The sequence below is a fragment of the Dasypus novemcinctus genome, chromosome Y (assembly GCF_030445035.2).
Source record: "Dasypus novemcinctus isolate mDasNov1 chromosome Y, mDasNov1.1.hap2, whole genome shotgun sequence".
In the NCBI taxonomy this organism is placed as follows: Eukaryota; Metazoa; Chordata; class Mammalia; order Cingulata; family Dasypodidae; genus Dasypus; species Dasypus novemcinctus.
In genome coordinates, this window is record NC_092216.1 from 6,302 (window position 1) to 76,029 (window position 69,728).

At 60.2% G+C, this 69,728-nt stretch overlaps 1 protein-coding gene across 2 annotated transcripts; it reads right to left on the reverse strand.

Annotated features, from left to right (window-relative positions):
- Positions 1–4,536: 4,536 nt before the first annotated feature.
- Positions 4,537–57,682, reverse strand: LOC101438696 (serine/threonine-protein phosphatase 2A regulatory subunit B'' subunit beta). 2 transcript variants are annotated; one of them, XM_058292205.2, is made up of 13 exons: positions 57,286–57,682; positions 27,729–27,914; positions 18,035–18,138; positions 17,835–17,937; positions 17,324–17,398; positions 15,565–15,651; positions 14,994–15,150; positions 10,546–10,594; positions 10,104–10,193; positions 8,404–8,579; positions 7,742–7,860; positions 7,267–7,373; positions 4,537–5,173 (listed from the first exon to the last, which is right to left on the reverse strand). In XM_058292205.2, the coding sequence occupies exons 1-13, from the start codon at positions 57,616–57,618 to the stop codon at positions 5,032–5,034; spliced, it is 1,728 nt and encodes a 575-aa protein (XP_058148188.2). In that variant the 5' UTR covers positions 57,619–57,682; the 3' UTR covers positions 4,537–5,031. The 2 variants fall into 2 exon arrangements, with proteins under 2 accessions (XP_058148188.2, XP_071069542.1); XM_071213441.1 differs by lacking the exon at positions 57,286–57,682 and adding an exon at positions 42,316–42,596.
- Between the last annotated feature and the right edge of the window lie 12,046 nt (positions 57,683–69,728).

Here is a 69,728-nt window from a genome sequence, read left to right on the forward strand (position 1 = left end):
CCCTCCACGCAGTCCCTAACCCTATAAAGCTGTGTCCCCTTCCGCAATAAACCGGACTTGCGCACAGACCTGGTCTCCGCGGCATTCTTCCTCCCCTCGCCGTGCGTCCTCCATGCCTGAGAGCCCCTCTGAGGCTGTCTGCCGCAGCCTCAGACACCTTTGCGGCCAGCTGACCCCTCCAAACCCCCCCGTCAGCGTCGGGGTGCAAGCCGCCCCAGCCGCATTCTTTAAATGTTTGGCCCAATTCAACAGTGACGCCCCCAGTGCTGGACTTTTGTTGGGAGGTTTTTGATGACTGATTAGGTCCCTTTACTTGGGTAGGTCTGTTGAGATGTTCTATTCCTTCTTGCATTGGATTAGGTAATTCCTGTGTTTTTAAGACTTGGTCCATTCCCTCTGGGTTTTTAATTTGTTGGCATATAATTGTACATAGCACCCTTTTCTGGTCCTTTTAATTTCTGTACGGCTGGTAGTAACGTGCACACTTCCATTTCTGATGCTTGTTATTTGTCTTTCTTTCTGTCCTTCTGGCTAAAGGTTTGTTGATTTCTTTGATCTCTTTGAAAACCAGCTTTTGGTTTTGTTGAGTCTATTGCAAACTTTCTGCTCTCTATTTCACTTAGCTCCGCTCTGACCTTTACTATTTCCTTCCTCCTCCTAACTTTGGGTTTAGTTCCCTCTTCTTGTTTCTTGTTCCAGTTTCTTTAGGTGTGAGGTTAGGTTACTGCTTTGTACCTGTCGGGGCAGGTGGCTTCCCAGCAAGGTCCGCGCCCTGAGCCTGGAGCCCTGCACAGAGGAGCCACGCGTGCTGGTCGGGGGCCCCCCCTGGGGCCGGGGCTCCTGCCCCTTCCTGGGGCCGCCCGAAGCCGGCTGAGCCTCACTGCGGGAACCGTCCACCGCGGCTCGTGGGCCGGACTCCCTGTCGTGGGACCCCCCTGCGCTCATTTCCCCTCTGCAGGGTCCCCGTCCGCTGTGCCCCCCTCCCCCGCCCCCAGCCCGCTGTACTCCCCCCTCTGCGCTGGCTCCTTTCCCTTCTCGACTGCCGGGCCTCCTCTTGGCGCGTGGTCATCGTGTTCTCCCCTGCGCTCGTCCCCCCCCCCCCCCCCCCCGCGCCTGGGCTCCTTCCCCTGCCCGCGCCCCTGCTCTGCCGCGTCCCCCCTGCCCACGCGCCCGGCTCTGCCGCGAGCCCCGCGCCTGCACTCCCTTCCCGAACCACTCCCCTCTGCCGCGCCCCCCTGCCCACGACCCCCGCTCTGCCGCGTACCCCTCGCCTGAACTCCCTTCCCTGCCCGAGCCCCCCGCTGTGCCGCGTAGCCCCTGCCCGCGCCCCCCGCTCACCCGCGAGCCCCTCGCCCGCGCCCCCTGCTCTGCCCCGTCCCCCCTGCCCGCGCCCCTGCTCTGCCCCGTCCCTCTAGCCCACGCTCCCCGCTCTGCTGCGTAGCCCCTGCCCGCGCCCCCCCCCCCACTCACTCGCGAGCCCCTTGCCCGCGCCCCCTGCTCCGCCCCGTCCCCCCTGCCCACGCCCCCCGCCCCGCTCTGCCGCGCCCCCCCTGCCGGCGCCCCGCGCTCGCTGCGCTGCTGTCGATCGAGGCTCTGCCGTCTGGGTCGGGAGGTTTCCGGGGAGGCGGCGTTTCCGTTTATCCGGGGCTGGCCCCGCTCGCCGCCGTCCGCTCCTGCCTTGAATTCGCTCCCCTGCTCCAGAGTGCACCAGCGGAGCCTCCGAGCCCACCGTGTCCTCGTGGACTCAGCTTCTGCCGGCACCTCCCTGAGCTGCAGCGGCCTGGAGTGTGCCGAGACACACTCACTGCGGCTGGGGTGTGAGCGCCGTGACACACTCGGCCTCGTGGGCGGGAGCGCCGTGACACACTCGGGATGGTTGGGGCAGGAGCGCCGTGACACACAGCCTCGCGGGGTGAGAGCGCCGTGACACACAGCCTCGCGGGGTGAGAGCGCCGTGACACACAGCCTCGCGGGGTGAGAGCGCTGTGACACACTTGGCCTCGTGGGGTGCGAGCGCTGTGACACACACGGGATGGTTGGGGCGGGAGTGCCGTGACACACTCGGCCTCGTGGGGCGGGAGCGCCGTGACACACGAGGGATGGTTGGGGCGGGAGCGCCGGGTCCCAGCCCTGCGCTTGTGTCCGTCCTTCCTGCTACTTCCTGCTTTACCGCCACATCCTGGCGCGCTTCCACGTTTCCTCTGTCCTGGGAACTCCCGGCCTCTGGCTCCGAGGTGTCACCTGGCTGCCCTGTGCCCCCCACCTCGCTGCCCGGTGCCCCCCACCGCTCGCTCCGTCGCCCCCGGCGTCCTGGCCCCTCCCCGAGAGAGGCCGAACCTTCCCACGGGGAAACGGGCGGCTGGCGAGCGTTGCCGCTGCTCCACCCGCCGGGGACGCGCGCGGCTGCGAAGATGCTTCCGGATGCCTCTGGGTTGCCTTGAACCAGGACCTGCCGATGCAGGTGGACGAGGTGGACTCAGCGCCCATCTGGGGTCATCTGGACACAAGGACCCGAGGACCGCCCCCCCCCCCCCACGCGTGCAGATGTCGCTCTATCACAGGTCAGGTCAGAGTGGGGCCCGGCCACCGGCAGCCCCCGAGGGCAGCAGCCCCCAGAGGCGGGCGCCTCCACCGCGCCTGTACGCACTGGGTGCGCAGCCGGAGCCGCCCGTCTGCCTCCGCGGTCCTTTCGGAGGCGCCTGACACCTCCGGCTCCAGGTACAGCCCACGACTTCACCTCCAGCTCCAGGTACAGCCCACGACTTCACCTCCAGCACCCGGCCACGGCTTCGCCCTCACCCTGGGCCTTGACCTGCTAAAGACCAGGAACGCTGCACACCTGGTCGACAGGTAGGCGGCACACCTGACCTGCAGGTAGAGGGGCCACCTGATCTCAGGTGGGCTGCAGCGGCGGCTCCCGCCTCTGTCCGCATCCTGACGCCTCACTGAGGCAGCCCTTCACCTTCCCAAGGTGCCCGCGCGTGGGAGGACGGACGGCGCCCCCAACCTCCGCTTCCTGCTGCGGGGTTCCCCTCAGGATCCCGTCCGGAGCGCGGGGCCGAGTCGGTAAGCACGCGGGCAGCGCAAGGCAGAGAGAGCGGGCGGCCGGGGTCAGCAGTCCGGAGGTGGGGGCTCGGGGCCGGCGGCTGGGGCTGCCCCCCGACCGGCTGGGGCGTCCACGCAGCGCGTGGTCCCAGGGCGCCTGGCCGAGTGCTCCAGGGAAGGGCTGAGGTCCGGGCTCCTGCAGCTTCTTGCCGGTGGGACCCGCGTGTTCAGGCCACGCCCACCCGGGCCCCTCCCCACTTGCCTCTGCGCCTCTGCACCTCTGCGAGGACACCCCCGCCCAGACTTGCCCAGATCCAGGACGCGACCCCTGGGGAGGGGGACGCGAGCCCGCTGCCCGTCTGCGCCAGGCCGCGCTGGGGGCAGACGCCGTGGAGCGCGGGGAGCCGCGGGCGACCCCTCCGACGCCGGAGTCCCCGGGTGGGGCAGGGGCTGTGGTGTGGGGGGGCATCCGGTGGCGTCTGCACCACCCGGGGACGTGTTTCGGGGGCACCTGGGGCTCGGCGCTCTGCCGCCCCCGCGGACCTCACCAAGACCCGGCCTCCCCCTCCCTAAGCCCCGGGATCGCCCAGTGATCCCCCCACCTGTCTCTGGGGCTGAGGGCTGCCCGCAGGCAGTGCTCCTCCAGGACCCCGCGCTGTCCCCCGCGACGCCTGGCTGGGGCATACGCCACCGAGGGGGGGGCGTCCCTGCGTCTGTGCAGGGTGTTTGTCCGTCTGTCCGCCCATCTTCCTTGGCCCCACCAGGCCCCACCGCCACCCCCGGCAGCTCCGTGAGGGCCCCGCCCACCTGCAGGGGAGCCTGTTCCACCCGAGGGGAGAGGCCTGTACGCGGCAGGGTTCCGGAGCCTTCCGGGAGGCTCGGCTGCTCGTGGCGCCCAAGGCCCCGGGGCGGGGGTCTCCGTGGAGCTTAGGGCTCCAGGGACCCGGTATGGAGCAGCGAAGCCGTCTCCGCAGGCGGCGTCTGGGCTCCGTGCCCGTTTCGTTGGGGCGGGGCCTCTGGGGAAGCTGCGGGGCTGCGCGCGGGCCTGGGGCACCTGGGCGCGAGGGCGTGTAGGGGCTCCTGACTGCGGAGCTGCTGCGTCATCAGAAGCGTCTCCTTAAACGTGGGGCCGCGCCCCTCCTCGGCCAGGCCGGTTCTCCTGTGCCCGCCGTGACCGTGTCCCCCGCTTCCCCCTCCACGGGGGCGGCCCCGTGGGCTGAGGGGCCCGTGGGCGGCGCCCCAGGGCTGGGTCCGCAGCCGTGGTGGCTCCCCCGTCCGTGTGCCGCGGGGCCACCCCGTCCTCAAGGGCCCCCCAGGCCCCGCGCCGGCGGCACGCCTCGGGGGACGCGCAGGCAGGCCCCGCCTGGGGCCATCATGGGGCGGCCCCCGGCTCCAGGCCGCCCCCCGCGGGTCACGCTTTCCCCGTGGCCCCCGCCGCTCCGCGCCTCCCGTGAGCTGCTGGCGGCGCCCCCGTGCCCGTCTCCCACCAGGTGAAACTCTCGAATCTTTATTTGAAAATACAAACGTGGTCTCGTAAAACGAACACGTTTCAACTGCTCTACTCAGCAGATGAAAACGACATACTCTTGCACATGGACGTGAAAACGCTCGGGTCACCTGGCGAGGGTGCGCCCGCGTCTCGGTGCCGGCTCTGACGCGGAAGGCGCAGGCGCCGGGCGGCCGGAGGCGGGGACGCCGACTGCGCCCCGGGCAGCAGCGCGGGCAGCGGGGCCGCGCTCGGGCAGGAGCGGCCGCGCACGGCGGCGGCCCACGGGCCTCGGGTCCCAGCGCGTCTCCAGGGAGCGGGTCTCCCGGGCCAGCCCCTGCGCAGCCGGCGCGGGGACGTCCGCCGCCCACGAACGGCCCCGGCGAGCTTCCGGGCGAATAAATAAAACCTGGCCGTCTGGACGCGCGCACTTGGCTGCCCGTGAAGGCGGCGCGGGTCAAGCAGCTCGTTTCTCGCGCCGCAGCGGCCTGGCCCCGCGCTCACAGCAGCTGCAGGTCGTCCTCGCAGCCGAACAGGCCCACGGCGCCCAGGGCGGGCGGCGCCTCCAGGAACGGCCGCGGCTCCAGCGCCGAGCGCGGCCCGCGCAGCTTCGGGTCCACGGGGCTGAGCTCCGCCTCGTACCTGCAACGAGCGCGCGGGGGCTCGGGATGCGGGTTCCAGCAGGCTCGCGGGCTCCTCGGCAGGGCCTGGCCGCCCGGTCTTTCAGCCGAGAGGCCGGCAGCCCGGGCGGGGCGACCCGGGGGCGCCCCAGGAAACCCACGCGCTCGGAGACGGGCAGACCAGGGTCTGGCGAGGCGGCCCCTCTAACGAGCCTGATCCCGAGACTGGAAAACGCTCAGAAGAAACCAAGTCAGGGTCAGCGGACGAAGGGGACCAGGCGCCTGCCCAGGGGCCTTCCTGCAAGTCAGGAGCGGCTCCATCCACCCAGAGCTGGCTCCTCCCTGCAGACCAGCAGGTGCTCCCTCCACCTCAGAGCAGGCTCCTCCCCTGTGGGCAGCAGGTGCTCCCCACTCCACCTGAGCAGGCTCCTCCCCTGTGGGGCAGCAGGTGCTCCAACCACCTAGAGCAGGCTCCTCCCCTGAGGACCAGCAGGTGCTCCCGACTCCACCTGAGCAGGCTCCTCTGAGGACCAGGAGGTGCTCCCCACTGCACCTGAGCAGGCTCCTCCTCTGAGGACCAGGAGGTGCTCCCCACTCCACCTGAGCAGGCTCCTCCTCTGAGGACCAGGAGGTGCTCCCCACCTTGACTGGGGCGGGCTGGGGTCGGGGCGCAGGGCCCCAGGGAGGCCCACGCTCTTGCTAACCCGCAGACCAGAACCGCGCCCTCCACCCAGGCAGGGCAGGGCAGCCCTGGATCACAGGAAAAGCCTGGGAGGCCCAGAACCAGGAGCTGAACTGGGGAGCAAAACAGGCGGAGGGGAGGCCCCAGGGCTGGCGTGGCTGGCTCATAGAGCCCACGCAGGTGCACACGTGCACACGCACACACACAGACCTCACGTGCACACAGACGTGGGCGTGTGCGCATGGGTGTAGACACGCTCCTGTGCCATGTGCGTGCACACTCACACACGTAAACACAGGTGCCCACACGAGGCCTGAGGCTGGGGGAGGCCCCAGGGCTGGCGTGGCTGGCTCATAGAGCCCACGCAGGTGCACACGTGCACACACGCACACACACAGACCTCACGTGCACATAGACGTGGGCGTGTGCGCATGGGGTGACACGCCCCTATGCCATGTGTGTACCCGCTCACACATGTAAACACAGAGGTGCCCACACGCACACGCTCAGGCCGGGGGTCCTGCGGGCTGGCGGCTGCAGGAGCTCCTGGTCCACGCTGGCCCCCGAGCACACACGCGCACACACAGACCACACGTGCACAGACGTGGGCGTGTGCACACTGGCGTAGACACGCCCCTGTGCCACATGTACCCGCTCACACACGTCAACACAGAGGTGCCCACACGCACACGCTCGGGCCGGGGGTCCTGCGGGCTGGCGGCTGCAGGAGCTCCTGGTCCACGCTGGCCCCCGAGCACACACGCGCACACACAGACCACACGTGCACAGATGTGGGCGTGTGCACACGGGTGTAGACACGCCCCTGTGCCACGTGTACCCGCTCACACACGTAAACACAGGTGCCCACAGGCAAACGCTCGGGCCGGGGGTCCTGTGGCTGCAGGAGCTCCTGGTCCACACTGGCCCCCGAGCACACACGCGCACACACAGACCACACGTGCAGATGTGGGCATGTGCACATGGGTGTAGACACGCCCCTGTGCCACGTGCGTGCACGCTCACACGTCAACACAGAGGTGCCCACATGCACACGCTCGGGGCCGGGGGTCCTGCGGCTGCAGGAGCTCCTGGTCCACGCTGGCCCCGAGCAGGGGCCCCTTCTGGGCAGGGCTGGGGAGGGCCCGGCAGGGCTCAGGGACTACGTGGCCACGGGCCACGGTGGAGGCAGGTGGGGGCTGCTGGACGCACGCCAACCTAGCAGCACCACTGTAGAAGGTGGCCAGGGTGTCGGGGTTCTGCAGGGAGGAATCTGCGTGGGGAGAAGCCCACCCCAGCCCGCTCCCCAGGAACCCCCCGCACCGACACCAGCCCCTCCCCAAGAACACCCCAGGCCTGGCCCCAGCCCCTCCTCAGGAGGCCCCTGCCCCGACACCAAGAGCGCCCAGCCCTGCTCCCTGTGGACCCCTCCTCACCCGTCATCCCAGGGGTCTCCAGCGGCCTCCTCGGCCACGAGGATGTCGTACTCTTCCGCGGCGTACTTCTCCCAATCAGAGAGCTCAGGGCCGTCGTTGTCGCCCTCCTGGGGGGGGAGCGTGTGTCAGCGCCAGGCCAGGTGAGCCAGGTGAGAGGCTGTGGGCCAGGGCTGGGCGGGTGAGAGCTGTCTGACAGGGCTGGGCCAGGTGAGAGGACCTGGGCCAGGTGGGCCAGGTGAGAGGCCCTGGGCCAGGTGAGAGGCCCTGGGGCCAGGACAGGGCAGAGTCAAGCAAGGCATACAGGCCTCGTGGACAGGGCCAGGAAACACATGCTCACAGGGCACAGGGCTGAGGCACGTGTGTCGACGAGGACAGGGTTGGGCCATGTGTGTTGATGGGCGAAGCGCCACAGGGCAGGGGCGCGCCTGTTGACCGGGACAGGCTGGCGGCGACAGGCGCGGCCGAGGACGCTCACCCGCAGCAGGGACATCTGCTCCTTCTGCTCGTGGTCGAGGTATTTCTCAATGTTGAAAAACGTGTCGAAGAACACGTTGGCCTGCTTGCATTTCTTGAGGTCGTGGAGCGTGATCTTCCCTGTGGGGAGAGAAGCACCTCAAGGGCGGGTCACGACCGGCCGCGCGTGCAGAGTCCCCACTCCTGCGTGCGTGACGTGTGCGGACGACGCTCCCGCCCCGTGCCCGCCAACAGCGCCCAAGAACCGCGCCCGCGGCGCTGACGGTACAGCTGGGCCTCGCTGGGCGGCGGGGACCGGTGCTGGAGCCCCCCTCACGCCGGGGCACCTGGCTCCCCGCGCCTGCAGCTCCCTGCGCGCTGCTCCCTGCGTGCTGCGCCAGGGCGCTGCGGATGCCGGTGGTCGTGCCCCACCCGCTCAGTGCTGGCCTCGGCCGAGCACCACCCACGCCTGTGGGAAGGGTCCCTGGGGGCGGGAGGGAAGGGGGGCAGACCCTGGCCAGGCAGGAACTTGCGGCGGTGGAGGGGGACGCGGCCCCAGACCCCACACAGCAGGGACTGGAGCCAGGCAGGGGATGGGAGCCAGGCTGGGGGGAGGAGGCATGCTGTGGACGCCCCACACCCCCCGCGCCCCTCCCCCCACCTCCGCGTAGCCCCCAGCGTCACCTTCGCTCTGGGGCTTCACCAGGTCCAGCATCTGGCACAGGCAGTCCTCGAAGGGCAGCGCCTCGATGGCCATGCTGTCCAGCCGGCGGCTCTGCTCCTCATAGAAGAACTCGAGCTCGTACATGGACAGCGCCCCGTCGCCGTCCAGGTCCATGCAGCGGAACCAGTACTCGATGCTGCAGGGGCAGTGGCAGTGAGGGTATGAGGGGCAGGCGGCCACGGGGAGCACACGGCTACAGAGGAGCACAGCCATGGGAGCACAGCCATGGGAGCACAGCACACGGCTACAGGAGCACATGGCCACGAGAACACACTGCTATAGGGTCCATGGCCACAGGAGCACACATGAGGAGACCATGGCCACGGGAGCATATGGCTACAGGGGACCATGGCCACGGGAGCAGACGGCTACAGGGGACCCTGGCCATAGGAACACATGGCTACAGGAGAGCACGGCCACGGGAGCACGCGGCCACAGGAGTGCATGGCTATGGGAGGACACGGCCACAGAAGCATACGGCTACAGGGGACCACGGCCACGGAAGCACATGGCCATGGGAGCACACGGCTACAGGAGAGCATGGCCACTGGAGCACACGGCTACAGGGGAGCATTGCCACGGGAGCACACGGTCACAGGAACACATGGCTACGGGAGGACATGGCCACAGACGCATATGGCTACAGGGGACCACGGCCACGGGAGCACATGGCCATGGGAGCACATGGCTACAGGAGAGCATGGCCACTGGAGCACATAGCTACAAGGGAGCATTGCCACAGGAGCATATGGCTACGGGAGGACACAGCCACAGGGGACCATGGCCACAGAAGCACATGGCCGCGGGAGCACACGGCTACAGGAGAGCATGGCCACAGGGGAGCATTGCCACGGGAGCACACGGCCACGGGAGCACACGGCTACAGGAGAGCATGGCCACAGGGGAGCATTGCCACGGGAGCACACGGCTACAGGAGAGCATGGCCACAGGGGAGCTTTGCCATGGGAGCACATGGCCGCGGGAGCACACGGCTACAGGGGACCATGACCAGGGGAGCATTGCCATGGGAGCACACGGCCACGGGAGCATACAGCTACAGGGGACCATGGCCAGGGGAGCACACGGCTACAAGACAGCATGGCCACTGGAGCATAAGGCTATAGGGGAGCATGACCATGGGAGCACAACACAGTACCAGGAGCACACGGCCGTGGGAGCACACGGCTAGATGGGGACACGGCCACAGGAGCACATGCACCGCCACGCACATACAACTGAACAGAACCAGGACATGAGGTTCTGGGACCAGGGGCAGGAGGGTCTGGACACGTGGGCACACACATGCACAGGACACGTGGGCAGACACGAGAGCACACGCACCGCCACGCCCCCGTTCAGCCCAGGTGTGCTCAGGTCTAAGCTGGCAGCTCTGTCCACCGCTGAGTGCGAGCAGGTGAGCCGCCATCCCCACATGTCCACACGTTAGAGCTCGGTGTGGCGGGAACGCCAGGCACACAGAGCACATGTGTGCACGAGCATGCAAACCACACGGTGGCTCGGGCACATGCACCCTGACAAAATGGGTCTGACGTCTCCAATGGCCGTCAGGGACGTCCCAGCCTGGACCTGCCTGTGCTGCGGGAAAGCTGTGTGGCCTACGCCTCAGGCTGCACGGCTCCACGGGGCACCCAGCACCCACCTGGTCGGGGTTTTCTTGTCTTCCTCAGAGATCAAGAACCAGACGAAGTCCGCGTAGCTCAACTTTCCTTCTTTCTGCACGCGCCTGCCTCTGGGAGCCAACCAGGGAGCGGAGTGTCACCAGCACGTGCTGCACCGCTCACACCCGCCTACTTTGCACGCAGGCCTGTGCGCCGCTCCTAAGCCTCAGGCGGCGACACAGAGGACACCAAGGAGTCTCCTCCCGCAGGCAGGCCTGCGCCGGCCCGCCCACTCCCTGCCTGCCGCTGGGGCTCGACGGCCCCCAGCCCCACCGAGTCCCCAGGGCTCGTCCCCCTCACGCCCCCGTGGGAGGCTCTGCTGGCAGGACGTGGACACGCCGGCTCAGGGCACGAGTCAGCGTGGACCCATGAGGGCCATGGTGGAGGCGTACAGGGGACGCACAGCGCTCGCCCGAGACTCACCGCGTCACTGCTCCTGAGAATATCCTGTCAATCATCTTGGTGGAGATGGCTGGGAACAAACGGTGGGTCAGTGGTGCCCACGCTCGGCGGTGCCCTGACCCTGTCCCACACCCCCACTCAGCGGTGCCCCCAATCCAGTACCCCCACTTGGCCCACACACCCCTCGGCCCTGCACTCCCACTCTGCTGTCCCCACTCAGCCCTGCACCCCCACTCTGTGGTGTCTCCACTTGGCCCTGCACCCCCACTCTGCTGTCCCCACTCAGCCCGGCACCCCCACTCTGTGGTGTCTCCACTTGGCCCTGCACCCCCACTCTGTGGTGTCTCCACTTGGCCCTGCAGCCCCACTCTGCTGTCCCCACTCAGCCCGGCACCCCCACTCTGTGGTGTCTCCACTTGGCCCTGCAGCCCCACTCTGCTGTCCCCACTCAGCCCGGCACCCCCACTCTGTGGTGTCTCCACTTGGCCCTGCAGCCCCCACTCTGCTGTCCCCACTCAGCCCGGCACCCCCACTCTGTGGTGTCTCCACTTGGCCCTGCAGCCCCACTCTGGTGCCCCCACTTGATCCCGCGCCCCCCACTCTGTGGTGCCCGCCCCCACCCACACTGGGCACCGCGCTGTGCCTCCTGGGGCAGAGCACAGGGGGCCCAGGCTGCCTGCACACACCCCCCCGGCCTCCGTGGCTCTCTGCTGCCCCGAGGCCGGGCTGCGGCGTGGTCAGGGCCGGAAGAGGACAGCGCCCACAGCGTCAGGGACGCGGGAAGCAGGGCCGGCTCACGTTTCTAGCAGGAGGCTCGGCCCCGCCTGCTCGTGCTGCCGGAACAAGCGCCCAAAGGCTACGAGAGGTGAGCACGGAAAAGCAGCTCCCGGGGGGCGGGGCCAATACGCCCCTCCTCGTGCACAGGCTTGCCTCGCAGGGGAGCAAGCGAAGGCCTGGCCCGGCAACCCGACCAGCACCTGCCCCCTGCCTGGCCGCGGGTCCAGCCGGTGCGACCACGGCCCACACAGGAAACCCTCCGCGGGCTCCTTGGCCGAAAGGAGGAAACTCGGGCGTGAGGGAAGGGGCACAGGGCCGCCTTGCCAGCCATCAGAGCGCCCGCCCCGCAGCCTGGGGTTGCCCCACAGCCCGGGGTCGCCCCGGCTGGGCCGCCCTCCCCGCGGTCGGTCATCAGACCCGGGGAGATTGGGCCAAGGCCCAGCTCCGCCGGTCACGACGGCCCAGCAGAGCGACGTGAACGCCCTGGGGGCCGTGGCGAGCTGCAGGTGCTGCCACCAAAGCCCAGGGGCTGGCAGGATGGAGGCCGGCTGGCGCGGGGTGGCTCTGCCTCTGCAGGATGCTGCGGGGACGCCCTGCGGCCTGGTCTCTGAATTCACGCTCAGGGCAGGGGTGCCGGCAGCTCGTCGAACCCAGAGCCGAGAGGCCTGTGGAACCCACACGCTCGCAGGCGCTCGTCCTCACGAGGCCTCCTGGGCCTCAAGTCCAAGGTCCTCCACGGCCTGTGGCCGCCTGAGGACAGGCTGCCCGTGGTCTGTGATCGAAGTGCAGGTGCCATCCCAGGTCTGCGGCTGCCCGAGGCCGTCCGGGGGCTGTGGCCACTGAAGCTGTGATCCAAGGCCGTCTGCGGTCTGGCCTGTGGCTTCCCATGGTCCGAGCCTTCTGGGGTCTGTGGCCCTCTGAGGCCATCAGTGGTCTGAGGCTGTCCGTGTCCCAAAGCTGTCCGTGATCTGAGTCATCCGTGGTCTGAGGCCATCAGTGGTCCAAGGCCACCTGTGGCTGTCCGTGGCCCGAGCCATCCGTGGTCCAAGTCATCCGTGGTCTGAGGCTGCCCATGGCTGCCCGTGGTCTGAGCGTGTCCATGGTCCGAGGCTGTCTGTGGTTTGTGGCCACCTGTGACTGTCCGTGACCTTCCGAGGCTGCAGAGGACGAGCCCGGAATGACGTGAAAAGCAGAGCAGGTGGCCGCTCCCCTGGAGCCGATGCCCGTCCCCTCAGCCTCCCCGTGAGAGGGAGACCCTCCCGTGAAGGCCGGCTTCAGAGCAAACAGGCTGGAGAGAACGATAAACCCCAGTGGACCCTGCGACTTTAGAAAACACACCAGGAGACAGACTTAAGGAAACCCTGCAGAGAAGGGCGACCCGGACGCTGCTCCAGCCAGCGCGTGCACGTGCCTGGGAAACGTGGCTTCTCAGACACGCGGGCGCCGCCGCCTTCAGCCTCCCTCAAATCAGCCAAGGGTTGGGGCCGATGGAAACGAGCGCCACTCACTCCGGGGCTGGAAATCTAAACCTCCTAAAGAAAGCGTTCTCTGCTGTACATTCCAGGAAGGAAGCTGCTGACGACGACCCTCTGGTGTTGCTCAGATCTGAGGATCCAGCCTGGAGGCCTGTGCAGACACGGGACGGCCCCGAGATGTCCAGGGTGGAGACCCAGAGGGGGTGATGGACGGTGTCCAGAGCCCGGAGGCTGGTGCAGACACGGGACGGCCCCGAGATGTCCAGGGTGGAGACCCGGAGGGGGTGATGGACGGTGTCCAGAGCCCGGAGGCTGGTGCAGACACGGGACGGCCCCGAGATGTCCAGGGTGGAGACCCAGAGGGGGTGATGGACGGTGTCCAGAGCCCGGAGGCTGGTGCAGACACGGGACGGCCCCGAGATGTCCAGGGTGGAGACCCGGAGGGGGTGATGGACGGTGTCCAGAGCCCGGAGGCTGGTGCAGACACGGGACGGCCCCGAGATGTCCAGGGTGGAAACCCGGAGGGGGTGATGGACGGTGTCCAGAGCCTGGAGGCTGGTGCAGACACGGGACGGCCCTGAGATGTCCAGGGTGGAGACCCGGAGGGGGTGATGGACGGTGTCCAGAGCCCGAAGGCTGGTGCAGACACGGGACGGCCCCGAGATGTCCAGGGTGGAGACCCGGAGGGGGTGATGGACGGTGTCCAGAGCCCGGAGGCTGGTGCAGACACGGGACGGCCCCGAGATGTCCAGGGTGGAGACCCGGAGGGGGTGATGGACGGTGTCCAGAGCCCGGAGGCTGGTGCAGACACGGGACGGCCCCGAGATGTCCAGGGTGGAGACCCGGAGGGGGTGATGGACGGTGTCCAGAGCCTGAAGGCTGGTGCAGACACGGGACGGCCCCTGGCACGTCCAGGGCAGGAGGGAGACTCAGAGGGGGCGACAGACAGTGTAGCAGTTTGACATGGTTTTGAATTCCAAAAACAGATGGTGGATTCTGTGTGTAATCAGGTCTGTACCTGGGCGTGATTATGCTTAGGGCTTTGACTGGGCCACATCATCAGGGTGCTGAGTCCCTGCCCCTTGGTGGGTGGGGCTCACAGATAAAAGACATGGCAGAGGACAGAGAGGAGGGGTTTTGATGTTGGAGTTTGATGCTGAAGCCTTAAGCTGGAGCCCCTGGAAGTAAGCTCACAGAGGAAAGAGAAGCCAGCCCTGGAAAGAAAGGACTGCTGAGCCCAGGAAGAAGCAAACCCTGGGAAGAGAGGAGCCCTAAGCCCAGAGAACACCGAGGAATAGAGACGGCTCCTGAGACAGGGCAGAAACCCCAGGCAGAGAGACAGCCGTTCCCCTGATCGTCTACAGCTGACCTTGTGGAGAAAACAGAGACTCTGAGCCCAGAGGAACCCAGGAAGCCTGAACCCTGGCAGACGTCAGCACCCTTCTTGCTCCAACACATGGAAACAGACTGGTGAGAGAGGTAACCTGTGCTTTATGGACTGGTGTCTGTAAGCTCCTACCCCAAATAAATACTCCTTATGGACACCCCCCAGTGTCTGGTGTTTTGCATCAGCGCTTTGGCTGACTAGTACAGACTGTGTCCCTCTCCCGGGCCAGGGGCGCGCCGAGGGTCCAGCGCGTGGAGGAGCCTGTTGAGGGAAGCCCGTGGGAGGCCCAGGGGCCTTGCCAGGCTCACCAGGTGGGCTCGGCGTGGCCCTGGGGGCAACGGCAGCCCTGAGCCGACTGAGGAAACCAGAAGAGGGCCGGGTGGAGGAACGGCAGCCCCTGGGGCTGGCCGGTTGTGGAAGTCCAGGAGCGGCCTGCTCCCTGCCCCCCAGCAGCCCTGTGCAGGGGCAGCACGTCCTGAGGGCTCGTGGCACGGGAAGCGCAGGCGAGGCGGCCGCAGGGCCAGGGCCTGGTGGGCAGGGTGGCCACGGCAGCAGGGGCCGGGGTCTGTGGGGTTGGCACGTGGGGACTGTGGGGCCCGCGGTGTGGCCTGAGGCCCTGTGGGGTCTCGGCCCTGGAGTCAGGGCCATGGGTGGTCTCATGTCTTGGGGGCTCGGGTGTTGGGGTCAGGCTTGTGGGTGCTCAGGTCATGGGGGCTGAGGTCTTGGGGTCAGGCTCATGAGGGCTCGGTGTTGGGGGCTGAGGTCTTGGGGCTCAGGCCTGGGGCTCGGGTCGTGGCCCGGCCGGCAGGCCGCGGGGCCTGGGCGCTCACCGTGGTCGTTGTGGCGGGCCAGGTCCGCGGCGTCGATGAGCAGGTCGTGGTCCGTGTCGAGCTCCCAGAACTTGCAGTAGATGACGTAGAAGTGCTCGTAGGAGAAGAACTCCGTCAGCTGGTTGATGTCGGCCTCCTCCTCCAGCAGCGCCACGTTCTGCGGGCGACAGAGTGGGCAGGCGGGCGCGCGGGGGCGGGGGGCCTCACGGGCTTGGGGGTCGCATGGGCTTTGGGGCCCTCAGGCTTGGGGCCCTCGTGGGCTTGGGGGCTCGTCACAGGCTTGGGAGCTCCTTACAAGCTTGGGGAGCCCTCACAGGTTTGAGGGGTCTTTACAGGGTTTGGGGCGTTCACAGGCTTGAGGGGCCCTCATGGGCTTGGGGTCCTCGTGGGCTGGGGGTCCTCGTGGGCTTGGGGCCCTCACGGGCTCGAGGGGCCCTCACGGGCTGGGGGTCCTCACGGGCTGGGGGCCCTCCCGGGCTCGGGGCCCTCCCGGGCTCGGGGCCCTCCCGGGCGTGCCTGGCGCTGGGCGGCACAGCGGCTCCAGGTGCGAGGGCCGGGTGCGGCCGTCTACCTGCAGGAAGGAGCTCCTCCTGAGCTCTGAGCACGTGATCCTCCCCGACCAGGACCGGTTCACCGAGTAGAAGATGCGCTGGATCACCTGCGGGTGCAGCGGGCTCAGCCGACGGCGGCACAGCCCAGAGCCTGCGGCCAGAGAGCACGGCCCCAGGGCTGCCCGACGGCCCGGAGGGCATGGACCCCGGGACCCAACCACCCGGGGCCCCCACGGCCCATGCGCCTGGGGACGCCCACAAAGCCCAGCTGACTCCAGCTGTGTCCCCAGCCGGCCAGCAGAGGGCGCCTGTGCCGCAGAACCCACAGAAGAGCCAGAGCAAAGGGGCCGTCTGCAGGCACGGCAGAGGGACGGACAGTCAGCCAGGCAAGGTCCTGCTTCTGGAGACACAGGAACCGAGGTGGCAGGGAAAGGGTGGACACCGTGGGCGAACTCGGAGGGGCTCACCCCCCCCCAAAACTTCAGGACAGACGTGTGTGCACCAGGACGTCCCCAGTACTTCACGATGGCCTCGGGACCTGCCCGTGGAGGCGGCTGTCGGTGGGAATGAACAATCTCAAGGCCACGGAACCTGTTCTCCCAGAGACCCCCTTCAGCCAGTGCCCGGTTCCAGCTGCTCCCAGGCCCTGTTGAGCCTGGGGTGATGGAGCCGCACGGGAGCAGCGTCCCGCGGACAAGGCCTCGGGAGCACACACCTGCTGGCCTTGGACGGTGTCCACTGGCGGCCAGACCCGCACTGCTGGTGTAAAAGGCACCAGCGATGTGCCGTGACCCACACAGGCTCCTGGCGAGTGCGTTCCCGTAAAAAAGCCAACGCCCTTGGGCAGCAGAGCGACCGGGTCGCCGTGCACCACGACGCGATCGACGGCTGACCCACGGCTGGCGGGACGGGGCTGATTCTCAGGATTTTCTAACCCGTCCACGAGCGTGAGAACTCAGCGTGGGGACGACAGCCTTGGGCCGTCGCCCGGGCTCGGGTGGACCTGTGGGCAGGGGGACGCGCCTCTGCTCCCGGGTCCACGAGGCAGGCCGGGACCCTCAAGGCAGCTCCGGGGGCCTGGAGCCCCGGGCCCTTGCCGCCAGAGGCCCTCCGCCTGCAGCTGCGCTGTCCTACATGGAAATCCTGCATCGCCAGGAAACACCTGGCCTGAGGGAACAGTGGGGCAGTGACTCACGGTCTGGTGCCTGTCTGGCTCCTGGCGGCCGCGCGGGGCGTTCGGAGCACCCAGCTCCCGTTCTCACTGACAGCACCCGGCAGGCCTGCCGTCCTCTCACCAGAAGCCCAGTTCCTAGGGGCGGGGCCCGTGCTGACGGCGCTGCGTCCCCACAGCCAGCCCTGTGCCCAGGACGTGGCGCTCAAACGTGTGGCGGGACCAGGGCCTCCCCCCAGAACCTGCTTTGCCTGGAGCTGAGGAAACGTCTTCGCTCTGAGCACGCTGAAGCTCCCCCTTTCCCGAGGGCGTCAGAACGCGCTGGACACGCTCATCTTTAGAAAAACCACCTCGTCTGCTCCCGGCCTGGCCGAGGCCCGCGCTGCGCTGGGCTGGCAGTGGCAGCGGCCTTTCAGGGCTGCTGGGACCTTCCCACCCCACGGAGGCGGGGCCTCGTGCGGTCTCAAGCACGGGAGAAACGGGCTGCGTCGGGGGGGTGGCGCGTCCACATTTACAGTCAGGAGCAGCACCGTGGGCTGAGTGAGACACCAGACCTCTCCGAGGGCGCACCCGGTGGGCCGTGCTGACCGCGCCGCAGGGGGACTCACGGTGGTGATGTAGCGGGAGTGGAACTCGGGCGCTTCCTTCAGAAAGGCCAGTCCTGGGTGCGTGTTGACCACGTCCTGCCGAGGAGGGAAGAGACAGGGCTGGGGTCGTGCTCCCCTGGCACGGACCGCCGCGGGGCGCGCCCGAGGACGTGGCACCTACGCTGTACGTGTCAACCACAGCGGATGGCGGACGCCAAGGAAGCTAGAGCGGGACTGCAATCGAGTGTGGCCTGAAGGGGCCCTCGAGACGTGGGGAGGAAACCTGAAACCTCGCTCTGCGGAGAGGGCCGTCGGAGCTCTCTGGTGATGCGTGTCTGGACACCGCGGGGGCAGGAGGCACTGGCAATGTTGGGACGCAGAACCCGTGACACCTGAGCCCTGTCAGACTCCACGGCACAGACACGCAAGGGGCCCCCGGGCGCCGCATGGAGGGGGAGTGCGAGCGCGGGGCTGCAGCAAGCCTGTCCCCAGTGCGGCGCCTGCTCAGCCTCTGCCCGCTGCCCTCACCGACCTGCACGAACGGCACGAAGTCCTCCTGCACCAGGTGCTCGCTGCCGGGGCTCACGAGCAGGCGGGTGAACTTGGCAGCGTCGTCGTGGCAGCTCTGCAGGACTCTGCAAGGACACGGGGCCGCTGAGACCACGTGGGGCGGCGGACACGCCTGGACGGCGCCCTTGGACCCCCGAGCCCTCCACCGGAGAGGGGACTCACTTCCTCCACATGGCGATGAACTTGTGGACGGAGACGTGGCCGGTGCGCTCTCCCCCAGCGCCATAGAACAACGGACCCTTCCAGTAGAGCGGGCAGCCGCAGGCCTGCGGGGAGCGGGGCAGGCTGTGAGGGCAGGGCTGGAGCCGCCCGAGGGCAGCCGCGGGCCTGGGGCGAGCGGGGCGGTGCTTAGCAGAAGTGGGCCCGCGGGCACCTGCGCAACCCCGGAGCCGCCCGAGGGCAGCCGCGGGCCTGCGATGAGCAGGGCAGCACTCAGCAGGACCTGTGCACCCCGGAGCTGCCTGCCAGCACTCAGCAGAGGTGGCCTGTGGGCAGCAACGTGCACGAGGCTCCTGTGGGCACGCTGCACGCTCCCCCGCAGAGCTCTTGCTGCAGCACGGCCGTCAGGAGGGGACCGGCTGGCCCCATGAGAGCAGCTGCCACGGCGCAGAGAGCCAGAGGCGGTCAGGGTCTGTCTCCCCACCTGCTCGGGCGGCCAAGCCAGCGCCTCAACTGGAGCTGCAGTGCCCGCACCCGAGCCCAGCGCCTCCTCCAAGCACCAGCGCCTGCTCCACCCGAGCCCAGCGCCTCCTCCACCTGCTCCACCTGCTCCACCCGAGCCCAGCGCCTCCTCCACCTGCTCCACCTGCTCCACCTCCTCCACCTTCTCCACCTGCTCCACCTCCTCCACCTGCTCCACCCGAGCCCAGCGCCTCCTCCACCTGCTCCACCCGAGCCCAGGGCCTGCCGCAGCGAGGAGACATGGAGGATTGGGTGGAAAACTGGCGGGCAGCCGCCTCTTGAGCTGCAGAGCCTGGGACCAGCAGCTGGGCACTGGCAGTGGACCATCGGCTCATGGGTGGAGGGTTCGCTGGGCTCAGGAGCCGGGGGGCAGGGGCCGAGCTGGGCCCACGGGCCAGGCTGGAGCTCAGCGACACGGGAGATGCCCAGCGGAGATGCGGACGGCTGTGCGGAGCCACCCGACTTTCTGTAATGACCAGACGCAGCTCTTGCAGGCTCTGGGACCACAAGGCTCTGCTCCTGCTGGTCTCTGCTCTAGCTTTTAAATCCAGGGAGAGCCACAGAGCAGGATGACATCCAGGGGAGAGCCACTTGACAGGATTACATCCGGGGCGAGGCACGAAACAGGATTCACCACTCTCAAGCCGGGTCCCAGAGGCAGGTAAGGCGGCCACGCTTGGCGCCACCATCTCCGCCACGAGTCCAGGTGCTGTGATCCCCATCGGCACCTGCCCAGGCCCGTCCCTGGGTCTGCCTGCTCTGACAAGTGAGTGACACTTGTCCCCCGTCTGGCTCGTCCACTCAGCGTCGTGGTTTAAGGTCTGGCCACGCCGCAGCACGCGTGGAGCTTCCTTCGAAGGCTGAACGCTCCACGTTCTGGGCGCCCACGCCGCGTGGACCCGCCCGCCTGCCCGGCTGCTCCCCGTGGGCCCGTGAGCCTCGCTGCTGGGCTGGCCGGGGGCAGTGTCGCCCACGTCCCTGCCTTCAGTTCTCTGGGGCACACCGGGGAGCGGCACTGCCAAGTCACAGCGGTCCCCGTTTAACCCTTCAAGGAACTGACAACCGGATGTGGCAGCAGCTGAACACTTTACATCCCTCCCTGCAGCCCTTTAAAATGGAAACCTCCGTCAGCCTGGGAGCACCCCGAGCTCGGCTGTGGGCGACAGGTGGTCAGCCCGTTCTGGAAGGAAGGGCTGCGCCCGAGGGACCAGGGAAGCTGGACCAGACAGGACGCCTGAAAGGGCCGCGGATGCGGTGAGCTGCTGGCAGTGCTGCGGGCGCCCACCTCTGGAGGAAGCAAGCATCACCTGGGCCGCCGCCACCTTCCCCTGATGCAAGCACTGAAACTACGAGGAGGTGTGCGACGATGGATAAACAAAGACCACGGGACTGGAGGAGAGAGAAACAGAAACAGAGCCGCAGCGGACTCTGATCCCGAAGGAAGCACACAGGAACACCACAATCACATTGAGAAAATAGGAAAAAAGGTGGAGAACTTATCAGAGGCTTGGAATCTAAAAGAACAACAAAGCGTTGAGAAGAAATTCTAGAGTTGGAAAATACTAAAGCTGGAAATATTCTTTCAGTAAACAGGCTTAAGAGCAGGCTAGACCCAGAAGAGCAAGGAGGAATAAACTGAAGCATGGAGGAAAAAACTGACAGGAGAGGACGAGGACACCGAGAGAGGGGTGTACGATTTGACACGCGTGGGGCTCGTGCCCCAAAAGAAAGCAAGGCAGAATGGGGCGGAGGCTGTGGATGAGGAAATACTGGCCAGCCTCTGAAAACCCAAGTTCAGGATGCTCCACGACTCCAAGGGAAACGGCGTGTGCGCTCCTGAGAAGCACCAAGGGAGCCGCCCTCAGGCAGCCGAGGGTGGAAGGTGGGCGGCTCCCTCCGCAGGGGACACAGACAGGTGGCCTGTCATCAGAAGGGGCGTGCCCAGGGAAAACAACAGCACCGTCCACGTGCTGGCGGGGAGGCCAGCCCTGCCAAAGCACCCTTCAGAAGGGAGGGCAGAGGCAAGCTTCCAGGGAGCACAGCGGAGGTCGGCTGCTGCAGCTGTGCAGCAGGAACCCTGCAAGATGCACGTCGAGCTCAAGGAGGGGGACCTGGCTGGACACACAGAGCCGGGGTCTCAGTCAGCCAAAGGGGTGCTGATGCAAAAGGCCAGAAAGTGGCTGGTTTTTATTTGAGGTAAGAGCTTACAGATCCCAGGCCATAAGGCATAAGTGACTTCACCAAAGTCTATTTCCACGTGTTGGAGCAAGATGACTGCTGACGTCCACGAGGGCTCAGGCTTCCTGGGCTCCTCCCTTCCCAGGGCTTGCTTCTTCCTGGGCTCAGGTTTCCTCCTTCCTGGGGCTGGCGTCTCTTTCCTCTGTGAGCTTATTTCCCGGGGCTCCAGCTTAAGGCTTCAGCATCTAACTCCAACATCAAAAGTCCATCATCAGAAACCCTCAGCTCCGTCCTTTTACCTGTGAGTCCCACCCACCAAGGGGCGGGGACTCAACACCCTAATGATGTGTCCCAATCAAAGCCCTAATCATAACTTAATCACATCCAGGTACAGACCAGATTACAAACATAATCCAGAATCTGTTTTTGCAATTCATAACCATGTGAAACTGCCACACGTGGCTGCAGACTTGGGTGAGGGAAGTAACTTACGCTTTATGGCCTGGTAACTGCCAAGCTTCTACCCCAAATAAACACCCTTTATAAAAGCCAACAGATTCCTGGTATTTTGCATCAGCATCTCTTTGGCTGACTAATATACCTATATTTCCTCAAAAGTTGAACCCACGATTAAAAACTTTCCCACCAAGAAAATTCCAGACCCAGAAAGCTTCACCAGTTAATTCTTCCAAACATTCAAAGAAGAAATGTTATCAATCATACATAGAGGGAGGGGAGGAAGTTAGGTGACTAAGCGCCTCCCTCCCACACAAGAGATCCCGGGTTCGGTTCCCTGTGCCTCCTTAAAAAAAAAAAAAAAAGGGCGACGAGAGCAGATAGGGAGTGAAAACAACGGGGTGAGTTGAGGGAAATAAACAAAATAAATCTTTTTAAAAAATCATGTACAGCTTCTTCTAGAAGACAAAAAAAAAGAAAGGACATTCCCCACCTCTTGTTAAGAGGCCAACCTGCGAAGGTCCCCAGAAAGGAATATTAGAGGCTAGTATCTCTCATGAATGTAGATGCAAAAACTCTAAACAAAATGCAATATTAGCAACAACCAAAAAACATCGCAACATTAGCAAACTGACTTCAGCAATACATATTTTTCACAATCGCAATTTAAAAAACTAAACAAACAGAAAACGAATGCTAGAAAGGAGCATCCTTATTCTAGTAAGAGCTACCTATAAAAACCCTGTAGCCAGCATTTTAATTAATGGTGAGACACTGGACTCTCCCTGCTCATACGTGGGAACAAGAAAAGGAAATCCACAGCCAACTCTGCACTAGAGACCGAACCAGGACAATAGGCAAAAAAAAAAAGTGAAAGGTGTGGAGATTGGAGAGGAAGAGGCAAAGTGGTCAGAACCTGCAAATCACATGATGTGATATGTAGAAAACCCAAAGATTTATAACATAGCAGAATTAGTAAATAGTCAAGGGTGCTGGGCTTAAGTATATACAAAAATCAGTTGTTTCAATAGATTAGTAGCAAACAGAAAAGCATCGTTTAAAAAGCACCAACTACTAAGAGCATAAAAAATAACCAACCTAAAAATACATCTAACAAAAATTACGTCAGGACTCTACAAAGAAAACACCAAGACGTTGCTGGGAGAGAAAATAAAGAAAACCCAAACAAATGGATATGAAACCATACGCCTGGATTTGAAGAAAGCAACCCCGGAGAGAAGCGAGTCTTCAAGCTTCTGTCCAAAGCCAGTATGACTCTAATGCAAAGTCAGACTAAAAAATTACAAGAAAAGAAAGCTATAGAGCAATTCGATAATTGTCAATATGGATGCTGTATTAGCCAAAGGAGTGCTGATGCAAAATACTAGAAATCCGCTGGGTGTTATAAAGGGTATTTATTTGGGGTAGGAGATTACAGAGACCAGGCCATAAAGCATGTTACTTCCCTCACCAAAGTCTATTTCCACATTTTGGAGCAAGATGACCGCTGACGTCCGCGAGGGTTCAGGCTTCCTGGGCTCCTCTGGGCTCAGTTCCTCTGTTCAGGCTTCCTGGGTTCCTCTGGGCTCAGCTCCTCTGTTTTCTCCACAAGGTCAGCTGTAGACTATGAGGCTCTCCAGGCTTTGCCTCTCTTTACAGGTCAGCTGTAGACTCTCAGGTGAGTGGCTCTGTCTCTCTCCCTGGGGCTCCAGCTTAAGTCTTCTGTATCAAACTCCAACATGAAAACTCCAACATCAGAAACCCTCAACTCTGTTCTTTGCCATGCCTTTTATCTGTGAGTCCCCACCCACCAAAGGGCAGGGACTCAACGCCCTAATCATAGCTCAATCACACCCAGGTACAGATCAGATTGCAAACATAATCCAAAATCTATTTTTAGAATTCGTAACCATATCAAACTGCTACAGATGCGAGAACTGTCAACACTCAGAGTTGTTGCTTCATGAGTGCAGTTTCTGTTTTGGATGATGAGACGGTTTCAGTGACGGAAGGGAGCGTTGGTTGCACGGTATCGTAAAAGTAATTAATGCCACTGAACTGTACCCTTAAAAATGGTAAAAATGGAGAACTTCATTTTATATATGTTACAGTTAAAAACAAAAGGAAGCAAATACATAACCAGACAATGGAGAACCTGGAAAACTCACCGCATATTCAACGATGTTAGTGAATTACTTTAGTTTTTTCAGCTGGGATAACAATGTGGGCTGGCCAGGTGGTAATAATTACTGAGGTTTAGGGTCAGTATGTGTCCATGGGAGTGCATTACACTGTTCTCTACAGTTTTGTGTAGCCTTGAAAGCTAAAATCAAAGAAAAATTAACTGACAAAGTTTGTACATAAAAACTCAGGATGGCTAAATGTGATTGGTCCTAGGAATACATCAGGAAACGAATCCACCAAGCTCAGTAAGTAACCAGAATAAAGGAGGAGCGGCCTCTGCCCGCCTCGAAGGGAAGATGTTTATGCGGTCCTGATAAAACGGATGCTCCTTCGGGAGAGAACACGGACGGGAGCACGCAGGGGAGGGCCTTCCTCAGCCAGGGCCTGCGCGTCCACAGCGAGCCACGCAGAGCGTGACAGCGCGGAGGCGGGGCGACAAGGCCGAGACTGTGCGTCAGTACAGCGGTGTCCAAGGCCCGGAGCGGGTCTTGGAGCAGGGCTTGGCGGCCCGGGGGGATTCTCAGGCAGGACTAGAATTGCAGGAGAGCAGCAGCTGCTGAACACAAGACTAGCACGCGGGAGGCAGGAGCGGCAGTGCCTCCACTGCAGTCAGGAATCGGGGTACTCCCCACATGGCAGTTAGGAATCTGGGATGCTCCCCACATGGCAGGAATCGGGGTGCTCCCCACTCGGCAGTCAGGAATCGGGGTGCTCCCCACTCGGCAGTTAGCAATCTGGGGTGCTCCCCACTCGGCAGTTAGCAATCTGGGGTGCTCCCCACTCGGCAGTCAGGAATCGGGGTGCTCCCCACTCGGCAGTCAGGAATCGGGGTACTCCCCACTCAACAGTCAGGAATCGGGGTGCTCCCCACATGGCAGTCAGGAATCGGGGTGCTCCCCACTCGGCAGTCAGGAATCGGAGTGCTCCCCACATGGCAGTCAGGAATCGGGGTGCTCCCCACATGGCAGTCAGGAATCGGGGTGCTCCCCACTCGGCAGTTAGGAATCGGAGTGCTCCCCACTCAACAGTTAGGAATCGGGGTGCTCCCCACATGGCAGTCAGGAATCGGGGTGCTCCCCACTCGGCAGTCAGGAATCTAGGATGCTCCCCACATGGCAGTCAGGAATCGGGGTGCTCCCCACTCGGCAGTCAGGAATCTAGGATGCTCCCCACATGGCAGTCAGGAATCTGGGGTGCTCCCCACTCGGCAGTCAGGAATCGGGGTGCTCCCCACATGGCAGTCAGGAATCTGGGGTGCTCCCCACTCAGCAGTCAGGAATCAGGGTGCTCCCCATATAGCAGTTAGGAATCGGGGTGCTCCTCACATGGCAGTTAGGAATCTAGGATGCTCCCCACTCGGCAGTTAGGAATCGGGGTGCTCCCCACATGGCAGTCAGGAATCGGGGTGCTCCCCACTCGGCAGTTAGGAATCGGGGTGCTCCCCACTCGGCAGTCAGGAATCTAGGATGCTCCCCACACGGCAGTCAGGAATCGGGGTGCTCCCCACTCGGCAGTCAGGAATCTAGGATGCTCCCCACATGGCAGTCAGGAATCGGGGTGCTCCCCACTCGGCAGTCAGGAATCGGAGTGCTCCCCAGTCGGCAGTTAGCAATCTGGGGTGCTCCCCAGTCGGCAGTTAGGAATCAGGGGTGCTCCCCACTCGGCAGTCAGGAATCGGGGTGCTCCCCACTCGGCAGTCAGGAATCAGGGTGCTCCCCATATAGCAGTTAGGAATCAGGGTCTCCTCACATGGCAGTTAGGAATCTAGGATGCTCCCCACTCGGCAGTTAGGAATCGGGGTGCTCCCCACTCGGCAGTCAGGAATCGGGGTGCTCCCCACATGGCAGTCAGGAATCGGGGTGCTCCCCACTCGGCAGTCAGGAATCGGGATGCTCCCCAGTCGGCAGTCAGGAATCGGGGTGCTCCCCACTCGGCAGTCAGGAATCTAGGATGCTCCCCACATGGCAGTTAGGAATCTGGGGTGCTCCCCACTCGGCAGTCAGGAATCGGGGTGCTCCCCACATGGCAGTCAGGAATCGGGGTGCTCCCCACTCGGCAGTCAGGAATCTAGGATGCTCCCCACTCGGCAGTCAGGAATAGGGGTGCTCCCCACTCGGCAGTCAGGAATCGGGGTGCTCCCCAGTCGGCAGTTAGCAATCTGGGGTGCTCCCCACTCGGCAGTCAGGAATCGGGGTGCTCCCCACATGGCAGTCAGGAATCGGGGTGCTCCCCACTCGGCAGTCAGGAATCGGAGTGCTCCCCAGTCGGCAGTTAGCAATCTGGGGTGCTCCCCACTCGGCAGTTAGGAATCAGGGTGCTCCCCACTCAGCAGTCAGGAATCAGGGTGCTCCCCATATAGCAGTTAGGAATCAGGGTCTCCTCACATGGCAGTTAGGAATCTAGGATGCTCCCCACTCGGCAGTTAGGAATCGGGGTGCTCCCCAGAGCAGTTAGGAATCAGAGTGCTGCCCACAGCAGATAGGAATCGGGGGCGCCCCCCCCACGCAGCAGTTAGAAATGCATTCAGAGGATTCTACTCATAAAGGACAAGAATGAGGAACTACCTGAGAACAAACAGATAAAACATTTGCAAAAGCTTTTCAGGAAAGAAAAGGTTGACGAGCAGAAGACATGAATAAATGAAGGGGGTCCACATCTGCACGTGAGAACTCAGTGCTCAAGACCCCCTCGCTCCTCGGAGCCTGCTCCACCGAGGCAGGGATCCAGGAGGAAGAGGGCAGAAGGCCAAGCTCCTGCGCAGGTGGAGCTGCTGGGTAGGCAGAGGGCCAGGGGACGGAGGGCGAGAGAAGGGAGGGGCCAGGGAGGGGGAGAGAGGGGGAGGGGATCGGGAGGGAGAGAGAGGGGGAGGGGCCAGGGAGGGGGAGAGAGGGGGAGGGAATCGGGAGGGAGAGGGAGAGGGGAAGGGAGGAGGGGATGGGGACGGGGACAGGCAGGGGAGAGAGAGAGGGAAGAGCGGAGAGGAGAACGAGAGACCGAGACCAAGCCCGGTACACAGGAGCCCAGGAGATGCAAGAAGCCCGCGAGCCCCTTTCTGAGGACGCCCTGCTCGGGGGCCAGGCTCTGCGCACTCCATGCCCAGGAGGCTGGGGGCGGCCGGCCCCGACCTGCTGACACCCGGCTTGGGGACCTTGCCACCAGGGGCTCCTGCCTGGACACGGGCCGCGGGGCCAACTGCGCTGTCGAGGGGAGGGGAGGATGTAGAGACGCAGGACCTCCACCTCGGGGGACGCACCCTCCCACCTGGACCCACCAGGACACGCGCTCCCAGGACGCGCCCTCCGACCTGGACCCACTGGGACGCGCCCTCCGACCTGGGGTACGTGCGAGGAGGGCTGTCAGGAAAAGCGCGGGCAGGGGCCCCTGAGCAGGGGCCCCTCACCCTCTTGGCCTGCCACGCAGATAAGGACAAGCAGATTGCGGCAGACGTCAGGGAAGCGAAGCGGATGTGTGAGACCACAGCATCAGCGAGGGTCAATCCCCAAAACACCACGTTCCAAGAAGACCAAAGCGCCAACGGGGCTGCGTGGACCGTGCCCCAGAGCCAGGACGGCGCTGTGACGCCTGAGGACAGCGGCCAAGGCACCGTGCCCGGGCTCTCCCAGAGTGCTCTGGCTGCAGCCTGCCTCGAGGAAGCAGCCTCACGCGGAACTGCGACGGGCGCGGGCCCGGCTATGCTAGCCCTCCCTCCTGTGGGAACCGCGACGGACACGGGCCCGGCTGTGCCCTCGCCCTCCCTCCTGCAGGAACTGCGACGGGGCACGGGCCCGGCTGTGCCCTCACCCTCCCTCCTGCGGGAACCGCGACGGGGCGCACACCGGGTTCTGCCCTTGCCCGCTCTGCCGCAGCCTCAACTGCACTCCTGCAGGATCCGCGGCGGTCGTGGACCCGTTTCTGCCCAAGCTCTGGCGTGCACCACCCGCGGATCCGCGACGGGCGTTCCGCAGGCAGGTGGAGCCCTCTCCAGGACCCGTGACAGCGCCCCACGCCTCTGGTCTCGCTGTGTCTGGCCCGACTGCACCTCACGCCCAGGAACGTCAGCAAGACGCAGCACAAGCAGGACGCCGGGGACGCCTGAAGGCCACGCCGAGCCTGCGCGGTCAGCCTCGGCCCAGGCCGTCCTGGCGGGGCAGAGCCAGCGGGCTGAGCGTGGCCACGCCGATGTCGGAAGTCAGGCCCGCCCACCTCCGGGTGGGCACGCAGCGCGCCTGCGTCCCTGGAACGCGCCCGCCGAGGCGCCATCGAAGCAGGGCCGGCCTGTGCTCGTCTTCAACCACGTCGGCAGAAACCCCCGCACACCCCACGGCCCAGACGCCGGCCCGTGCCCCGGGCCACGAACCTTGGCCACCTGGCCCATGTCCTCCATCGTGGCTCTCTCGTGTGGGAACCGGGAGAAGGCCGCCTCCACCCTGGCGATGACCGCGTCGACATCCACGGCGTCCTTCGGGCATCCTCTAGGAAAATAAAAGGTGGGAATGCTTTGGCTTGTGGCGGGCGGCAGCGGCTCTTCTTTCTTCGTCTGAACCTGAGAAATAAAACAGGACAGCTCAGCGACAGGCTCGGGGGGAGTTCGGGATCTTCAAGCACCGACGTGTAACGGAGAGGGGGGAGAGCCGCGTGGGGGGACAGTCTCGGCTGCCAAGGCTGCGGCACGAGCATGAGGGAGGCTGCCAGACGTGAGGGCCAGACGGTCAGGGACAAGACCTGGACGACCCCCAGGGACCCCGAGCCCTTGGGAGATGGCACAACGACGGCACAACAACGGCATGACCTGCAGGCAACCCCTGTGGAGGGCCCTGGCCCCTGGGGTCTTTCCAGGGCCAGCGGGGCCAAGAGTGGCGCAGACCAGGCCTCCCTGCGGGGACACGTGCAGCGGGTGAGGGGGCAGCAACCGACGAGCCAGGCTGAACCTGGGGGCGGCCAGCACAGCCCGCCCTGGGGTCCCCCTGCCCAGAGCGTAGACCCTGCCTGACCCCGCCCTGAGCACTGACCCTGCCCCACCCTGCCCTGAGCACTGCCCCTGCTGCCTCCTAGAGCTTCTCCGACAGGGCGCTCATGGCCCCGGGGTTTCTGGGGGTCGGCAGAAGTACGAGGCAGGGTGCCAGGAGGTCCAGAGTTGCAGACGAGGGGTGGGGCCTGGACGTCCCCTGGACGCTCCAGCCTCACCCCAGCAGGGGGAGTGCAGGGACGGCACTGGGCGAGGGCTGCGGGGGTCCCGAGGGCCCGACACGAGCCTGCGCCCTAGTTCAGGAGAAGCTGTGCGACGGCCTGACCCAGCCTGTGTCACTGCTCAAGGGTGCAGCTGCCCCAGCCGCTCGACCCAGGACACCCACTCGACCCAGGATGCTGGCTTGGCCCCTGGACACCCACTGGACCCTGAACGTCCGCTCCGCCTGGACGCCCTATTGGCCTCGGACGCCGGCTCGGCCCCGGACGCCCGCCTGGCCCCGGACACCTGCTCCGGCCCTGGAGGCCTGCTCCAGCCCTGGATGCTCACTCGGCCCCGGACGCTCGCTTGGCCCCGGATGCCCGCTCCAGGGAATTGTGCTCCAGCGTCTGAGGGTCTGAAGTGCTCCACCCGACGGGGTTGAGCCGCCAGGAGGGGCGAGGTGCTGGCGGCACCGCGCCGCGCCCACAGGAGGCCGCGGGGAGCCACGGGAAAGGCCCAGCACTGGCTTTGAGGAAAGTGAAGTCCTTTTGCGACTTCTTTACCACAGCCGGGTCTCGGCTTTCACTGTGCATCTTTACGCTGCCCCAGCCTCGACCTTTCCTCCTGGCGACGCCGAGGTGGCCATGAGCTCTGGACCAGCGTGGCGGGGTTCTGCGCCTGGGAACACAGCCGCCCGCGTTCCTGGGCCCTGGCGGCGCCCTCCACCGCGAGCGCACTGAGCCTCACCCTCAGAGCAGCCACGGCCGAGCGAGACCGCAGCCCGCACTCTTGGGTGGGGAAACTGAGGCTGCAGGACCCAGCCCTGGCCGCGACCGTGGTCTCCAACAGCGGGGCCCACTTGCCGTGCTGACGCACTGAGGGCTGGACAGACACAGGGGCGAGGCGTCGCTCTGCAAAATGAGCACCTTCCTGCATCTCCAGACAGTTAACTCAGGAAGAGAGGGGATACTGGGGCGTCTGCACACCCGGTGCGGGGGATCGGGGACTCGGGGGTCTTGGGGCGTCTGACTGCCCAGTGCAGGGAAATGGGGACTCAGAGATCTTGGGGGACTCGGGGCATCTGACCACCCTGTACGGGGGATGGGGGACTTGAGGATTTCGGGGTGTCTGCCTGCCTGGTGCGGGGGATGGGGGACTTGGGGATTTTGGGGCATCTGCCTGCCTGGTGTCGGGGATGGGGGACTCAGGGTGTCTGATCGCCTGGTGTGGAGGACAGAGGACTCGGAGATCTTGGGGGACTCGGGGCGTCTGACCACCCTGTGCGGGGGATGGGGGACTCGGGGATCTTGGGGCATCTGCCTGCCTGGTGCGGGGGATGGGGGACTCGGGGTGTCTGATCGCCTGGTGTGGAGGACAGAGGACTCAGAGATCTTGGGGGACTCGGGGCGTCTGATCACCCTGTGGAGCGGATGGGGGACTCGGGATCTCGGGGCACCTGACCGCCTGGTGCGGGGGATGGGGGACTCGGGGTGTCTGATCGCCTGGTGTGGAGGACAGAGGACTCGGAGATCTCAGGGAACTCGGGGCGTCTGCCCGCCCGGTGCAGGCAGCGTAGGTGCTGGATGCCCGTGGGGTGGCGGTCCCGGGCCCTCACGGCTCCCTCCCTCCTCCCGGCCACAGTCTGCCCCACGAGTCGAGGGCGTCCGCCGTGTGCTGCAGGGCGAATGCTCCGTCCTAGGGAAGCCCAGAACCCACATGGCCCACGTATCAGGGAGCGCAGGGCAACCCAGGCCCCCCCTGCCCGACGACCCTTACGCCGACGCGAAGCCCATCCCGGTGCCAGGAGGGCCGGCCTGCACGCGGTGGCACAGCTCTCCGGGCTCAGCGGCCACGAGCACAGCCAGGCTGGCGAGGGCGCACCTAACAGGCTGCCCCGTGTGTGGGCGAACGCAGTGCCTTGGGCTGCTGGGCCGGCCAGGGAAGGGGAGCAGGCCCTGTGCCTCGGTTTCCCCGAGGTGAGCCTGCACTCGGGCAGTTAGGAGGGTAAAGGCAGGTCTGACCCGTGGGGCACTGGGGGCAAGAACGCCAGCACACCCGGGGCTCTACGGGAGCCTGCTGGGGTGGAATCGCCCCCCACGAGGCCTGCGCAGGTCCCAGCTCGTGAGCTCAGGTCCCAGCCTGTCGGGGGTGAGCTCACCTGGAACAGGACCTGGGGAGGAGTTGGGCCAGGAGCCCACACTGTGTGAGGGGTCTTCGGAAGCAAAGGGCTGGCAGAACCTCAGAGGGCCAAGTCCTTAAAATAAAGAAAACTGGATACGGAAGGAGAAGCCACAAGGAATGGGCGGAAGCCAGTCAACAAACAGAGGAGGAGAAGACGCTGTCACAAGCATCGCCATGTGACAGAAAGCCAGGCGCCCGAGGAGACTGCCGACCAGTGAGAAGACACTGAGCCAGGAGGAAGGAAGCCTGCAGGCTCTGGGACCTGGCCAGTAAGTCTTGCTCCCAACAGGCATGCTGGGGGGTCTGTCGTAGCACTTGGGAAGTTAAGACACGGGGGGAACTCAGCTCGACTGGGTCTGAGCCTGGAGGTGAACTGAGCTACCCTGGGTCCTGTCTGGGTGAACTCAGTTCCTCCAGGTCTGTCCCTGGGTGAACTGAGCCTTGTCCCTGGGTGAACTCGGCTCTCCAGGTCTGCACCTGCAGGTGAACTCGGCTCCTGCAGGTCTGCACCTGGGTGAACTCGGCTCTCTAGGTCTGTACTCGGATGAACTTGGCTCTCCAGGTCTGCACCTGCAGGTGACCTCAGCTCCTCCAGGTCTGCACCTGGGTGAACTCGGCTCTCTCTAGGTCTGCACCTGGATGAACTTGGCTCTCCACGTCTACCTGGGTGAACTCAGCTCCTCCAGGGCTGTACCTGCAGGTGAACTCGGCTCTCCAGGTCTGTCCCTGCAGGTGAACTCGGCTCTCTAGGTCTGCACCTGGGTGAACTCAGCTCCTTCAGGTCTGTCCCTGGGTGAACTCAGTCTCCAGGGTGTGTACCTGGGTGATCTCAGCCCCCACCCACCCTCCAGCATGCACCTGGTGCATCTGCTTTCGTCTTCTGGGATGATCAGATGCTCTCCCCCAGGGAGCAGGTGGGAACAGGCTTCTGCGTGGCCACGCCCCCACACCCCTTTTCTCCAGGTGGTCCCCAGGGCTCAGTGGTCGGCGTCCCCCAGAGTCCATGGCACGGGCCCGTGGTCCCACTGTGAGGTGTGCCCCGCTGCCCTGCGGGGGCCCTGGGTGGGCCCCAGTTGTTCCCGATTCCCCCTAGGGCCTGAGCAGCCATGGAGGATGGGAACGGGGCCAGGGGAGGGCCGTGGGAGCCTCTCCAGGCTCGACTGCTCGCCCCCTCGTCAGCCAGGACGTGCCGTTCCCCTCCTCTCCTCTAGGTTCCCCAGCCTCATGGGGACACCCGCGTTTCCTCTCCCTCCCCCCCGACTCATCCGGGGAACTGCCCCTCCTAGATGGCCCCTCCACTGCGCACCGCGCCCGGGGAAACGCCGCGTGTCGTCCTGCAGCAGGGACGAGGGACGCGGTGGTGGAATCCGTCCACACCCCCTGGGCTGCCCCACGGGGACACGACTCGGCCCCGCTCCTGAGCAGCCCTCCGAGGCACGAGCACACCAGAGCACCCACCCTTTCAGCAGAGAGTGCAGGGTCCTTCAGCATGTTCACCAAGAAGAGTCGGCACCCTCCTGTCACCAGAGGACCACGGTCAACCACGGTCAACCACGGTCAACAAACGAGGCACTTCCTGCTGCGAGTGACAGGAGAGGACTCCTCGTATCAGCTGGTTCTGCTGCGTAACAAAGCGCCCCACATGCAGCGGCTGACGGTTCTGAAGGACAGGAGTCAGCAGCCACAGGGCGCAGGCTCTCTGCTTGCGGTACTCAGGCCGAGTGACTGCTGACAGTGAAGAACCATGCACTCGATACAGAGTTTTCACACACCACCCTATTATCTCTACGTAGTTTCAGCTAATACTGGAAGGCAGCTATTAGGTTTGTTTTCCAGCGACGGGGGTTAGCAATTTGGACACTTGACGTGCATCACGGATGGGGCGAGTAAGCGAGCGTACCGTGGCCACTGAGCGTGGCTGTTCCCTGCGTTTAGAGGGATGTGGTTAGGGATCCAGGCTGGGCACAGGTGTGGCCACAGGTACCTCCAAGCTCTTCCCACTGCAGGCCTAGAAGCAAATCACCCCAAGAGCAAACAGCACCCCAATGTCCACAGGAAGACAGGAAGCATAGATGCACATGGTAAAGAGACAGCGGAGTAGCAGCCGGCTTGAACAGCTGGGGCACACCTCAGAACAGGGAGGAGAATCGCTCACTTGGAACCGACTGGGGCTGTCACAGATGCTGGAACCAGCAGGGAACACCCGACAGCCACCTGAGCCACGCTCCCTGTGCTCCAAAGAGCCAGACCAGGAAGGAGCCACGAAGCTCAAGGCCAACGTCCAGGGAAGAACAACAGGCACAGGAACAGTGCCTGGGAGGGCTCAACGGAAGCAGGTGCCACGGAAGAGGTCAGCGGGCACGAGGGTCCAGTGCAGGAACCACCCAAGAGGAGGCCCAGAGGGAAAAGGCATTTTTCAACTAATGGAAAGGGGGCCAGCCAGCTGTGGGACGATGATCAGCGGCTCAAGGCACAGGTTATCACTATCTCTGAGAAGAGGAAAAGGGGAGAAAACACTGGATAAAAAACAATGGTCAAAACTTTCCCAAACTTAATCAACACCAGAAACCCAAAGATCAAAGCCCGAGGAACCTGAAATAGAAGAAACACAAAGAAAACTTCCCAGAGAACATCGTCATCAAATACCCAAAAACCACTGGTAAGAGGAAACCTTAAAAGGAGTCAGGTAGTAAAACATTCCCAAAAGGTATCAACATAAGGAAGGCACAGATGTCTCACGGAAAAATGCAGTACACAGAGGCAGGGCACTGCCCTTTAAGAATGGCCAGCTTTGGGGGTTATATCCAGAGAGCTCACCGTTAAACGCAACGGTGAAGTCAGACGTGCTCAGGCACCAGGAAGGAGGGCTCCTCATGGCACAGAGTGAGACGTGTGCAGACGAGAAGGGGAGGGCGCCTCACAGCACATCACAGAGTTAGCCGTGTGTAGACGAGAAAAGGAAGGGTCCCTCACGGCACAGAGTTAGACGTGTGTAGACCAAAGGGGGAGGGATCCTCACGGCACAGAGTTAGACGTGTGTAGACCAGAGGGGGAGGGCTCCTCACGGCACAGAGTTAGCCGTGTGTAGACTAGAAAGGGAAGGGCTCCTCACAGCACAGAGTTAGACATGTGTAGACGAGAAGGGGGAGGGCTCCTCACAGCAGAGTTAGACGTGTGTAGACGAGAAAGGGAAGGGCTCCTCATGGCACAGAGTTTGACGTGTGTAGACACAGTAAGGGAAGGGCTCCTGACTGCACCATGCTGGATGGAGTGTTGAGTCGGGGCTTCCAGGAGGAAAATATTCTCAGTTGCAATGTGGGTCTCTTTGACCACCCACGTACGCCCAAAACAGTAATGCTGGGTAAAAGACACGTGATTTTCTCATCCTCCAGCCTCTTCAGAGGAAAAGGGGCAGTGTCAGCAAAGTGCTGGCCGGTCAGGTCGATACGGAAGTGAAGAGCGAGACAGGCACGGCGCCCGGAGCAGACGGGCACTTCTGCTCCTGTGTCCCTTCCCAGAGGTCCGGGAAGCTGAAGCACGGGCCGTCGTCGCGAAAGAAGCAGGCGTGTGGTAGCGTGGTGTCTGCGCTCCCATCACGCAGGCCTCGGGGCACAGTGTCCCCTCTGGACCCAGGGCGCAGTCACCAAGCGTCGCTCGTGCTGGGGCCCAAGCTACGGGACCACGTGGAGAAACCCACGAACCCAACTCTGCACGGCCGAGCAGCACGACGACCCGGCTCGGCCCCCGCAAGGCTGAGCACCTGGAACGTCACCAGGATTGGCCTCGGTGGGGGCCACAGAAAGGTCCTGGTAAAAGGATTCGAGCCATGCAGAGCAACCACAGTGGACTGAAATAGAAACACGTAACAGAAATGTCTCTAAAAAGTCCCCAAATATTTGAAAACTGATCAACATATAAATGATCCATGGGTCAAAGAAGTCAGGGGAAATCAGAACTGAAGGAATATGAAAACGGCATATAGAATCTGTGGGATGTGATCTGTGGAAAGCAGAAAAGATTTATAGTAGTGAACACCTGGAGAAGGACAAAAGGTATGTGGGGGGTAGGCACAGGAGAGGAGGCCCTGGGGGGGGAGGGATGGACAGAAGAGAGGAGGCCCTGGGGGGGCGGGCATGGACTAAAAAGATGAGGCTCTGTGTGGGGGGAAGGACACAGGAGATGAGGGCCTCGGAAGGCGGACAATGGAGATGACGCCCTTGGGGAAACGGACTCAGGAGGTGAGGCCCTTATTGCAGTGTACAGCACGGCCTCAGCAGACAAAGCTTGCTGGGAAGTGGACAGACCCACTGCCAGGAAGGGCCAGCTGAGCTGCCTGTACATGGGAGGTGGAGCCAAGCAAACGGAGGATGAAAGACGGAGCCAAGCACACGGGAGGAAAGACGGAGCCACGCACAGGGGACAACAAGACAGAGCCAAATACATGGGGCAATAAGACGGACAAGATGGAGCCAAGCACACGGACGACATGACGGACAAGATGCAGCCAAGGGCACGGCGGGTGACAGAGCCGCCCATGCAGCACAGCACTCACCCTTCCGTCTACCCTCCTGACACAGATGGGAGCTGTCTCCCACGCACAGCTATTGCCCACACACACGGCGCAGATGAGGCCGGGCCCTGGGCTCCGCGGCTCAGAAGGAAGGCTCTGGCACAGGCTGAGCTCCCGGCCTCAGCGCCGTCAGGTGAGGAAGCAGGAGTGGAAAGATAAGCAAGGGCGAACGTGTTCAGCCAAGGAGGAACTCGACAGCTGGGCTCAGGCCTCAAAAACAACTGAAATGAAGGGTTCGTTTCCAAATCGCCACACCTTTGGTCCTCCGTGAAACAGATGGAGCGTGCGCCTCACCAAGCACCTGCCACCAGGCTACATGGCCCGCACGGCCCATGGTGCCACCAGGCTACATGGCCCGCACGGCCCATGGTGCAGAGGCTCTTTCCGCAGAGGCTTGAGATGGTGGTGCATGGGCTCTTTGCAACCCCAGAGTCACAGGTATGTGCACCGGCCGGGTGAGCACACCAGGACTTTCACAGAACACACCCATACGTGCCGTACTATGAAGCACACACCACGGTTTTGATGGACGCTCATTACTGAGGGCACAGATACACGCCACAGGCAAAGCACCTGCTGTTTGCATGGCCGGTCACACATATCCTTTGTGTGACCAGTTACATGTGCTCTCTGTGTGAATAGTCGCACATGCTCTTTGTGCCCTTGCTCCAGGAACACGAGGGCTGTGGTACGGGGCAAGCCTGGAACCGGAGATGGAGTGGCAGATGCAGGGCCAAGGGCTCTGGGGAGCAAGGACTCCTAGATTTCAAAGGGGCACCCCAAATGGCAAGGAAATGCACGCCCAAGATGGGCACGTAGAAGGATAGATGTGGAGGGACAGAGGTGCAACCCAGGATGGGCAGGTAGAGGGATGGACGCAGGGGGACGGCACGTGAAAGGACAAATGCTCGGCCCAGGATGAATGTGGTGAAGGGACAGATGTGTAGCCTGGGATAGGCATGTGGAGGGACGGACGTGGAGGGACAGATGTGCACGTGCAGGGACCGACGCAGGGGGTGGGCACGTGGAGGGGCGGACACACAGCCCAGGGTGGGCTCGTGGAGGAATGGACGTGGAGGGATGGACGTGCAGCCCAGGGTGGGCTCGTGGAGGGACGGACGTGCAGCCCAGGGTGGGCTCGTGGAGGGACGGACGTGCAGCCCAGGGTGGGCTCGTGGAGGGACGGATGTGCAGCCCAGGGTGGGCTCGTAGAGAGACGGATGTGGAGGAACAGATGCACTGTCCTGGATGGGCTCGTGGAGGGACGGACGTGCAGCCCAGGGTGGGCTCACGGAGGGACGGACGCGCAGCCCAGGGCGGGCTCGTGGAGGGCAGTGGGCTCACGTGGCCCCGGTACCTGGCACCGTCCTTGACTGTGCAGTGGAGGAGGGCAGGTGTGCAGCACTGCAGGGGACCCCTGGGCCACCGACTGGAGTCAGGGGGGCTGCGGGTGGGGCAGGGCAGGCCCCTCCTGCAGGCCTGAGCGTCGTCCTGGCAGTGGGAGGCCTGGCCTGGCGGCGGGGATAGAGCACACAGAGGCGCTCCCAGGTCTCCAAGCTCCAGGGAGCTGGTGCTCTGAGGTCCAGAGACCTAGCTGGTGCTCTGGCTAGAGGACACACACAGGCAGGGGGCACGCACGAGCGGAACCACTGGGGCTGCCGCGCCCAGGCTGGGAGGCCAGGGCCCTGCATCCTGGACTGAGCACAGCCAGGACTCTGCCCAGCTCTGCACAAAGTGTCGTCAGGGGCACAGACGTGCAGGCACCGAAGGACGAGTGTGCACCTGCCACACAGACACCGCCAGACAAGTGGGCACTGACAAGTGGGCACCAAAGCACAGGCACTGAAAGAGGAGCATGCACCTGCTGTGCGGGCACTGACAGACGAGCATGCACCGACAGATGAGTGTGTACCTGCTGTGCAGGCACTGACAAGCGTGCACCTGCTATGCAGGCACCAACACACGAGTGTGCATGTGTCACATGTGTACCAACATTATGAGTATACACCTGTCATGTACACTGACAGACAAGCATGCACTGACAAAGGAGCATGCATACACTGCTCAGGCACTGACAGATGAGTGTGCACCTGCTGCACAGGCACTGACGGATGAGTGTGCACCCACAGACAAGTGTGCACCTGCCACACGGGCACTGGCATGAGTGTGCACCTGTCATGTGTACCGACACATGAGCGTATACCCGTCGTGTGCAACGAGACAAGCATGCACTGACAGATGAGTGTGCACCTGCCACACGGGCACCAACAGTGCCCCGACAGATGAGTGTGAACTGACATGACTGGGCACTGACAGATGAGTGTGTACAGACGAGTGTGCACCCACAGATGAGCCTGCACCTGTTGCATGGGCACTGACAGACAAGTGTGCACCTGCCATGGGCACCGGCATGAGTGTGCACCTGTCACGTATACCGACACATGAGCGTATAACTGTCGTGTGCAACGAGACAAGCATGCACTGACAGATGAGTGTGCACCTGCCACACGGGCACCAACAGAGTACACCGACAGATAAGCATCTGCCTGCCGTGTATGCACCAACAGACAAGCATTCACCAGCTGCGCGGAAACTGACAGACGAGTGTGCAGCAACAGAGAAGCATGCACCAGCTGTGCAGGAACCGACAGACGAGTGTGCAACAGACAAGCACGCACTGAGAGACAACTGAGCACCTGCTGTGCAGGCAATGACAAGTGTACACCTGCCATGGAGGCACTGACATACGAGCATGCACTTGTCACATCTGTACTGACACACATGCACCTGTCACGTGTACACTACCAAGCGTGCACTGACACCTGAGCATGCACACACTGCTCAGACACTGACAGGTGTACCTCCTGTGTGGGCACCAACAGATGAGAGTGCACTGACAGATAAGTGTGCGTCTGACAAGCGTGTGCCTGCTGTGTGTGCACCGACAGACGAACGTGCCCCTGCCGCACAGGCAATGAGATGAACGTGTATGAAGATAAGTGTGCACGAACAGATGACTGTGCACCTGCTGCATGGACACTGACAAATGTGTGCACTGACAGACAAGTGTGCACACACTGCCCAGGCACCTACAGGCAAATGTGCACCAATGTGTGCACCTGCTGCACAGATACTGTATCAAGAGACGTGTGCACTGACAACTGAGTGAGCACTGAGTGGGCACACACTGCCCAGGCACCGACAGACGACCATGAACCTGCCGTGCAGGCACCAACAGATGAGCGTGCGCCTGCTGTGTGTGCACCGACAGACGAGCACTGAGGTGAGCGTGTATGAACAGACGAGTGTCAACCAACAGATGTGTGCACCTGCTGCACAGGCACAACACATGAGTGTGCACTGACAAGTGTGCATCGACAGTCGAGTGTGTACCAACAGATGAGCATGCACACACTGCTCAGGCACTGACAAGCGTGCACCGACACGAGTGTGCACCTGCGCGGGCATTGAGACAAGCATGTACGATCAGATGAGTGTGCACCAACTGATGAATGTGCACTTGCTGCAAAGCACCAACACATGAGGGTGCACCGACAGACAAGTGTGCAACACTGCACCAGCACTGGCACGTGCATGCACCAATGAGTGTGCACCTGCTGCACAGGCACTGACAGATGAGTGTGCACGACAGTCGAGCATGTACTGACAGGTGAGTATGCACACACTGCTCAGGTACTGACAGGCAAGCGTGCACTTGCCATGCAGGCACTGACAGACGAGCGTGCATGATAGTCGAGTGCGCACCGACAGAGCCTGGGATGCCCGGAAGACGCTGGACTTAGGAGGAGGGCATGAAGCGGAGCGCGTGTCAGTGGGATCAACACCGCGTTCCGTGGACTCAGGCCGGCGTGCGGGCCTCAGACCGCTCGCTCGGGCAGGGCAGGTCGCGAAGCGCAGAGGCGGGAGGGCGGTCGGGGCAGACACCGGCCTGGGCTCCCCGCTGACCGGTGCAGGCCGCGGGGCGCCATCAGGGCTGTGAGCAGGGCGGGCCTGAGACCTCCTGCGCACGCCGCCCGGGGCTGGTCCAGGGCCGGCAGACAAGGCTCCGAAAACCGCCCGACGTGCTGGGGGTCCTCAGAGGGCCGCCCAACATGCTGGGGGTCCTCAGAGCGCCGAAGGCCTGCGACATGCCCGGGCGCAGATGCGAGAGCGCAGGGGACAACCGCAGCAATTCGGAGCGCATGGGAACGGTGGCGGCTCTGGAGACGGCGACGACCAGCAAAGATACAAAGGTCGGCGGGGGGCAGGGAGCAGCGGGCAGGGTCCACGGGCCCAGACCCCGCCCTCACACACCCCGCCCCTGCGCGCTCAGTCCCGGCGCCCATGGCCGCCCCGCTGCAGGGCCCGGGGCTGCTGCACCTTCGCAGGCCAACCGCACTGGCATTCCCTCCAGGAGGGCGGCTCTAGAAGGGGTAAAGGCAGCAAATGGCCGCGCGGCTTGGATTTGGCCCCAGGGCAGACTGAGGGCGACACCTGCCAAGGCCCACGGGTCAGGCTGAGGGTGGACAGCCAGGAGGTGGGCGTGCCGCCCCCCGCCCCCAGTCGTGTCTGGTGGGGGGCCTCCTCCACGAAGGCCCCTCCCTCGCACAATGCCCGCCCTGAGGCCGCAAGCCCAGGACGCGGGGGTGGGGGAGTGGGGGGGTTGTCCCCCCAGGTGCACTCCCAGGCCCAGCCGGGGGCCCGCGGAGGTCCCGAGGCCCGGTTCCCCTGCGACCCCGGGGAGCACATGCTGCTGACGATGAATGCTCTCGCTGCGGACACGGCGTGGGAAGGCGTTTCCTGTGGGAGCTGCCGCGCCGTCACAATTCATGCCTTGTGTCTCCCACAAAGTGGCGCTGGTAGGACAACTCCTGGATTTTCAAAGAGGGGTCCTGCCGGTGCTGGGAAGCCCTCAGGGCAGTGCGCACCCCGACATCCACACGAGGAGCTCCACTGCGGAGAAGCAGGGGGCTCTGCATTTACCCACCTCCAGCCCACCATGTAGGACAAGCATCAACTACCAGCAGTGCGTTTGCCCGCTGTCCAAAATGAGGTGCATCGTACAGACTAATTCCACTTTTAATATCTCTAAGCTAATTTTAAGGATATGCCTCTTAAACACAAGGAACCAACTGATTTTGCTTTTCCTGCAGGAAAGCAAAAATTGGAAGACAGATCAGAGAGCAAAAAGTTCTGAATATGGAAACGTAAAGAAAATCCAATTAAAATAGACTAGGGCCTTTTACTATTTTCAAAATACCATAATCTGGTTCAATTAGATTTTTTGGGCACCACATGACAAAATTTCCAAAAATGCAAGTGTCCAACACTGCAGTCGCCCTGAAACATGGATGCAGCGTCCTCACCAGGGTAAGCGGGGCCCCTGCCCACTCTACCCAGGCCTCCCTGCCCACCCGTCTGTCCATCCCAGCCCTCCCTGTGCTACCCTGCCCTGCCCGCTCTGCCCAGTCTGCCCTTGCCGTCCCTGCTGGGCTCTGCCCAGTCCACCCCTGCCTGTCCCTCCCTGCCCTGCCGGACCATCTCTGTCCATCCCAGGTCTGCCAGCCCTCCCTTCCCTGCCCTGTCCGGCTCTGCTCAGTCCACCCCTGCCTGGCCCTCTGCAGCCCTGCCCTGCCCAGCCCTCCCTATCCTGCCCAGCTCTGCCTGGTGCACCCATGTCTAGCCCTCTTTGGCTCTGCCCAGTCCTCTGCAGTCCTGCCTTCCCTAACCTACCCAGCTCTGCCCAGTCCACGCTTGCTTGTCCCTCCCTGCCCTGCCTGTCTCTGTCCATCCCAGCTCTGCCGGCCCTCCCTGCTCAGGCCTGCCCAGTTCACCCCTGCCGGCCCTGCCCAGCCCTGCCTGGCCCTCTGCAGCCCTGCCTTGCTCTGCCCCATCCACCTCTGCCTGGCCCTCCCTGCCCTGCCCAGCTCTCCCTGCCCTGCCCAGCTCTGCGGAGTCCACCCCTGTCCGGCCCTCCCTGCCCTGCCCGGTCCTGGCCAGTCTGCCCCTGCCCGGCCCTCCCTGCCCTGCCCGGCTCTGGGCAGTCCACCCCTGCCCGGCCCTCCCTGCCCAGCCCGGCTCTGGGCAGTCCACCCCTGCCCGGCCTGGTTCTGGCCAGTCCACCCCTGGCTAGTCCACCCTTGCCCAGCCCTCCCTGCCCTGCCCAGCTCTGCCCAGTCCACCCCTGCCCGGCCCTCCCTGCCCTGCCCGGCTCTGCCCAGTCCACCCCTGCCCGGCCCTCCCTGCCCTGCCCGGCTCTGCCCAGTCCACCCCTGCCCTGCCCTGTCCAGTCCACCCCTGCCCGGCCCTCCCTGCCCTGCCCGGCTCTGCTCAGTCCACCCCTGCCCTGCCCTGTCCAGTCCACCCCTGACCGGCCCTCCCTGCCCTGCCAGCCGTGCAGCCGCCCTTTCCTCCCCGCGTCCTTCTGATCCCACAGCCTAAGCTGCAAAGGGCGAGTTAAGGACAAGATGGGCTGCGACGAGCAGGCCAGCTGGAGGACGTGGGGAGGCCTGAGCTTGCTCGGGTCCCCTGGAGCTGCTTTCTCGGCTGGCCCAGCCAGGCAGCACCCAGGCTCAGTGCTGGAGCACCTGCGCGGGGTATACCCGGAGGCAGGGCCCCGAGGCCCGAGCGGGAAGCCCCTGGAAGGCGGCTGTGGCTGAGCGCCCTCTCGGGAAAGCCTCAAGCAGGGCTGGCGGCCCCTTCCCCGCACTCCTCACCAGCGGACCCTGCAGCCTCAGCAGACAACCTCCGAGAGAGACCCGCACGACTCCTCGCCCCACTCCGCCTGCACAGAGACGCGCAGCTGAAGCCAGCGGGAAGCAAGTGCTGGCCGCTCTGCTGAGGACGCGCTAGCCCTTCCCCGGCGTCCCACGAGGGAAGATGGCTGGGGGCAGCGCGAAGCCCCCGGGTACACGCCGTGCCCGGCCCGGCCCGGGCTCCTGGCGCCCGCAGGTGGGCAGCGCGAGGTCACAACGGCAGGCCGTCCCGTCCGGCACTAGGGCCCCGGCCCCCAGGCCCGCTACGCACCTGCACCTGCCGGAAGGCCTTCAGCCTCTTCTTGAACCGCGAGGGTAGCACGAAGTCGCAGCCCCGGGCCAGCAGGGCCAGCTCCTTCCGCAGGTCGGGGTCCTGCCGCAGGGAGAGCTCCCGGAGCCTCATGCTGGCGGCTCTCATGGGCGGGCTGGGGCCGGCGGAGCGGGCGGGCGGCAGCTGCCGGCGGGAGGGGCCTGGGCGGGCGGCAGCCAGCTGGCGGGCACTGGGGCGCATTCCACAGGCTGCACAGGCTGCGGGGCCGGGGCGGCGCGCATTCCACAGGCTGCCAGGGAGGGTGGGGAGGGGCCCACAACCAGCCCTGCAGGGCGGCCCCGGCACCGGGAGCAGCCCCGGCCCCACGGAGCAGCTCAGGCCCCATGGAGCAGCCCCAGCCTCATGGAGCAGTCCCAGGAGCAGCCTTGACTCCATGGAGCAGCCCCAGGAGCAGCCTCAACTCCATGGAGCAGCCCGGGTCCCATGGAGCAGCCCGGGTCCCATGGAGCAGCCCAGGTCCATGGAGCAGCCCCGGCCCCATGGAGCAGCCCCAGGAGTAGCCTCGACTCCACGGAGCAGCCTGGGACCCATGGAGCAGCCCAGGCCCCATGGAGCAGCCCCAGGAGCAGCCCCAGCCTCATGGAGCAGCCCCAGGAGCAGCCTCGACTCCATGCAGCAGCCTGGGCCCCATGGAGCAGCCCAGGTTCCATGGAGTAGCCCCATGAGAACCTCGGGAGCAGCCCCAGGAGTAGCTCCAGCTCCAGGAGCAGCCCCAGGAGCAGCCTGGGCCCCATGGAGCAACCCCAGCCCCATGCAGCAGCCCTGGCCCCACAGAACAGCCCCAGGCGCTGCCCCGGCCCCAGGGACCAGCCCCAGCCCCAGGAGGGGCCCCAGGGGCAGCTGGCAGAGGGCCACTTGGGTCTGGAACCTGCTCTTCCTGCCGAAGGGAGCACTGGCCACGCCCGGGGCCCGGCCCTGTGCCGGTGTCACCTGGTGAGCTCCGCGCAGCAATCCCCACGGCGTGGGCCCTCCGACAGCCCCCCACCACAAAGAGGGAGGCGGAGACCACCCAGTGGAGCTGCGCGGCTTAAACACCTGGAAGGGAGAACAAACGCTTCCTCAAAAGAAGCCAGGTCGGCCGAGAAGGAGAGCTGGGGTGCCAGCCCGCGGCCCCTGGGCCGGCGCACTCCGAGGGCCGCGCCGACCATGTCCAGGAAGGCCGCCGGCTTGGCGTCCAGCAGCGGCTCCCCGAGGCCACAGCGCGGTCGTCCTCGCGCGCCCAGCACCCCCCACCAGCGGAGCACACGCTGAGCAGCTAGTGCAGCTCAAAGGTTCTCTTCAAGAGCTGGGAAGACACTCAGAACCGCAGCTGTCGTGCCGCTTTACGTTTGGGGTGACGTTTAAGACAAGGAGGCACCGGGCGATGGAGACAGGCTGGATTGAGCGCGAAGCTGTTGGCACCGTGCTCCTCCTGCCGTGAGGAACGGGAGCTCAGAGGCGGGAACGTGTGATGTGTGTGTGTGTGTGCACGTGAAGCCCCTGTGGCTCAGCGCTGGAGCACAGGCTTCCCACGGGCAAGGCCCTGGGCTGGACCCCTGCCCTGACACCTGAAATAAATACCGTGCAAAGATGGGTGCCTGGGACGGAGCTGGGAGGAAAACCTCCCTTACAGGAAGCGAGGCGGCCGCCACGTGGGGTTTTCTGTGAGGCGCGTGGTGCAGGGACCGTTCCAGCATGCAGGGAGCACACGGGGAGAACGGGAGAATGCAGAAGGCAGGGAGAGCAGGGGAGAGCGGGAAGAGAGCAGGGAGTGTGCAGGGGGAGAGCAGCGAGTGTGCAAGGAGGCACAGGGAGAGAGTGGGGAGAGAGCATAGAGACAGCAGGGAGAGAAGGGGGAGAGAGAGTGGGGAGAGCACGGAGAGAGCAGGGGGAGAGCAGAAGAGAACAGGGAGTGTGCAGGGAGAGCAGGGAGGGCAGGGGAGAACGGGGAGAGTGGGGAGAGCACAGAGAGTGCAGGTAGTGTGTAGGGGGAGAGCAGGGAGCAAGTGGGGAGAGCGAGGAGAGAGCGAGTAGTGTGCGGGGGAGAGCAGGGAGTGTGCAAGGAGTGTGCAGGGAGAGCACAGGGGGAGAGCAGGGAGAGAGCAGAGGGGCCAGGGGGAAACAGGTGGCGGACTTGGCCCAGTGGTTAGGGCGTCCGTCTACCACATGGGAGGTCCACGGTTCAAACCCCGGGCCTCCTTGACCCGTGTGCAGCTGGCCCATGTGCAGTGCCGATGCACGCAAGGAGTGCCCTGCCACGAAGGGGTGTCCCCCGCGTAGGGGAGCCCCATGCGCAAGGAGTGCGCTCCATAAGGAGAGCCGCCCAGCGTGAAAGAAAGTGCAGCCTGGATGACGCAACAAAAAGAAACACAGATTCCCGTGCGGCTGACAACAGAAGCCAACAAAGACGACAAAGATGCAGCAAACAGACACAGAGAACAGACAACGGGGGTGGGGGGGAGGGGAGAGAAATAAATAAATAAATAAATAAATAAATAAATAAATAAATAAATCTTTTTTAAAAAAGAAAGGGGAGACAGTGGGGAGAGCACAGAGTGCAGGGAGAGAGCAGGGGGTGTGCAAGGAGTGTGCAAGGAGTGTGTGGGGAGAGCACGGAGGGAGCAGGGAGATCGGGGAGAGAGCAGGGAGAGAGTGGGGAGAGCACAGGGAGAGCAGGGAGGGAATGGGGAGAGTGCAGGGAGACAGTGTGGAGAGAGCGGGGCGAGAGCAGGGAGTGTGTGGGGAGAGCAGGGAGTGTGTGGGGAGAGCAGGGAGCGAGCACAGGAGGCGAGCGTGCAGGGAGCCATGAGCCCTGGGAGAGACTGTGGGGAGGCGGAGGCCACAGGAACAAGCAGGACTGGATGCTGATCCGGGGGGCCGCTGGCCCCGCTCCCCCTCCAGCCTCACCCGCCCCTCAGCCTCCACACCATAAGCTTTCCCACCTGAGAAGGGGAATTGGAGCCTGTGCTATGGTGGAGGCAAGTCTCCCCAGGACGCTCTAAAACCTCAACAGGCTCTTCACGTCAGAACGGAGGAGTCCAAACCGTCCACGGGAAGGCCAAAGGCGTGGCCAAGCCTACCAGGCTTGAAGAAAGGGATGGAGGACTGATTTCCACCCGTCACAGCGGTGGTGCCGTGCACAAGAGCGCCGAGCTCCAGCTGATTCAGACAAGGCACTGAGACAACTCAACAGGGAACGAACGGCCTTTGCGTAAAACGGTGTGGAAACAACTGGGCGTCCAAATGCCAAACCTAGAAGCTGACCTCAGACCACACAGAAAACGAACGTGAAACTGACCACGGGCTAAGGCAGGAGCTGAACCTACGGACCCAGGAGAAGCTTCTTTTCTTCTTGGGACTGGCTAAGGTTTTTAGATTATGGATAGTACTTGTGCAGATGTACAATAAAAAGGGATAAACTGGTCCTTGTCAAATTTTAAAAAGCTTGTGCTTCAAAAGACAGCAGCGAGTAGAAGAAGCTGTGGTAAGAAATCTTGCCAATCACAAGTCCGGTAAAGGAGTTGTATCCTGTGTGCATAAAGAACTCACTCAGGAACAAGACCAGAAACCCAACGAAAAGCAGGGGTAAAAGATCTGAACTGAACTTTACCAAGAACAAAAAACACACAAAAAACAAAATGCAGCAAAAACCCACGGAGATGCTCGACGTCAAACAGCCCCGGTCCAGCACCGCGTCGCACCACCAGAATGGCTGTGGCCAAGGATGCAGACGACCGAACCGTCAGCCCGCGTTTGTGGGTCTCAACGGGACGACGAGGGAACAGCCACTCTGGAAACGTTAAACACACGCTCACTGTCAATCCAGGAGTTCCAGCTGAGGTGTCCACCCGAGAGAGAGGCCAACGCTCGACCACCAAGGACCTGCCCGGGGAGATGCGTGCGGGGACGCGTGTGGAGGTCCTTGTGGAGACCCACACTGTGAGGCAGGAGACCCCAGCCTGCACGCGGCCCCCGCAGCCATGGTCTCCCGAGGCAGACAAGCCGCGGGCTGAGCCACGGAATTCTGCTCAGCAACGGGAACGCGTTCACAACCGGTGGGCGTCGTGGAATGCTCAGACCACTGTGTGCTGCTGTGCTTACGTCAGTCCTCCTGACACGGCTGCCGTGGACGTGTGTCCCGGAAGGAAGTGGGAGCTGCTGACCACACGGGCTGCTCCGGGGGCAACCCAGTTCCTTCAGAGCAGTCCCGAGGCTGCCTGCATGCTCCCAACGGCCCTCGGTCAGCACTACCACGAGTGCTGGACTCAGGCACAGCGGCAGGGGCGGCCTCAAGCCGAGGCGCCTGAGCAGCAGCCACGTCTCCAGGTGCAGGGATGGCCCCAACTGGGCCCTGCCTGCCAGGCCACAGGGCGGGGGCCCACGGGGGGGGCGGGGCACAGGGGGGTGCCCACAGGGCAGGCCCAAGAGCCGTGCCTGAGGGCGCAGGCTCAGCAGGCTCCCAGGAGGCAGCCCGCAGCAGCAGCAGCAGCAGCAGCAGCAGCAGGCGTGGGATGGCAGGAGAGCCCTGGTAAGCCGCAAGGCCTTCACCTTTAATTAAGGACCATGCTTGCACCAGCATGTGTTCTGGGGTCCTTGACAGCTGGCCTGGTCAGGGAGGGCCTCTGCCCCCCACAGGACCCCAGCTCCACCTCGGCTCACCCTCTGCCCTGCCTGAGGACCCCCAGCCCCACCTCAGCCCCCTCCAGTCCCGCCTGGCTTCCCCAGCCCCTCCTTAACCCCTTCAAGCCCCTCCTCGGCCCACCCCCCCCAGCCCTGCCTAGGAACCCTGCAGCCTACTCTGGCTCCCCCCCCATCCCCCCAGCTGTCCCCAGCTCCTCCTAGCCCCCCCCAGCTCCCCCCAGCTCTTCCTCAGCCCCTCCCAGGCCCCTCCCCAGTTTCCCCCAGCTGCCCCCAGCTCCTCCTCAGTCCCTCCCACTCCCCCCGGCTCCCCCCACCTCCTCTTCAGCCCCCCAAGCTCCCACCAGCTCCTCAGCCCCCCAGGCTCACCCCAGCCCCTCCTCGGCCTCCCCAGCCATGTCTCAGCCTATCTGGCTCCCCTCAGCTCCTCCTCAGCCCCCTCCCTGGCTCCCCACAGCCCTGTCTCGGCCTCCCCAGCAGTCTTGCCCCTCCCCGGCTCCCTCCAGCCCCTCCTCAGGCCCCCCAGTCCCGTCTTGGCTCCCCCTGCGTGGTCCTGGAGCCAGGTGCTGGTGGCTCGGGCAGCCACCCACCAACAGGCAGGGTCCGTCCAGGAGCCCCACCCCTGCACACCCCTCGCCTCTGCCACGTGCTCCCAGCCTGCCTGCCTCCTCTGGAGGTGGGCTCCTCTCTCCTTTCACCAAGTGCCTGCAGGCGGCAGAGAAGCCACGAAGGCACAGCCCCCTGGAGAGCTCAGAGCAGAGGATGGCGGACCGCAAAGAAGAGCCACGCAGGCCAAGGAACCCTCACGGCGGCGGGGCGAGGCCTGGGTGAGGCAGCGCAGCCTCTGAACTGCCCTCAGGCCAGCGCCCCTCACCTCCCCCAAGACACGGGACGGAGGGCACACGAGGGCCCAAGGCGTCCGCGGCTCAATGTGCCCAGGAGACTGCCACTCAGAACATTCAAAAAATCTCATTGCTCATCCTCCTCTAATTCAGTATGAATTTGCTCAAACAGAGGTGCTTCAGAATAAAAACTGCTCTGTGGAGAAAGAAATGTTCTTCTGGAATACCATAAATCTAAAAGGCTTGGCGGGAAAATACTTACCTGTGAGGAAACGCTTCTCTAATCATCTAAACCTAAAAGCACACTTAGTAAGACAGGAAATCCAAGAAATAGGAAAATGACCCCAAACCTGGGCTCCCAACATCGAGGCTCTTAACACTGTTTTTCAGATCCCATCAGACCCCACACTGGGACGCGAAGAAGGTTAGGGTACAGTGCCCAGGAGCTGTCCAGGGCCCACGTGGAGCCCCCGGGGCAGGCCAGCTGTGATCACAGGGCCCACGTGGAGCCCCCGGGGCAGGCCAGCTGTGATCACAGGGGCCACATGAAGCCCCCGGGGCAGGCCACCTCTGGACACAGGGGCCACGTGCAAGGCCACAGGGAAGGTCCAGCTCTGGACACAGGGTCCACGTGGAAGCCCACGGGGCAGGTCCAGGTATGAAGACAGGGTCCACGTGTGAAGTCACGGGGAAGGCCCAGTTCTGGACACAGAGTCCACGTGGACGCGCACTAGGCAGGTCCAGGTGTGAACACGGAGCCCACGTGCAAGTCCACAGGGCAGGCCAGCTGTGAACACAGGGTCCACATGGAAGCCCCGGGGCAGACGCGTGTAGCATGGGCTTACCCTCCTTGAACGGCCCCCTGGGCAGAGATGCCCTGCCGGGCCGTGCGGGACACCCCACACCCCTGGGAGAGGCGCCCTGCCGGGTCGTGGGGCCGTGTGGGATGCCCCGCACCCCTGGTAGAGTCACCCTGCTGGGCTGTGTGGGACGCCCTGCACCCCTGGTAGAGGCACCCTGCAGGGCCGTGCGGGACGCCCTGCACCCCTGGTAGAGGTGCCCTGTGGGGCCGTGGGGCCGTGCGGGACGCCCCACACCCCTGGTAGAGTAGCCCTGCTGGGCTGTGTGGGACGCCCTGCACCCCTGGTAGAGGCGCCCTGTGGGGCCGTGGGGCCGTGCGGGACGCCCCACACCCCTGGTAGAGTAGCCCTGCTGGGCTGTGTGGGACGCCCTGCACCCCTGGTAGAGGTGCCCTGTGGGGCCGTGGGGCCGTGCGGGACGCCCCACACCCCTGGTAGAGGCGCCCTGCAGGGCCGTGCGGGACGCCCTGCACCCCTGGTAGAGGTGCCCTGTGGGGCCGTGGGGCCGTGCGGGACGCCCCACACCCCTGGTAGAGTAGCCCTGCTGGGCTGTGTGGGACGCCCTGCACCCCTGGTAGAGGCGCCCTGTGGGGCCGTGGGGCCGTGCGGGACGCCCCACACCCCTGGTAGAGTAGCCCTGCTGGGCTGTGTGGGACGCCCTGCACCCCTGGTAGAGGTGCCCTGTGGGGCCGTGGGGCTGTGCGGGACGCCCTGCACCCCTGGTAGAGGTGCCCTGTGGGGCCGTGGGGCCGTGCGGGATGCCCCGCACCCCTGGTAGAGGCGCCCTGTGGGGCCGTGCGGGACGCCCCACACCCCTGGTAGAGTAGCCCTGCTGGGCTGTGTGGGACGCCCTGCACCCCTGGTAGAGGTGCCCTGTGGGGCCGTGGGGCTGTGCGGGACGCCCTGCACCCCTGGTAGAGGTGCCCTGTGGGGCCGTGGGGCCGTGCGGGATGCCCCGCACCCCTGGTAGAGGCGCCCTGTGGGGCCGTGCGGGACGCCCCACACCCCTGGTAGAGTAGCCCTGCTGGGCTGTGTGGGACGCCCTGCACCCCTGGTAGAGGTGCCCTGTGGGGCCGTGGGGCTGTGCGGGACGCCCTGCACCCCTGGTAGAGGTGCCCTGTGGGGCCGTGGGGCCGTGCAGGATGCCCCGCACCCCTGGTAGAGGCGCCCTGTGGGGCCGTGCGGGACGCCCCACACCCCTGGTAGAGTCACCCTGCTGGGCTGTGTGGGACGCCCTGCACCCCTGGTAGAGGTGCCCTGTGGGGCCGTGCGGGATGCCCTGCACCCCTGGTAGAGGTGCCCTGTGGGGCCGTGGGGCCGTGCGGGACGCCCCGCACCCCTGGTAGAGGCACCCTGCAGGGCCGTGCGGGACGCCCTGCACCCCTGGTAGAGGCGCCCTGCAGGGCCATGCGGGACGCCCTGCACCCCTGGTAGAGGTGCCCTGTGGGGCCGTGCGGGACGCCCCACACCCCTGGTAGAGTAGCCCTGCTGGGCTGTGTGGGACGCCCTGCACCCCTGGTAGAGGTGCCCTGCAGGGCCGTGCAGGACGCCCTGCACCCCTGGTAGAGGTGTCCTGCGGGGCCGTGCGGGACGCCCCACACCCCTGGTAGAGTAGCCCTGCTGGGCTGTGTGGGACGCCCTGCACCCCTGGTAGAGTCGCCCTGCTAGGCTGTGTGGGACACCCTGTACCCCTGGTAGAGGCACCCTGCGGGGCCGTGGGGCCGTGCGGGACACCCTGCACCCCTGGTAGAGGCGCCCTGGCAGGGCGGTGCAAGATATCCGTCCCGTACCTCTGGGCTCTCCCCACTGGCTGCCAACAGCTCCCATCATCCCCCCCCCCCCAACAAATGAAAAGGGTGTGTTACACAGCCAGGTATACACTGGGGATAAAACGATAAAACCTCCCCACCCCTAGCCCAGATGGGAAGCACTGGTGCTGGCTTAATTCCACTTCCATAAGAACATCTGTCCTCAAGAGCTCTTCTTAGTGTGACACACACTGAATTTTTATCTCAGTCTTTGAAGGTACAGAGATCCTCAAAACTGGACTAGGTTACTTAAGACAGGAGGTCAGTTTAAGAAGGAACACTGGGGGGGTAGGGGTGCGGTGGGGGTGGTGGGCCGAATGGGACCTCATATTTTTTTAATGTAATAGTTTTACAAAATCAATAAAAAAAAAAAAAAGAAGGAACACTGGCATCTCAGAAGGTGCTGAAGTCTGCAAGCCTTATGCACTTTTATTTCCTCTTGCCGAAGCCAGTATTTCAGTCCCACGACAGCTACTGCCGAGCAAACGCCCATGTGATGCCACCGAGCCGAGAAGGGCCGGTTCAGGGACGCACATCCTAGAGCACAGACAGACGCACGTGGGGAGAAGGCAGGACGCCGGCTGCACATGCACAGGGGACCCTCGCCTGCACTTCCCCATCCTCTCGGGGCAAGGGCAACAACCTGGGGTCTGGGAGGGTGAGTCGGGTCCCGCGGCGGGTCCCACAGCAGTCCTGGCCGTGGGGGCCCTGCGGCCCGCGCCGCTCACCGGCCTTGCGTTCTGGACACACTGGCTCCTGCTGCCCGGCCCTTGGGGCCCTGGAGCTGCAGCCCCTGGGACGAGCTGAAACGCCAGTTCAGTTCTGGGAGCGTGGAGCCCTGGGCCTGGGGAGGCCAGCTGTTTCCCCCCTCCAGCCTGCAGTCGGTGTGAGCGCCACGGGCCAGGTCACAGGTGGACTGTGGATGTGCAGGGGTTACCAACGCACACGCCGGGTGGGCCCCTGCAGCATCTCAGACTGCTTCCAAGATGGGTCCTTCAGTGTTAAACCTCACAGCACGATCCATACCGAGTCCTTCCCGCAACGAAGCTTGAGTTATTGACAAAAAACAAAACACACACAGTGTGCCAACTGTTAAGGACAACACTGCCACCTCAGCAGGGCTCGGCGGCGGGGCCAAGGGGAGGCAACTCTGCCGGTTTCTCTCAAGTAGACAGCCCTGCCCGGGGGGCCCTCCTGCAGGCGGACAGGACCTGGGGCGCTGCTGACCCCAGCCCTGCTCAGGGGACCCTCCCACAGGCTGACAGGACCTGGGGTGCTGCTGACACCTGCCCTGCCCGGGGGGCCCTCCCGCAGGCTGACGGGACCTGGGCCGCTGCTGACCCCAGCCCTGCTCGGGGGGCCCTCCCGCAGGCTGACAGACCTGGGGCGCTGCTGACCCCAGCGTGCTCTCTGGGAACACACCCCAACCTCGGTCTTTGTGGCGTAATTTCTTCAGCCTGGATGAGAGAGAACAGATGGCACCTTCCTTCCAAGGCCCCACTCAGACGGCTCCTCTCACCCAGACAGACAGGCTCCAAGGACAGATGGACACAGCCCCTTCTCAAGACCGGGTTCAGACGCCTCCTTCACCCAGACAGACGGGTTCCACGGACAGACAGACAGAAGACCCTTCATGAGACCCTGCCCAGACGCCTCCTCTCACCCAGAAAATCAGGCTCCCTGGACAGACAGACAGAAGCCCCCTCTCAGATGTCTCCTCTCATCCAGAAGGGCTCCCTGGACAGACGGACAGAAGCCCCCTCTCAAGACCCCACTCAGACGCCTCCCTCACCCAGACAGACGGGCTCCATGGACAGACGGACAGAATCCCTTTCTCGAGACCCTGCTCAGACGCCTCCCTCACCCAGACAGACAGGCTCCATGGACAGACAGACAGAGAAGCCCCCTCTCGAGACGCCGCTCAGATGCCTCTTCTCACCCCGACAGACAGGCTCCTGGGTGGACGGAAGCCACCTGGGAGGTGCAAGAAGCAGATGGAGGGGCCGGTCTGGGGTGGGCAGCCTCGCCTGGCTCCTGGAAGCCCACTGGGGGCTGTGGGGAGGGCGGGTGGAGTGTGGTCTGGGCCACGTGCTGTTGGGAGCCCACCCTGCACTCCCCAACCTCGCCTCTGAAAGGTAGTACAAATCGAACAGTAACTTTCCCTGGTGCAAAGAGTGGAAAGGCTCTTCTCCCACCTTCCCTTTTAGAAAACTTGTCACTGGAAGTCCTTCCTGTGCCCATGAGGTACGAGCACATCTTTAAAAATGTACATAAGCCCCTTGCCCACTTTACAGCTCGGGGTGCCTTTCTCAGGGACACAGGGCCATCTCTGAAACGGGGGGCCAGGATCCAAGTCACAAAACCACTTCGGGTCATCAAGACACGACATGTTTACTTTTCTTTCCAATAAAGGCAACTAGCTACACTGACGGCCAGCTCTCAGGACAGGTGAAGTGGGCGGGCTCCGAGCCCCTAAACCAGGGCTCCCAGATCAGTGGACAGCAGATGGGGTGGGGGGCTCCAGACCGGCTTCTCTGGGTAAGCCTCTTCCAGCATGCCCCTGGACGACAGCCCCAGCAGAGGGGAGCCCGTGGGCTGCCAGGCCCACCAACCCAGCTGTGGGAGAGGGGCCTGGCCACCGGGCGTGCAGCCGGCCCTGCAGCTCACCTGGGGGCTGCTGGGGGATGGTGCTCCTAGTGCCTGAGGGCAGAGCCCAGGGCATGGCAGGTAGGTGGAGGGGAGGGGGCCGCTCCAGACGGGGACATCCTACTGGTCAGGTGTGTCCCCTTGGGTAGGTGTGTCCTGCTGGTCAGGTGTGTCCCCTTGGGCAGGTGTGTCCCATTGGTCAGGTGTGTCCCCTTAGGCAGGTGTGTCTTGGTGGGCAGGTGTGTTCCCTTGGGCAGGTGTGTCCCCTTGGGCAGGTGCATCGCCTCAGACAGGTATGTCCTGCCGGGCAGGTGTGTCCTGTGGCCAGCACATCCAGGTCAGCTATGAAGTGGCAGAGCTCAAGGGCAGGTGCAGGCTGCAGAGAGAGCATTTCTTCGTGACTACCGTCCCTGGTAGGGGAGGCTTGCTTGGACTCATGACCTCTCCACACACTCATGAGAAACTTCACCACTGCAGGTGTCGAGAAAGACAAGGGAGCGCTCATCTTTGAATGGTTATCAAACACTTCAAGAATTTCACCTCTTACTTGCACCAAGATTCTCATTGGTGCTGATAAACATTCCAGTCCTAGAGAGACAAAACATGTCCGCACAGGCCCTATCACAAACGGGCACAGCAGCTTTATCTGGGATACAGAGATGGCAGCAGCGTGAAGGCCGCCTGGCACTTGGATGGAAAGCAAGATACAGTAAGCCCGTACGCCGACACCCACACAGCAGCAAGCTGGGGTCACCTCCTGATGCATGTGGCCACGGGGCCACATCTCCAACATGAACGGAAGAAGCCATGGGGCCCCAGTTCTGTGAAATTCCAGAAAACGAATGTCACCCATGGTGACAGAGAGCAGACTGGTGATTCCACAGGGACAAGGGCAAAGGGCATGCAGGAAACCTGGGGGGGCTCTGCACCCTGACGGGGGCGGTGCCTCACCAGGTTCACACGTTTGTCAGACTCAGCACAGGTGCACTTAGAGCAGGAGCTGTTTATTATTAAGCCTGAATGAACCCCGAGCGTGCTTTCATCCAATGGCTGGCGCTGCTGAGCCTTACTGTGTCCTGGGCACCAGGGCAGAGCGGGGGATGCACAGACAGAACACCTCGGCTAACGGAGCTTATACTTCAGTAGGGGAGAGAGGGAACGAGAAAATACAGATGTAAAATGCACTTCATGTGAGATGTGACCGGTGGGACGAGAAAGATGAAGCAGTGACGGGGACAGAGAACGGCCAGGAATGGCCAGGATGGAGGAGGGAAGGCATCGGTGGGACACGAGCCCAGGAGGTGGGAAGCGGGGCCTGGGGACGGCCAGGGACGACTGCCGGGCAGAGGACACAGCAGGGTGAATCCCTGCAGCAGGAGGGGCTTGGAGCAAAACGGCTGCTGTGCTCGGGCAGCCTAAGCAATGATGCGGGTCCAGGGGCTAGGCTGGGGGAGACGAGGACAACGGCTGCCCTTTGTCTTTCTCGACAACTCCACTTCCACCTTTTTTAATTTTTTAAAAGATGTATTTATTTAATTTCCCTGCCCCTGCCCAGTTGCTTTTGCTGTCTGTGTCCATTCGCTGTGTGATCTTCTGTATCTATTTCTCTTTTTGTCTTTTCTTCTCATTTTTCTCTTCTGGGATTCACTGGGATTCGATCCTGGGGACCTCTGCTGTGGAGAGACGTTCCTTGTCAACTGCTCCACCTCAGTTCCTGGTCTCTGCTGTGCTTCACTTTGACTCTCCCCTTGTCTCTCTCTTCTCGCATCACCATCTTGCTGCGTGACTCGCTTGCGCGGGCACTGGCTCACCGTGCAGGCACTCACGCGGGCACTCAGCTCACCGCACGGGCACGGGCTCACTGCGCAGGCACGCTTTCTCTTCATCTTTTTCACCAGGGGGCCCCAGGGATTGAACTCGGGTCCTCCCATATGGTAGGCGGAGGCCTGATCACTTGAGCCCCATCCGCTCTCCCCACTTCCATCTTGACGCTGTTCCCTCCACTACTAACGTGGCTCAAGCGTCATCACATCAAGCACCGGGGTACCTCCCACACTAGTCCACGGCAGCCTAAACTCGTGCTGAGACACTATTCCCGCCAGGTTCCTGGTCCCTTCAGGAGCCACCGATGACGATAATCAGCCACAGAGCAGGTAAGAGAGTCCTCAGCCCGGAATTCAATCCAGCCCTCATACCACCGGCCCTGGCTCATCTCCCTGCACCTCAGGCCACTGGCCTGCTCTAGTCACAGGGGCTAGCAGCCCCATCTCTACCTCTGCTCATTTTCCTTTCCTGGAACGGCCTCCCTTCTTCCCACTCCAATTCAAGGCAGTCCCCAAGCCCCAGCCCATGGCTCACTTCCTCCACCATTTTCCCTCCAAGTACACCCTTGGAAATGATCACTCTCTACTTGGAACACCGATGGAACTTCATTTCTATTCTTTTGAGGGTTACTGCCTGCTTTGCATAATACATATTCTTTGCCTTTGCAACGCAGAGCAACCCTCTGCATATGAAGTCACCGTCAAAATTTACCTTCAACTGGAGTCTGATTTCCTGTCACTGAGAGCTGTTTAACGATGGAGTGGACAGGTCACTAAATTATTACTAATCCCCATTAGGAGGAATATCACGGGGGGGGGGAGGGGGAAAAGCCATTCCTAGAGTAAGCTTTCCGAGACCTGGTCCTCCTCACGTATCCTTTCACCAATAAAATAAGGGACTTCGCTAAGACTTCCTAAGGTGCTAAGGTTCTGCACTTGAGCAGCAAAGTACGTTGGGCCAGGAGTGAAGAGGCAGGTGGTGGGGCCCTGTATTAGCCAGTCAAAGGGGTGCTGATGCAAAATACCAGGAATTGGTTGGTTTTTATAAAGGGTATATATTTGGGGTAGAAGCTTACAGATACCAGGCCATAAAGCATAAGTTCCTTCCCTCACCACAGTCTATTTGGAGCAAGATGGCTGCCGACGTCTGCGAGAGTTCAGGCTTCCTGGGTTCCTACGTTCCTAAGGTTTGCTCTTCTCTTGGGGATCAAGGTTCCTTCCTTCCTGGGGCTGGCTTCTCTTTCTTCTGCACGCTGACTTCCCAGGGCTCCAGCTTATGTCTTCAGAATTAAACTCCAACATTAAGAATCCAACATCAGAAAACTCTCAACTCTGTCCTCTGCCATGCCTTTTATCTGTGAGTCCCCACCCACCAAGGGGTGAGGACTCAATGCCCTAAGGATGTGGCCCAATTCGAGCCCTAATCAAAACTCAATCATGCCCAATAACAGATCAGATTATAAACACAATCCAATATGTATTACTGGAATTCGTAACTATATCAAACTGTTACAGGCCCTCAGTTCCTGTGGGCCCAGCAGGTCTTTTTCTGCACACATCTGGAGAACTTAAGACATGTGGAGAAAGCTGCTGGCAGCTTTGCATTCTCCTTCAGATCTCATTCTCCGGGGAGACTCATTCTCTAGAAAATGTTCTAGATCATGTCAGGCAGTCACCAATAAATTAAAACCGAAGAGGTCTCCCTTGCCCCTCAGCAGTAGGCAAACTTTGGCTGGAGACCATGTAAACACCACGTGGTGACGCGCTGAACGCTTAATGTTGACGTGGGCAGACATCAACTGACAACGTTTCCATATTACAAACAAGCCAGAAGAGCAGCCTTCAGCTTTCAGGCTTCAGACAATGTGCACAGAACATACACTCTTCTATACCATCCGGAGGCAACATTTAAATTACTGTACCTGACACAGCGTAGAGTAACACGACAGCACCTTTCGTGTCTATGTTTTTCCAAAACCACTGCTGTCCAGCTCTAACTGCTGCTGATTTACCACCAAAGAAGTCAAGGAGAAACCTCTACTGTCAGTTAAGCCCAGAAGAAACTGCTGAAGATCGAGGAACAAGAATCAACCTGGAAAACTCTAAACAAACTAAAATTACGACCACCTCGGGCCCGAGCCCACGAACGGTAAGCTTTTCGGTATTCAGGGCTCTCGGGGGGCGGGCAGAGACTACCTGGTGGCACCTGGCCACGCCTGGCAGCCTCCCTCCGGCCTCGTCCACACCGAGCCACGCGTGGGGCCAGCGGCGCGAGCGACGTGCGGCGGTGTCGGCAGAAGGAAGGGTGACTTACTCCTCGGGTCCCCGCGGACCTCCGCGCTCCTCGGGCGTGCTGCCCGCTCCTCGGGCTGGGCGCGGCCCCCAGGGGCAGCGCGGGCGCCGGGCTCAGCGGGGCGGCGGGCGCCGCCAGCTTCTGCAGCACGGCGAGCCTGGGGGCGGGGGCCGCGGCCGCCGCGGGCCCGGGCCGCCCCGCGTCCCCTCCGGCCAGGCCGGCGCCGCCGGCCGCGCGCACCGCCCGCAGGCAGTCGCGGAGCATGGCCTGCGTGCTCGACTCGCTGAGCCAGCACAGGAACAGCTCGTCCACCTTCATCTTCAGCACCGGCTGCAGCACCTTGCCGGGCGGCATGGCCGCGCCTTCCCCGCGGGCCGCTCCCGGGCTCCGGCGGCGCGGGCGGACGAGGGGGCGGGACCGGCCCGCCAGGCCCGCCAGGCCCGCGCCGGCTCCGGGCGCTTCAAAACGGGCGCGCCGGCCGCGCCCCCGAACGAGGTCGCCGGCGTTGCGCGTCACCACGCCCGTGGCGTCATAGCGGCGACACGCACGCCGCCGCCTCCGGAGGCCGCGCACGGCGTCCCAGGGCCTCGGCCGGGGGCGTCGGTGGGGCCGGGGTGCTGGGGCGATCCCCGAGGCTTTGCCGCCCTTCGGGTCCCCGGCGGCGAGGCCTTAGGGCCGCGGGGGCATGAGCATGCGCGGTGCGTGCCCGCCGGAAGCGGCCGGGAGGCTGGTCGGCTGGGCATGCGCAGTGCGTGCTCCCCGGGAGCCGCCGGGAGGCTGGCCGGCTGAGCATGCGCGATGCGTGCCCGCCCGGAGCGGTCGAGAGGCTGGCCGACTGAGCATGCGTCGTGCTTGTCCGCCGGGAGCGGCCGGGAGGCTGGCCGGTTGGGCATGCGCGGTGCGTGCTCGCTGGGAGTCGCCGGGAGGCTGGCGGAGGATCGAGGCGAGCGCGCGCGGGGCCGAGGACGGGGGCGGCCACGCGCGGTCGCGCTGCCGCACGGACGTTGTGCACGGATGGTCGGGGGAGAATTAGCTGGGCAAGGCCTCTTTGCATCTGTAGCTCGTTTCGTGCGAACGAAACGGGCTGCCTAAGAATTCGTTATGGAGACCCCTAAAACGGAGACCCCTAAAATGATGGGGGGGGGGCGCTGACGTTTAAATTAATATGTTAGACAAGATTATGGGAATTTCTCTGAGCAGTTGACTCAGGAATTGGGCAGCCTCCAAATCACACGTGCAGGGGTGGGGAAGGGGGTGCCCTGGAAAATCCCTTCTGGGAAAGGGGGGCCCTTTGGGGATTTTTTTAAAAACTCGTTTTACTGTAAGGATGAACTGTTTTTGTAATTGCCAAAAAACAATAAACAACTATAGTTTAAGAGCGGTTAAGTTAGTTACTTTTACCACTTTTGTCCTAATATCAGCTTATTTCCTAATATCTGATTATTTTAACCCTGTTTCCTAATCAGAGTAAAAGTCCACCAACATTTATGTTTCCGGTAGACACTGCCTCATTCACTGCACAAATGCATCCTCTCTTGCTTTTTAGTATCTTTTTTATTTTGTGATGTATTTTCTTTTCCTTATGTATTGCTGGACTAGCATAATTTTACAAAAAATAAGTTTTCCCTGACCTTTCCCCTTTGAAAGGGTCTCACAAGCTAGGTCTTCCTACTTTGAGGCTGTAATTATTACTCACTAAATAACTCTTTCAAAAGCCTTGGTTTTATTTTGTGTGATAGTGATTTAAAGCTAGGTTTGCATTTTATGTTTGGAGCAAAAAGCCATGTATATTTAGTAATGAGAGCCTTAGGCAGGAATCTGTGCAGTTATTTTTATTAAGTGGGCTGCCAATGTTTGCGTGTACACTGCTGTGGTTTCCGAGGTTTATCAATACCGATCTCTATTTGAGTCGAGCCCCTGCAGGAATCCTCTCCAAGCACACATCACCTTTTCACTCTGGGCTGTCGAGTAAGCCCCCAGCCGCTGTTCAATCCACGCGTGTGGTTTACGGGAGGAAAAGGCTTTTTTTGAGCGCCTGCACAGGGCTGGCTTTATGTGCCGGGGGATGTTCATGCAAGGCAGTGGGCAGTGCTTGTGGTCCAGAAATAAACCCGGGAGAGACAGGGCTGCGCCTACAGGCCTCTAGGGACGCGGCCCTTGCAGGACAAGGGAGGCGCTGTGGGCGCGGGGCGGGGGGGGGGGGGGGCACCCCCACAGGGCCGTGGGGTTCTGCTCACGGCCTCGTGCCTGCTGAGCGGCCGGGGCGAGCTCTGCCTTTCCAGGGATTCCGAGGGAACGTGCCTCGCTCCTGCCACCGGAGCTGTCCCCCGGGAAGGCCGTGGGTGGGCCGGCCAGAAGAGGGGGGGCAGGTGGGGGCAGCTTCCGGTGGGGGAGAGTTGTTCTCCTGCCTGTTTCCACGTGGAGGCGGGAGGGGAGGGCGCTGGGATCGACTGTGGAGGGCGGCTGCTGCACCCCTGGCCCACCTGAGCGCAGGTGCCTCCCGAGACCACAGCGCCTGCGCAGTCTCCGAGCCGGGCGCCCGCACCGGCCCCACAGCGGCTCCCAGCGCTGGTTGGAAGTGCGCAGGCGCAGGCCCCGCCCCGCCCTCTGAATCCAAACTGGCCTTTTTCAGGTGGCCGCCAAAGCACACCTGAGAGGGTCCTGCAGGCTCAGGTCAGTTCCTGTCTGTGCTGCTTCAGATCCAAGAGGGATCCCGTTTATACTGGCCCCGTCACCTCCAACCAAGCTCAGTTTTTCTCACATTAATCTGTTTCTCTCATTAAAACAGAGGCTCTTCACTGGGTGGACTGTGGGAGAGTGTGGGCTATGGTGTGGACCATTGACCATGAGGTGCAGCGGTGCTCAGAGATGCATTCACCAAGTGCAATGAATGTCTCATGATGATGGAGGAGGTCGTTGTTATGGGGGGAGGAGTAGGGTGAGGGGGGTGGGGGGTATAGGGGGACCTCATATTTTTTGAATGTAATATTAAGAAAATGAATAAAGACAAAAGACAAAACAAAATAGCATAAAAAATTAAAAAAAACAACAACAGAGGCTCTTGGCCACAAACGTACGTTTGATTTCTAACGATTTTCTCTCAAAATAGCCAACCGTTGTTCAGTAAGGTACTGTGTTAAGGTTCTTTTCTGACTGGCTTATATTTTTTAAATTTTTAAATTAAAAAAAATTTTTTTAGACTGGCTTATCTTGATACTATTTATGAAATCAAGCTCTAAGTTTGCCCTTCCTCGTTTTTATTTGCTTTTTTTTAAACATTTTCCTTTCCTTTTAAAACATTTTTCTTTCCAACATTTGTTTTCATTTGTTGCTCAATAAAACTTTCTTTGGCACAATGTTAAAGCCGTGGCCTTTCTTCTTTTCCATGTCATTATTTGTGTAGTCCACAAAGGTGACCCAAAGCCCTGAGATGTCCCGCAGACGCATTCTCTTCCTCGTCCCTGAAACATTTCCTTATCATGGCCACAGTCACCCCTCTGCCCCCTTCCTCCCAGACTCAAAACCAGGACCTGGCACAACTGCTTTTCACTCCATTAGGGGCAGAGTAGTTTGTAGCGATAAATTTGCAAGAGGCAGAAAGATGGATCAAATGGCCTTTGAAGCCCTTTCCAGCCAATAAAAGGTTTTATGGTCCTTACTTACATTCTATGGTTTTGCTGCAGCCAGATCAAAAAGCAAAAAAAATCCATTGCAAGTTTCCTATCTAAGCAGTAGAGTGCTAGTAAAATGCCACGTGGACTTGGAAATGTTAATACATTGTTCGTACTCATTTTGATACGCTTTAAAAGAATAAGGATGTCGAACAAAAGAGGAAGAAGGAAACTAATTTATAGCAACACTAACCACACTAAGGGAGCTGAAAAACCCCAAATGCTAAATACAATTGGGGAGTGTTCAGATTTGCCCTTACACTGTCATCAAACGAGGCAAGAGTCTTTACAGAACTAAGGTGTCGTTCTTTTCCCTATTTTTTTTTAAATATTTATTTATTATTATTATTTTTTAATTACATTAAAAAAAATATATGAGGTCCCATTCAACCCCACCGCCCCCGCCCCCCACTCCCCCCACAGCAACACTCTCTCCCATCATCGTGATACATCCATTGCACCTGGTAAGTTCATCTCTGAACATCACTGCACCCCATAGTCAATGGTCCACATCATAGCCCAGACTCTCTCACGTTCCATCCAGTGGGCCCTGGGGGGATCTACAGTGTCCCGTAATTGTCTGTGAAGCACTATCCAGGACAACTCCACGTCCCGAAAACGCCTCCACATCTCATCTCTTCCTCCCGTTCCCCACACCCAGCAGCCCCCATGGCTACCGTTCCCACACCCATTCCACATTTTCTCTGTGGACATTGGATTGGTTGTGTCCATTGCACACCTATGTCAAGTGAGGGCTTAGATTCCACATGGGTACTGGATGCACTCTTCCCGCTTCTAGTTGTAGACACTCTAGGCTCCATGTTGTGGTGGTTGACATTCTTCAACTCCATGTTAGCTGAGTGGGGTAAGTCCAATAAATCAAAGTGTAGGAGCTGAAGTCTGTTGAGGCTCTGGGCCTGGGTGTCATATTATCAGTCCAGAGATTCAAATCCCCTACATATATCTTAAACTCAGCACCAACTACAATTTCAATAAAGTAGCATGCAAGTCTTGTGAAAAGAGATCCCCTCTGAGTCCATTTCCATCACGCAGAAACACCAGCTCCAAAGAAGGGCCATCTGTCATGGCAGTGAACCCCTTCTGCCATGACCATAGAACCCGTGGGTCTCTTTATCCCTCAAAAGAACCAATACCTGGGGTTGTATCTACCTTATCTGTCTCTTAGACTCTGTTCAGTTGTACATAGGGTTATTCCTTCTGACAACCTCCAGACTCTTTTTTAGAGACTCACAGCCTTATAATCTCATTTCTTCTTTCCATTTCCCCCTTACATTAGGTCAAACCGCTTCCCGAAGTCATGTTATTATATGTAGACAGGTATATTCTGCTGTTCCGCATTGAATCTTTAATTCAAGGTCATTTTCTAGTTGCTTCTTCAGCTGGTATGTGGTAGTGATCCCTCGGTGCCAGGGAGGCTCATCCCCGGGTGTCGTGCCCCACGCTGGGGGGAATGCATCACATCTACACGCTGAGTTTGGCTGTGAGAGTTCTTTTCCCTATTTTTGATAAACTTTCAGACGCTCGTGCATTTTCTTGATTCCATATCACTGGTTTAAACATCAACTTTCACTGCGTTCAGGGCCCAGAGATCAGTGGAGCCCTGGGTGCTTCTGTAAAGGCTCTGCCTCTCCAGGCCCTTCCTCTGCCTCTTAAGGCTTGGGCACAGCTTGCAGCTGCTGTGCTTGTCGGGAGACGTAACCTCTCGCTATCAGCTTGCCTGCCTCTCGTGGTCTTTTCTCTTGCAGTTTGTTTACAGGCTCGAATGAAGCATAATTAAACTTGTTAGTACTGGGTCTTAGGAGCATGTACTACAAGCGAGCGGCATAAATAAATAAAACTCAGTTCATTATCTCAAAGACCGAGTCTAAGGGAGTGGGGGAGGGAGGAGGTAGTTACACGGTGCAATATGGAATTGCACATGACAATGTGGCTGTGTTAGAAAACAGGACACAGGAAGCAGCCGCTGCCCTAGCGGTGAGGAGGACAGCGGGGTGGGAGCAGCCCTGTTTATCCTGAGTGCTTAAGGGTTACTGATACTGGGAAATGGTCTGTGTGCCATGGGAAGGTAGGAAATGGAGCTGTTAGGTTGGTGCACAAGGGATTGCGGTTTTGGACCGTGAATTTTAAATCGTTGTAACTAGGCTCAAACACATCTTTATTAATCAAAATAGGAACCAGTACAAGCTACCCATTTTTGCCAATAGGAAATAAGTTTGTTGATTCCTTTCGTACGAAAACCCGCGCTGTGGGATTTGATGAACACTTGGAAAGCATTTTCTGCATCCTGTCGGTTGTGGAAGCGTTTTCCCTGCAAAAAGTTGTTGTGATGCTTGAAGAAGTGATAGTCTGTTGGCGAGAGGTCAGGTGAGGCTAAACTTCGTAGCCCAATCCGTTTCACTTTTGAAGCGTTGGTTGTGCGGCGTGTGGTCGGGTGTCGTCGTGGAGAAGAATTGGGCCCTTTGTGTTGACCAATTGGGCCCTTTGTGTTGACCTGCCAGCGGCAGGTGTTGCAGTTTTTGGTGCATCTCGTGATTTGCTGAGCATACTTCTCAGACGTAATGGTTTCGCCAGGATTCAGAAAGCTGTAGTGCATCAGACCGGCAGCAGACCACCACACAGGGACCATGACGGCTTTTTAGTGCAAGTTTGCCTTTGGAAAGTGATTTGAAGCTTCTTCTCGGTCCAACCACTGAGCTGCTTCTTGCCGGTTGTCATATAAAACCCATTTTTCGTCGCACATCACAAACCGATCAAGAGAATTGTTGCATAGAATAAGAGAAGATGACACTTCAAAACGTTATTGTTGCATAGAATAAGAGAAGATGACACTTCAATACGGCAGTTTTTTGATTTTCGATCAGCTCACGAAGCACCCACTTATCGAGCTTTTTCACCTTTCATGCCGAATGCCTGTAGAATGGTTGCTGTCGAGTTCTTCGGCAACATCTCGTGTGGTTGCAAGAGCATCAGCTTCGAAGATTGCTCTCAATTGGTCGTTGTCAACTTCCGATGGCCGGCCACTACTCTCCTCATCATCAAGGCTTTCATCTCCTTTGCAAAACTTCTTGAACCGCCACTGCCCTCTGTGTTTGTTAGCAGTTCCTGGGCCAAATGTGTTGCTGATGTTGCAAATTGTCTCTGCTGCTTTATGATCCATTTTGAACTTAAATAAGAAAATCACTCGTGTGCTTTTTGTCTAACATCATTTCCATAGTCTAAAATGCATAGAAAATAAACAGCAAGTAATAAGTCTTTAGCAAAAAAACCCACAACATGTAAAGTGAGAAATGCACATTAAAATGATGTATAACGTAACTGTTGTAGAAGTTGAGCGAGGTTCAATTATTTGCGTAGAGAAAGGCCAGGACTCAGGAATGATTTTGAGAAGGAAAAATGATTTATTGACTCGGGAGCTTTCTATTTCAAACCTGAGCCCCGAACAAGATTTTCAAGTTCCTTTTATACAGGATGGGGAGTCAAGTGGTGCTTTTATCAAAGAAAACTACTTTCTTTGTTAGTTAAATGTTTGGCTGAGTACCTGGTAGGTTTTGAATTAACATATCACCCACATTTCAGGTGAGCTTGAATTAGCATCTTGCCCACATTCCGTCTAGATGCAACTTTGAATACACATTCAGTCTTACATCCTTTCTGAACATTCAAACCCCTATCAGTTAACTGGATTTCTAGAGCCTATGCACACTTGGATACAGAATTAGATGATTTTGAATTTATGCACAGGCTATATTATATTTCCCACTCGAGGCCAAGTCCAAGTTCCCTTAAGCTTCGGCATCACCACCTCAGAGTCTCCCTGGACTGACTGGTATGTATATAGAGTTTGCATTGCTAAATGGCCTCCTGGGACTGGAGTCGTTGCCATGGTCACCAAAGGCAGGACTGCAGCCTCTCACCATCCCACACCTGCAAGTCAGGACACAAAGGGACCAACAGCCTCCCACCCATAGCCCACATCATAACCACGTTTATTTAAGAATGTATTCCAATACCAAACAACAAATGTCAACAAGGCGCAACCGCAATTACTTTTGCACCACCAAAGATCCTTTGGCATTCAGTGGTGAAATGATGAATCTGGCAAAGAAGTGTGGGCTTTCTCGTACAGTACAGTGAATTAGGAGGCTGGAAAAGAGCGATCCTGGAAATGTTATGTAGTGGCAAAACATTTAGCTTGCCATTAACCTCAACAGTGGGGCTTCAGCACCGTTTGTTAAGGCCTCTGGGAGAATGAAGTTGGACAACCCGGCTCCCAGAGAGATTAAGTAGCCTGATGTGCCCGGAGCACCAGGACTGAGTTTAGAGAGAAAGCCCTCCCAGCCAGGGTGCAGAGGGCCAAGGAGAATAAATGACTTATTTTAACTACTGAGTTGGGGGTGGTTGTGATGCAAAACAGCTGACTGATGCATGCAATGCTGACTCATAGAAGGGTTTCAAGTCAGGCATTGAGATGGCAAAATAGATGTAAGGCATCTCGCTCTGGCAGTGAGGAGGAAGATCAGAGAGAGTGCTGAGAACCCAGGAAGCAATCAGGAAGTTATTGAGGTTTTAGCGGATGTGTTAGTTTCCTGTGTCTGCTGTACCCAAACGCCACACACTCAGTGGTTTACTTACTCTCTTACTGTTCTAGAGGCCAAAAGTCCAGAGTCAGCCTCACTGGGCTAAAGTCAAGGTATCAGTCGGGTTGGCCCCTTCTGGAGCGGGGGTCCGCTGAAAGATCTCAGGGGACCCGTCCTCATGAATTGAAAAAGGAACCGAATATCCGTGTGTTTTCTGGCTAACTGAAATCTAGCATTTCCTTCACTTGTGAGCGTATGTAATAAATAAATGACAGTAGGATTCGTTTCACCCGACGGGCAAAGGGGTCCCTGGAACAAAAAAGGTTAAGAAGTCCTGTTTTGGAGCCTCCAGATGAGAAATCGCTTTCCTGCCCTTTTCAGCTTCTAGAATTGAAATCTGCTTGTACCTATGGGTCTACTGCCCCGTTCACTTTATCCTTGGTAGAATCGGTAGGTCAGGATCGTCCTTGTCCCAAAGGTTGGCTGGTTCTAGCTAAAGCTTGCTTGATGGGAGGCCACTTTTGGTTATGGAAAAGTAATTAAAGAAAGCAGTGCTCAGGCTAAACGTAATCAGGCTCACAGTATCACTATTACCTTGGATGTGCTTATGGGCACAGGAGCCTAGGAGACTTTGCAACAAGTACAACGTCCCACACCGGCAAAAGTGCTAAATAAAGCCTTTGTTAGTGAAATCAGGCTGGTAAGAAAACTCTCTGTGAACGTATTGACTAAGATAAGGAAACCATTCTGGCAGCAACTGCAAATCCTCTGCTGCCCGCATGATGATGTGGCTGTGGGCTAGTGGGGGCTGGTAGAATTAAATCACTGGAAGAGGAGGAAAACACGAAAACATTAGTGTTCTGTTTTGTTTCCATGCTGATTCTGATTGGGCCTATTTAGCCAAATTAATGAAATTAGCACAAAATTTTTATCAAGATGTTAAAAGGAATTTTCAGTTTTGAATCAATAGCTTACTCCTGAACTTCGTTTCAGTGTAGTTTTAAAGAATAATAATCAAAAAAAATGTGTATTAACTCTGTCTAAACTGCTAAATAAAAGCTTAACTGCATTTATGCTGCTCAAGTTATCTTAACTGGTTGCTGATAACTAATAAAAGTGTTTCCAAAAACAAGCTTGCATGTGACAGGCAACATGGATCCCAGAAGAAATAAAAGCAGTAAAATCCAAGATGTAAACTGATAGAGAACTTAAAAACAGTTATACCAAAAAAGTAAGAAAGTAAGAATTATGAGTCAAATTATGAACTCGTGTTTCTGTTGTTGTGTTATAATTGTTTTTGTGTTTCTCTGTTCAATGTCAGTGTATATTTTAATACCCCCGGATGATAATATAAATTAATAAATAAAAATGTCTAAAAGAGCTCTATTCAAATGCCCAAAAATTAAATAAGCACTTATATTAAAACTTAAATGTAAATGTTGGGAAACGGACTTTGGCCCAGTGGTTAGGGCGTCCGTCTACCACATGGGAGGTCCGCGGTTCAAACCCCGGGCCTCCTTGACCCGTGTGGAGCTGGCCATGCGCAGCGCTGATGCGCGCAAGGAGTGCCGTGCCACGCAAGGGTGTCCCCCGCGTGGGGGAGCCCCACGCGTAAGGAGTGCGCCCATGAGGAAAGCCGCCCATCGTGAAAAGAAAGAGCAGCCTGCCCAGGAATGGCGCCACACACACTTCCCGTGCTGCTGACAACAACAGAAGCGGACAAAGAAATAAGACGCAGCAAATAGACACCAAGAACAGACAACCAGGAGGGGGGGGGGAATTAAATAAATAAATAAATCTTTAAAAAAAAAAACTTCAATGTAAATGTTAATGAGATCTATACAATGATAAAAATTGTAAGTCTTAATTAATGAATTTACTATGTCTCTTCATAAAAAATGGTTCTTGCCTAAATTGGAATGAATAGTTTATTTTTCTTTACAAGATAAAATAGAGGATGTAAAACTTAAATAAATATTTTAAAAGGTAAAAGTTTGTAGAAGTGCTGACTAAAATTTGATAAGTTTGTTCAAAAAATTGTGTTTTGTCCTAAAATAAAAGAGCTGGTTTTCATAAAATCAGAAAGAGCATATGCAGGACAGGACTTGAATGCATGTGTTAAGTTATAGAGGGTATTGTGTTAACTTTGAGTAAGGGAGTATGCTCTGTAAAGGTAAAATTTGTCTTAGGATAATATAATTATACTCTATGTGGTTATAAATAATAATAAGTTTATGGAAGCATTGTTTAAATTAAAGTGTTTGAATGGCTAATTCCAAGAAGTCATTATTAAACAAAAACTGAATTAATAATAACAACAAAGTAATTTTATAACAGGAAAGCATGTTGGCAGGCAGCCTCCCCAGCCAACTTATTTCTAAAAACCATTTCTAATATTGCACGCTACTAGGTATTTGAAATAAAGAAAAGATATATTTGCGTATAATCAAATTGAACCATTATTTTGACAAGTTTGTTTAGTGTTGATGGTAATCGTATATTGTAAGAGGTTTGCTAGGAAATAGTTTCCAAAATCATTTTGGTAACATATATGTAGGATGTATAGAATTTGTTTTTATTATTAAGGACACAGAAATAATTTTGTCCTAAGATAAAATTATTGATTATTAAGGAAGAGTAAAATGTGGGACAAAACCTGAATGAAAGTGCAGAATGTTTGTGGAAAAGTAATTTTTATGTTTAAAGTTGAGTAAGACTTGACAGGTCTATCTATAAAGTTTTAAAAGCTTTAATATTACATAGTACACTGATGCAAAGTTAAAATTTTGTTCTTTCTCAAAGTTTCTCAAGTCATTAGTCTCTTTTCTTTTTTTAATTTTGGTTTTGCATCAGTATACTATTTGATACTGAGGCTTTTTAGTTTTTATTTATTTATTTTTTAAAAAGATTTATGTATTTATTTCTCTTCTGTTCCCCCCCACCCCGGTTGTCTGTTCTCTGTGTCTATTTGCTGCGTCTTCTTTGTCCACTTCTGTTGTTGTCAGCGGCATGGGAATCTGTGTTTCTTTTTGTTGCGTCATCTTGTTGTGTCAGCTCTCTGTGTGTGCAGCACCATTCCTGGGCAGGCTGCACTTTCTTTTGCGCTGGGCGGCTCTCCTTACAGGGCGCACTCCTTGCGTGTGGGGCTCCCCTACGCGGGGACACCCCTGTGTGGCAGGGCACTCCTTGCGCGCATCAGCACTGCGCATGGGCCAGCTCCACACGGGTCAGGGAGGCCCGGGGTTTGAACTGTGGACCTCCCATGTGGTAGACGGACGCCCTAACCACTGGGCCAAGTCCGCTGCCTCATTAGTCTCTTTTAGTAAAAGTTTATAAAGGGTTTTTCTCCTGAATAATCAGTATACAAAGAAAGTCTGTTTTTATCAGAATAGCTTCTTATACTTTAGCCTTATCATTTCCTTGGTTTTCTAAGAAGCAAGGCTTATCATTTTTTTAAAAGATTTATTTTTTATTTCTTTCTCTCCCCTCCCCACAGTTGTCTGCTCTCTGTGTCTATTTTCTGTGTGTGTTCTTCTGTGTCTGCTTGCGTTCTTGTCAGCAGCACCAGGAATCTGTGTCTCTTTGGGTTGCTGCGTCAGCTCTCCGTATGTGTGGTGCCACTCCTGGGCAGGCTGCGCTTTTTTTGCATGGAGCAGCTCTCCTTACGGGGCGCACTCCTTGTTCGTGGGGCTCCCCTACACGGGGGACACCCCTGCGTGGCATGGCACTCCTTGCTCGCATCAGCACTGCGCGTGGGCCAGCTCCACATGGGTCAGGAGGCCCGGGGTTTGAACCTTGGACCTCCCATGTGGTAGACGAACGCCCTATCCATTGGGCCAAGTCCGTTTCCCGTTATCATTTTTAAAGGAACATAATGTTCAATCCTGGTTTCTCAAAGTCAAATCCTGAAAAGTATCTTTTTATTTCAAACCCTTTCAAAAGATTTGTTCTTTTACCTTGAGAAAAGTAAAGTGATAAAATAGTCAAGTTCCTTTAATATGTTTTAAATGGAATGGAAAGTGTTTAAAAGTATTACAAAATTAAATGGGATTCTTTAACCCTCTGTTAATTAAAGTTGTGTGAGTAAAAAGTTCATATGAATACTTAGAGAGCGTATAAAATTCCTGAAAATTTACCAATGTTTCAGCATAATACTAAACATACATGTGCACACATGGTCAGGCACAAACATGCA

Excerpts from the sequence above, each read along its gene's own strand:
- LOC101438696 (XM_058292205.2), bottom strand. The coding sequence starts at position 57,618 with ATGCCGCCCGGCAAGGTGCTGCAGCCGGTGCTGAAGATGAAGGTGGAC. Across the intron at positions 15,652-17,323 it reads ACTCCCGCTACATCACCACC|GTGATCCAGCGCATCTTCTA; the intron begins GTGAGTCCCCCT and ends CTGCACCCGCAG. Across the intron at positions 10,194-10,545 it reads TTCTCAGGAGCAGTGACGCG|AGGCAGGCGCGTGCAGAAAG; the intron begins GTGAGTCTCGGG and ends GTTGGCTCCCAG.